Source organism: Cavia porcellus, unplaced genomic scaffold (genome assembly GCF_034190915.1).
Source record: "Cavia porcellus strain 051 isolate PalLab524CR breed Dunkin Hartley unplaced genomic scaffold, mCavPor4.1 scaffold_12, whole genome shotgun sequence".
Taxonomy (NCBI): domain Eukaryota; kingdom Metazoa; phylum Chordata; class Mammalia; order Rodentia; family Caviidae; genus Cavia; species Cavia porcellus.
In genome coordinates, this window is record NW_026947495.1 from 1932203 (window position 1) to 2004291 (window position 72089).

A 72089-nucleotide genomic window follows, 5' to 3' on the forward strand; every position below is an offset into this window, starting at 1 on the left:
TGAGCTGGCAAGGGTCTCACACCAGGAAGGCTTCTTGCCCTGGCTGTGCTGTGGACCCATCCCCCCAACAGTTCACCTGCAGCTGTTAGAGATGCTGGGCCAGTGGCAGGCACTCAGCCTCTACCTTTTCTGCTCCCTGCCAAGCAGGACCTGCTGATGGCTGTGAGCTCCCTGCCCCTCTCCCCGCCCAGAGAGGCCTGAAGAGATAGTTTTGCAGAGCTGGTGCTGCAGGGAACCAGAGACAGCTGGGCGAACAGCTCAGCAGCACGAAGCAAAGGGCTGTGTGTGTGTAAGAGCCCAGATGCCTTTGCTGGGGTCTGAGGGTCCACACAGCACACCAGAGAGACAGCTCCGGGCCCTGTGCAACAGAGAGGCAAAAATAAATACCTGATATAGGTGGAAAACATGATGCTGGACACGCATCTCTGAGGTCACCCTGGGGAGTGGGTTCAGGGTCACTGGTGCCCTGGTCACCCAGGAACTGACCCTGAGCTCCATGCCAGCAGCTGAGGACTCACACCTCCCACAATGTGGGTGTCTTTCTCATCTGTGCTCCACTGAGTTCTGCTCCAACCCCAAAGGACCCTGGGATGCTGTGAGATCCTAGTTGTGCATTCTTCCCTAGAGTTCCTCTGGGAGCACTCCTGAATTTTCCACATCTCTAAGGAGTGACAGTGGCACCAAAAGAGTTGTCAAATAGGCTGCTGTGTGAGTAGAATCTCTCCAGCTGGGGACTTTATTCAGGGCCTGGGCTTCCTCACCTGGATCCAGGCTATGGATGAGCTGCCCCACCAGCCTGTAGCCCTCAAGCAAATGCTGTCTGTAGCCTGGCCCTCGGTGGTGTCAGGGTATCCTCTGCTCAGGAGGACCTCCAGATTTTTCTTTATTAATAGTGATAGTCCTCTCCCTTGAATCAGAATGTCACTTAATTCAGAGAGTTCCAGATCGTGCATCCAAATAAGGAGCATGGAGTGTCTAGGAGGAAAGGAAGCAGCAATGGGAGCCTGCAGAGGGATGCGGGGCACTCTTAGGGCATTGATAAGAGGCTTTTGGAGAAGAACCTGGGTTCCTCCAAGTAGAACTCAGTCACATGCAGAGCCCGAGCTCTGCAGCTTCAGGAAGACATGGTTCCTGTGAATGAAGGCAGGACACACCATCACCATGTAGGAGGTGAAGGGAGGAAGAGGGACAAGACAGGGCTGGAAGCACACCAAAGCCTGCCACCTCAATAATCCGCACACACGCTCACTGTCTTGCTTAGTTTTGCATGATGTGATGCTGACCTCAGTGCACCTCGAAAAGGTGCAGAGTAGGGGCTTCAGAGCATTTCGGTCCAACAGTTACCACCTCTTTCTTCCCTCAACCTTTCATGAATAACTGCAGCCTGTGCCTATGATGTGCTTGCCCTCCCTGACCCATGCCAGCTCTTGGTTCTCACAGCCCAGCTGCCCCCTGCAGGGACTCACGCCTTCCCCCACCTACACTGCATACACCCCCTTACCTCAGCTGCTGGGTCAGAGACAACTTGGCAGACATGTCCTGCTCCTCAGTGGGCAGCCTCTCCCGGAGCAGAGAGTGAAGATGTCTATAAGCTACAGCCCCAGAGAAAAGACACATGTGCCCGCCTCAGTGGGCAGCTGGACATGCACTGTGGGCACTGCCTGCAGAGAAGCCCACACCCACAACAAGGACAAGGATAGTTCTGCATCATATTGTGATTTCCTACTCTCTTACACAGGAAATACGTGTTCATCCCATTTTAGAGATAATGAGAGAAGCTGGCAGGCAAGAAGAAAGACAAAGGGCTCAAGACACACAGTCAGAATTCACAACCCAGTGGTCTCCATGGGCATCAGGGACCACAGCAATAACCAAGCCTGCAGCCTGCCAATGCACACCCTTAGCCGGGCCGGAAGCAGCACCAGCTTTGTTCTTGGATGGGAGCTCCAAAGGCCCTGGGCTGGAATTCCTGGGAGAAACAAGCTTCTCAAGATGAAAACTCTCACCTGGCCGTGTGCTTACAATGGAAGGCAGAGCAGCATGAGGAGCTGACAGTAAACACCCACACTGTAATGCAGGGGTTCAGGGAGACTAGAAAACCCCACCATGAGTGTGGGCCAGTGCCAAGCCCTGATGCAAGGGTGTCCCTGCAGGGAACTCATGAGCTCACTGTAACCCTGTGCAGGAAGGACTGACAAAATGGTAGTATCTGAGGGCCCACAGTGTCAGATTTCTGGAATAGACCCAGCTATGGCACTGGGTGGCTTTCTCCCTTGTTATCATCAATAGCTTTCAAGCTACAATTAACTCTGATTGTAAGGGTGCCATTGATGAGATACAAAGCGGGTCTCCTCCCAAACCTAATCTGGCGAGTTTCTTCACAAGGTTCCCTTCTGATTTTCTGAAATGCTTTCAACTGAAAACGAAACAAAACAAAACAAAAAATATCCTACCAATGAATTTTTGCAGAGATTGCTGGAGCTCAATATGGGAACTTCAGGGTCAAAGGTGACATTTCTTCCGTTGACAGTGCTGGGACAGTTCCCTGATTTCCCAGTTAGTTCAGCCTCTGCACAGGTCAGCAGCGTACTGCTCTAGCCTTGGTGTGGACAACAGCTGGTACTCTCTTCCTCATGCCTTCTCTCACTGCACCCTTGTGTCTCAGAGCTCAGACCCTCAGTGTCCACCTGGACCTGCTGCCAGCCCCCTTCTTCAGAGCCAATCGCTCCAGGGGAGACAATGGTTGCTACAGTCTGTTACTCAAGACACACATTCCACTGAATGAGTCAGAGTGGCTCTCCTGGACTCCTAAGAAGAGCCTGTGCCCCACCAAGCAGGTTATCTTCCCTGCCATTTTACTTCCTGATCTACATGGTGACAATGATGGCTGCCAAAAGTTCAGTTAGGAGCACACTCTTCCTGAGCTCCTCTGAAACCTACTATAAGCACTGTCCCCTCCTTTCCCTGGAATAAACAGCAGGGTGCTCTGCCCAATTCCACCAGAACTTCAGCGTAAGGTGAGATCACTGGTGCCAGAACTTTAGGTGACTAGTGAGGCTACCAGTCTGGAGGATCTGAGTAGGGAATCTGATTTCAGGAACCTCATCAAAATGGCCTGACCTGTTCTAAAAAAAAAAAAACAGGATCATTCTATGCCGTCAACAGGAACTGGTAACTGGGGTTTTTACACTGGTCCCATTCTATTCCTTAGTATAAACTTGGAGAAACTGGTATCTGATTTAAATCTCAGTAGTTACTCAAGTTAAGGACAAAATACCACACTTCTGTTTCTGGGAATGTGGGAAGGTCACTTGATTTTGGTAAAGGAAAGAGAAGAATCACGTCTGCAGACCACTTCATTTGTACAGGGAAAACAGAATCATTTATCATTTTGTTCACCACGAAGCTGCAAAACTCACCATGTTCTGGCAACTTGTCCAGGGAGCCAAGAGCCGCTATGGGTCTCGCTGAACTGGAGCTGCAGGGGGCAACATGCCCTTCATGCTCTTTCATCCCAGAGCACATTTCCTCTGTGAATGATACCATATCCGTCTCAGCCCCGGGATCGGGACTGCGCGGTACCGCCATAGGGACGGCGGTAAGTGTCGACCTCTGTCTAAGGACTGTGGACAAAGCCAAACACAACCGGCTTAACATCCAACGGAAAGGAACTGAGCATAGTTTTGCAGGCCTGTGATTCCTGAACTCTGAAGTGTGAGACAGGACCATCACTGACACTTCACACAAAACCTGAAATACATAGTGAGACCCTGACTCAAATCGGAACTTACACACAAAACAAAATAATGTGAGACAAAAGAAAAACAGGTTGGCTCAGGACTGAAGAAGGACAGTAAGTACAATGATGAACTCACTTTTGAAAACAAGCTGATCAACACCCACTACTTGTTAATTTCACTGACAAACAATCTAAGTTCAGAGATGAAAGTCTTGCCTGCAGCTCAAACTCACACCCCTAGGAGATAATTGTGCCCAGGGCACCAGGCAATGGTCCACAGTCACAGCAGAGAACTGGAAGATGCTGATGTCATGGGATGTCAGGGGCCCCTGCCTTCCAAAAGCCCACTGTGCTGATGCACAAGGTCCCCAGTCTCCTCAGAAAGTAACCACTGATGAGCACCTCCCACTCACACATCAGTCCCAAAGGTTGTATAACCTTGGGCTGATCCCAACCACCTCCTTCCCCAAAACCTCAGGTATATTTCTCATTCTTCACTCTTCTGAATGTGTAACACCATGCAAACAGAAATCATCTCCCACAGTTTACACTTTCTTTTGGGTGGGTGGGGAGTTTCCTCGCTGTCTCTGTTATTAAAACACTTTTAGAGATTTTTATGAAATCCTAATAGTAAAGTTAAAAAAGCTAAACATGTAAAAATATCAAGACTTTACATTGAATACTCTCCCATTTGTCTTCTCTGATTTTTGGAGGCCAGGTCTCGTTACATAGCTAAGGCTGTCCTGGAAATCACTATGTAACTCAGGATGGCCTCAAACTCTCAGAGATCCTACCAGCTCAGCTACCCCAGTGCTGGGATTATAGGTGCACACCTGTATTCCCAACCTAACCCAGCCTTTCTATACCACAAAAATGTGTAGAACGTAAGGCATCATACAACACTAACACATTAGGAATTAGCAGGCATTTTCTTCTTTATATTTTTCACCAATATGATCCTGGCTATTACACACATTTTCTAGGTTGCCACCTTCTTTGTCCTTGGGAAAGCTCTTGTCTTTTCCTACAGTGAACTTTGACATCACTACCACTTAGCCTCCCCTTCTAAGTTGGATTTCTTGTCATTTTCTTTTTTGATGCCCCTAAATTGTCATTTCTGAACTTCACCTTAGCTCCACAAACTTTTCCACCTATGGACATGAGTAAAATATTTCATGCACCAATCCTTGGACATTTAGAGTTTCCATTTTGTAGAACACGTGCATAGAGGATGGTATTTCTATGCCCGGATTCAGTCCATTTGGGTAGGGAGCAAAGCATGGCATATCAGATGCTGTTACTGGACACTGCTGATGAATGTACGCAACTAACTTGGAGTTGCCAACTATGGCTGAATCCTGTGAATATAGTGTGGTAAGGGCATGGCCAGGATCATGGGGGCACGATGAGCCACAGTGCACATGTGTCTTGGGGCCTCGTGACACTGAAGCAGAGACTGAGGAGGGGAAGAGAGCAAGAGGGGATGATGCCCAACCACGCTGTTACTTTCACAACTCCATCTTAAGGTTTGCCAGCCTGGCCTCTCAGCGGAGATGCTCATGTGGGCAGCACCTTCCATTTCAGCTGTCAGACTTCCAGAATCAGGGAGTGATGAACAACCACAGAGCATCTTGTACAGGTGAAGGAAGGAGGACTGGACCAACACTGAGACAGGGAATCCTTCACCTCACATGTCTTCCAATTACACCACGAGATGCAGACTCTATGCTAAAATTTAGGGTGTGGTGGGTTCATAATTTTACTTTGTTCCAAGGTTCCACACAATGGTGCCTCAAGCCGGGTCCTTTCCCCTTACAAAGCCCTTCTCTATCATCATGTGCTGATTATATACCCAGTTACGGTTTTTCCTCTGTCACTCACACTGCGATCTGTTTTTTTCCCCTGGATTACAGCCATGTTTCCAGGCAGGCTGAACAGTGCAAGACTCACCTTTCTATAAGGTCAACAGAAGCGACTGGTCCTATTAGTCTTCTGGTATAGGTGGTCATCATGGTGGACATCTGGATATGATGCTTTCTTCAAGGGTCACCAGCACTGCTGAAGGCCACCCAAGTGCTCTCTGTACATCAACACAGTCCCCTTTCTTCCACTGCATCCTGCCTGCTTCACTTTCTCTGTGGCATCTTGACCCTGACAGAGATTAAAGGTCCAGCCTCAAATTATTGAGGCTGTGTAGTTCACGTCTGAATGCAATAACACTGTTACTGAAAATATAAACACTGCTTTAACAGGATCCCACTGGTGTAAACCAGCAGTGATACATGCATGATGTTCCCATGCATTAGCTTTTATTACCAGGGAAGAAGAGGTACTGACATGCATGGGAGAGTCATGCCCATTCCTAGTGTCACACAGCAGTGACACACATAAATTATGGTCCTGTCATGTAGGGCTTACATTTTCCTCCCAATTTTATTTCAAATTAGAGGATAAAACAAGAATTACAGTTTTAGGAAAAGAGTATATAACTGGCTTTCATATGGGAAGAGATTAGTGAAGCTGAAAAGCTCTACTTCTCAGACAGAGCCAGGAACATCAGGATTACATGGCAAGGATGAAGCTGTTGGTCTCACTAACTGACCTTGCCTCTTCATCCCTCCAGCTGAAGGGACCAGTCAGAGGACACTGACTTGCCATCTCCATCCTCTGACCTGTGCAGAGGGAACAGCTGTTAGCCAACCTAGAGCCCAGAAGCTGCTGATACTCCAAGAGATCACAGTTCCTACCTTCAGACAGGTGATGAAGCTGCTGGGAAACAAGATGAAAAATCAACACAAATCGAGATGCATCCCACCCAACAGTGGCTTGCTTGTCTCAGTGCTTCTCATCTCTTGCTGTTTTCCCTGTCTCACAGCTCTGGGGATGGTAGGGTGACAGCTTCTGTGCCTCTGGATGCACAGTTCCCAGCTGAGGCCTAAGTACCTAGGACAAGAACCGCACTCACTCACTGAAAGCACCAACGTGGTTGCAATCCTCCCTCATCGCAAGGATATTTCTGCCCACTTGTCCTGCCACTGGCAGTTTCCTTCAAATGGAGGAAACCATCACCCCCTGTGAGAGCAGCACACCCCTAGCTGGTGATGTCCACCTGTGAGCTCTGCTGAAAGCAGGACCATGCTCAGGGCCTCATTTGCTGGGTCTCCTTGGCATGAAGCACAGCATGTGTCCTGTTCGCCAGGTTTCATGCTGCCACCCATTCACAGTGCAGGGACAATGCCACGCAGTGTTGAAACTGCTGCTGTTCTAGCTCTCATGGCTTTGGTGTCTTAGGAACTCAACGTAACATCTAAGCTCCCACGATTTAACACAAGATAAGAAAAACGGAGCAATTAGGAAGTACGTGAGAGATGCTGCGTACAAACATTCACCTGCTGCAAGTGGAGGACAGGAGGAGTCTCACTGGTTCAGAGGCAGGAGTCACCTACCCTGCACCTCCCTATGTTAATGGCAGAGCTGCTGAAGGTGTAGTTTCCACCTTCTGCCACCAAGTGATCCCCTCTATGCTGGAACTCGCCTGCTAGGTTTCTGCAGAGAGGGCGGCTCCAAATCCTAATCCATGGAAACAAGATTGGGGATCCATGGTTGCCCTTCCCTCTCTTGGAGTTGTGCTTCCAGGGGACACATAGGTGAGCTCCTGGACCAGGTGCACAAACCCACTGTGGAATCCTTTTTCCTCCTGACTACACTGTTTGGTTCAGGCTGTGCCTGGAAGACTATAGGACATGAGGCATCCTCAGTTTCTCCTCAAGTTTCTCATACAACTTTTCCTCTTCATTTTTGGTTTCCATCTAATCTACCTTTACTGTTTCCATTCCGGGCAAGTTTACTGCTCCACTTGTTTCAAATTTCTTCCATCTGGTCCTTCACTTCTGCTTTCTCAGGGTGGCCCTCAGCTTGGCTCCTGCAAAAGACACACTTCTTTGTCTTGTTTTCAGCCACTGAGTAACCAGAGCCCCTGGAGAATGCTAAGACACTTTGCCCAAACACTCTTCCACCAGTGGACTCCCTAATCTTCCACCCTGCTGGAGCCTCCAGCCCACTACCATCTTCTTCTTGCCACTTTTCACATGCTAGACTTACTACACCCACCCAGGGACAACTCGTTGATGACACAGTCAGAGATCACAATACTGATAGAGGACCACGCAGACCACATGAAGATAGAAACAAACCGAACTGCATGCTCCTCAGGTTATTTTTCATCAAATGCATGATTTATCCAGACATGGTGGAGCAATCCTGTCATTTCAACACTTGGCAGTCTGAAAAAGGCAGATCGTTCCAAGTTCAAGGCCACAGGATTACATCATGTGTTGAAGGCCTGCTTGAACTATGTATCAAGATTCTGCCTCTAGAAGAAGTGAAAGCATAATATAAACCCTGAGAAAATGCAAAGGATTGCTGAGAGTGGTTGAAGACGACCCCTGTGACTGGTGGGCTAGATCTGAACAGGCGAGTGAAGGTTCTACATGAAAAGGGTGAGGTTGTCTCCCATTTTACCTGTGCATTTCAGGCCAATTTGAACAAAATTCTAGGATATTCTATTTCTCTGAGACTGTAGATGAGTGTGCACACACAAGCACTAGCAAGCTGATTTTAAAATGTAATTGGAAATGCAAATGGTGGAGAGTGCCCAGTTAGCTGGAGCAGAGGAGATACTTGGAGGACTTAGCCTTGTAGCTGTGGAGGCCTCACACGGACATATACAAGGGGCTGCATGGGCAAGAAAGGGCTGTGTCATCACAAGCAAAACTAGGAGGTCCTCCCCACTCACTAGCAAAGTGCTTCTGTAGTGCATTAGCACATCCACAGTGCATAGCAAAACCCAGCAGGAGTGCAGAACACAGCTCAGAACCCCACCATCCTGTCATGGCCCACTGACCTTGCAAACTCTCCATGAGGAGCACCTCCTGCACTTACTGGGACAAACACCTCTGCTCTCAATCTGTCCTTGGTTGTGCCCACCCAAGCTGCATGCTCCTCTGAGTCACCACAGTTCTAGCAGGATTTTTCCCAGTCAATAGGATGCCACAACTTCAAAGGCAAAGCCAGCGCAGGGATGTAGCTCTGCTGCACAGACCCTGCTTCGCAAGTGTAAAATTTCTTACGAAAACAAAACAAAAAAAAAAAAAAGAAAAGACAAAAAAAACAAAGACAAAGCCTCTCATCCATAAGAAACAACTAGTGATCTATGGGTCAGCAATCACTCTATGTGCTTTGCTGCGAGGCTGTGAGGGAACCAGATGGCAGGTCTGCATTTGGTATCTCCTATGCTGTCCTCAGACTTGGGCAGTGTGATATGGTCACCATGCTACCTTTTGTAAAGGTCTGAAGAACAAGGTCAGGAGCAAAGGACAGCAGGAAAGTCAACAGAGATCTACCGTCAGGCTGTGCCCTGCAGCCAGTACCAATCTTCTGATATGACAATATGCTGAGTCTGGCAAATGGGATTGCCTGGATCAGGTGTGCAACAAGACACAGGACGATGGAAGCAAGGGCTTCAGAGTCATCAGCCTCTGGTTCTCAAGGCCACTTGTGCTAAGTGTTCGGCATAACTTTCTCTCCTTTTTTAAAGACACTTTCTTTCTGAGTGCTTCTTTAGAGCTTCTTCTCTTTTGACTTGTGCCCTAAAATAAACAGTAATCTTTCACATCTGTTGATTGTCCCAAGTCATTGATTGGGAATATAGGAGCCTGGAAAGCATTGCTGCTCCAGGCCCACACAGTATGGGGAATCTCCCAGGCAGCAGAGGCCATTCCCCATCTCCTGATACCCACTGCTGAGCTCTGATTTGGCACCTCGTTGGGGTCTCTGGTAAAGAATGAACTATGAATAAACTATCCCAACACCGATATTCTGTGTAGCTGACTATTTGTGCCTCTTTTTAGGCTGGGCAAAATCCTGTCAGCCATGTTCTCCAAGAATAATTCTATGTTCACTACACTTAGAGCTCTAAGACATTTTTGGTTCACTAGAGCAAAGATGGTGTAGGTGCCAGGACTTGGCTTGGCTTCTCACGTTGGACATGGCTGCCATTTGTTTCTGAAAAGCATGGCATTCCCTGGCCCCAGCTGCTGCCTCCCAGGAAGCAACAGGCTGTGTCTTCCTATCAAGCCTGTGATGCTTTTCCAGTGAAATTACAAAGTTCAGCTAAGCAAAGCCCTGCACCAGTGAATGTGTTCTCTGCCAATGAGTGGGAGCCAAGGCCAAACTTGGGTTTCGTAGATCTGGGTTAGATGAACTTTGTCACCAGGCCCCAATGGAGAAGGTCCTGCAGAGCTACTCAGCACAGTGCATCATGTCACATCATGTTCCTGACAATCAGCAGAGCTTAGTTGTCCAAGGAGCCATGTGTGTCCTGGCAGGGACACTGCCTGGCCTGGGCACACAGCTCTGCTGAGTGACTACTCAGCAATCAGATTCAGAGGCCAGGAGAAGAAGCAATCAATGGGGCTGGGTGACCTCCTGCAGCCCTGTGAAACTGGTTGCTGTCTCCTAGTGGCAGCTAGTAGGGAGGGACCTAGGTTTTAGTCGAAATACTTCAGGGGCTGTGCAGGCTGGCCAATGGGGCAGGGAGGAGCAGGAGGCTTGTGAGAAGTCCTGGCCACTGCAGAATTACAGATGGGAAACAGAGCAGGGCAAGGGAGGAGGAGAACACTGAGGATGTCTATGTCCTGATACCCAGAGATCCCTATGACTATGACCTTAGAGGGTCAGAGGGACACGGCAGGAGTGGCTAGGCCACCATTGAGGTGGTGATGATCCTCATTGTTAAAGTGTCATCATAAGGGCAGGTGTTCAGAAAGGAAGAAAATCCTGTGCTGATGGCTTAGGGCATGCAGGGAAGGGCCACCAGCCAATGGAGGTATGGGCTCCTCAAGCTGCTGAAAGAGGAGAAATAAGGGACTGGTCTGAGAACCCAATCAGAAATCTGACTTCTAGACTGTAGGAGAACTACCATGTGTCATGAGACTAACAAATGGTGAGACTGACATGTGGTCATTGTAAAGAATGGAGAGAGACCCACACAGGGAGAGGCCATGGGCAGCTTCAGGTAAGCCCTGACTTCATGAGAGACCCAAGATGCACAAGTGGTGGAGAGTGAGGAAGAGGCCCATATGTTTTAGCATCATGGGGGAGGAACAGTGCAAGGTGGATAGGAGGTAGCAAAGCAACAAGGGACCTTAGAGCATCTTTCTACTCTTTATCTTACTCAGGCTCTGTATGGCAGGTAGCATTCATATCCTTTATCCTAGAACCCTTCTGCCTAGCATTGTACCAGGGGTCAATCTCAAGCCACACATTCACCTCTGAAGAAGCCTCACCCTTGATCCTGTGAGGCTTTGGGGGACAACCAGACATAAGCCATAATAGATACCACCATACCACTTTGGTAAAATTTTATTCATAATTTTTCAACTACCATTAAATATTGTATGAGTTCTTGAATACAAATACCATCTCCCCCCCACTCCATTCCACATACACACAATGAACAATAAAAGAGATTTATTACCAACTACAGGATAAAAGGATTTATAAGAAGCAGATTTAAAGAGCTTCTAAAATTACTTTGAAAATTACAAAAGTATTCTTTTTTAAAGAAAAGAGTGAATTTCTTAACTTGGTAAAGGTTTAGAAGCAAACTTTGTAAAAGATTAAAAGTATATGATCAGTAAAATAAATAATCCAATTTAATGTAAATGGAGAATAGTGCACAAAAATAAATAATTAACCTTAAACATATACAAATATCAAAGCTCAAAGGTAAAAGGCAAGCGAGTAGTTAAATGTTGGTTCTAATAACGAGAGGAAACTGATTTTTACAGTACTGGAGAAAGATGTCCCTACACAGAAAGAACAGGAAAAGGTACTTGCATCCAAAATACTAACCTATGAAACCAGGCAACTGCATACAACAAACTTAAAGTGATTTACCAATATGAAAACTAGCAGCAAAATACTTCCTATTCTTATATTACCCAACCATTTTTATAATTATATCCTTTTTAATAGCTGAACTTATAAACTAAAGCATTATAACATAAAGTATAGAAAAAATTAATTTTAAATAGATTTGGATATATGAAAAAGATGATTCCTATATTCTTGGACTAACTGTACTCTTAAAAAAAGCCGTATGAGAATAGTAAAAAAAGATATCACTTCAAAACAGGGAAAAAAATGCAACTTAATTCAGTGCAGCTGACAGAACCAACGCATGCCCAAGGTATATTTCCCCTTCATCATTCCTCCTCACTCCTTCTGTTCCTTTCTCTCCCTCCTCTCCCCTCCTCATTCTCCTTGACAAAATGTCACTTAACCCCTTTCCTGAAAAAAATGAAGAATCAAACTGCATTATTCTGCCAAGACAACTATTTATGCGTTTACAGAAGGGGGCATTCTTTTCCTTTGATTCTATAAAACTATTAGAACACAAAGTAAAAATAAAATTTCAGACTAAGAAATTCATGCAAAATGTTTTAAAGCACTTGTTTATAATTTCTGCAAGGTATATTATTCTCAAAATATACAATATTAAAATTGATTTTAAGGCCAATCTCTTGCTGCATTTTGCTGGAATCAAGCAATGATTTACTTCTTTCTAACGGTAATCATACACTAAAGCTCCTCTAAACACAATCTAAGAAACAATTAATTGTATCTTTTTAAGAACCAGGTAGCAAAAGTATAACTTAGCAAGCTGTAGAAATTTTTGTTAGTTTTTTCTGAGAAAAAAACACACTCACTGGAATACTAAAAACCAAACATCCTCAATAGGAAGTAAGCCAAGAAATTAAAATATACATAGGTAATTTACAATTTAAAATTTTAAAACCGGAGTTTCAATTTTCAATTTTAAGAAATCATTGGATTCAATATAAATGCTAACTTTACTTAATTGTTGAAAAAGATACAGTTACTTGGGGTTATGTATCCTTAAATTATCATTGCCATTCTTTTGATATGAACACTAATGACCAATCACTGGACACCTCACCATAGTAGGAAACATTCTTCATCAATTCAGGGGCTCATAAAGATGAATTTCTTATAGCTGAAGATATAGTGTATGTATTAAAAAAATATAATCACATTCAAGATTAATGACATGAGCCTCAGTTAAAATAGGACCTTGAAAGACAGCTCTGAAAGCCATGAGCATTCCTCATATGGAAAAGTATTTTCCCAGAACTAAAACAAAAGTTTGACTTAAATATATAATGTTTCATCTTTACTGAAAGATTTTTTTAGAAAACTTACAAATTTTGTACAGGCAAAACTTCATTTTTAAGAAGCTCCAATAACTTTCCATTTAGTCAAAATACTGAAGAATACACAAATATACACCTACTGCATAGATTTAAGGGGGTAATCTGGAAAATATGACTAAACTGAAACCCTCAAACCCACAACAAATTACCAGTGAATCAGTCAGGCTACAGGAAGCTGATAATTTGGAAAACTAATAAATATGGTGGACTTCTCAAAGAATATTGAGAAAAAAACTACAATCAGTTGAGCTTAAAGGTAATGTGTACATACTGAGAAAAATCAAAATGGTCAGAGAAAATGTAAAACAAACAGACAAATAGTAAAAATAACAACATGAACATTGTGACTAAAGAATTCTTTAAAGTGACCCACCACACATTTCTGAAATGATGATAATACATATTTTAGCAAAGATATTCCTGGCTTCTAAATATAAAAAATAAAAGTCAACCTTTGAAAATATCTTAGATCATGAGTGAATTCAGCATAATATAGCTTTACCCTTCATACGCTTTTCCATGAAGTTATACACTAATAAGCTTAACTGTAATTCATAGAATGCATATCAGATTATATAATGGAATTGCCTACAATTACCTATGATAAAACATACTCCTTAGCATATATATGGAAGAGTGGGATAAGTATGCATATGAGTATGTGTATAAAATTGGACCCTAAACCATTTAAAATTTATGAAACATCACACTACAAAATTATCTTCAACTTATTAACGTTAAGTATTAATCAAGTAAAAAGACAAGGCAACGTATTTTGATTCCTCACTCAGAGAATCTACAAATCATGGCTTAATGATCTCAGAGAAATCAAAATGAAATGCTAGCAAAATGTGATGCAAATAATTTTATAATCACTAGGCATTCACACACACCTTCAAACACCAATGAATATGTTTTGTCTATATTCTCAAAGATATTTAATAAGAAAATAAAAGATAATAATTACCCAACTTTGGTTCAATTAAGAGGACTATGATTTATAACTGCCTTCCTCTGGATTATATATTCACTTGTACATCAATTAAGAGGACTATGATTCATAACTGCCTTCCTTTGGATTACATATTCACTTGTACATCCTAAAGTGTACAGTAAACACTTAGATTTTTATGCTCAAAATCATCCTAAGAAAATCTGGTAACAGATACTGTAAATTTTCCAATCCTAAAGTCTCATACAGTAACCTAACTCCTACTATTATCATACCTCAGAAACCAAAAGTAACAAAGTATGGTAGCCACTAAAAAAAATACTGCAAACATCTTTTCTGCAACCTACAAGGCAACATAAAATAAGATGTGAGAGGATGGGGTGTCAAAAAAACTTTAAAACTAAAAGGAAATATCAAACTGCTAGACTTCACCTAGTTTTGAAACATCTCAGCTCCTAAAATCCAGAACGCACCATCAAAAATAAGAAAAAAGAAATCACTCCAACATTTCATGATTATTGATCCTTCTGCTGACCATAAGATAACTTCACATTCAGACCTTTAATAACAATTTCAAGACACCAAAAGAAGCCAATGTAACTATCATAAATAAGCAATATCTGCAGCAATAATAGAAACAGTTCATACCATAAAGCTTTAGATAAGAACATAGTAGCTTTTGCCTCAAAAAAGGGTCTTCTGGTTAAAACCTAAGTGAACAGAACTTTCACAATAATACATCTTTTTTTACAATAACAATAAAGCAATGAATCCTGTCATCTGTAAGCTAGATACAACTATAGTCTGTAAACTGTATTCAAAAGGTCAATCTTGAAAAAGAGAAAAAGTAAAAGTTAATTCTCCAATTCGTCCCTTAAACCTAATCATTAAAATAATAAATGGATAAGTCCTAGATAACCTAAAACCCTAGCAGTTCATTACCTACAGATAAAGAAAAGCATCAGCAAAAACTCTCAAGATCTAAAGGGTATACCATACTTGTTGATTAACAGCCTAAAGGGTAGGAATGTGTACTCATGAATGACAGGCTTGACATTCTCCCAAGTCTCCCATTGGCATCCCATCTTATAAAATTTCTATTTTGCTAAGTCTAATGATTCAATTCTGTATCTCAATCCACTATTACCAACACTTGAGCATAAAGCGCAAAATAGCACTTTCATACTGAAGAATTTAGAAATAATTTCATTTACTCAAATGTTTCGGATTTTTAAAAATACATAATCCACAACAAGAGTAAATAAAAATTACATATGAAAAATAGGACTGAAAACTACACAATATACAAAAGCTATCAGTTAAGTTTTTAACCCAAAACTAGTAATAGAGAACTTGATCTAAGTTTCTTTTTTTGTAGGTCACTGAGCCTACATCTGCAGAATGTATATTTTGTATCAATACATGAAAGAATGATTGTTAAATACTCTTCTCCCTCAAAAGAGCTGAAAGTCCTTCAGCAACAAATACCTTCAACCATGATTTCAAATATTCATAGAGAACAATATGGTCATGTGTAGAAAAAATTTGAAAATGTATACATCTTAGTACCCTATAGCTATACTTTTAGATACATATTTAGAGGAACACTTACAGATAAGTATAGGAGACTTACATGGAGTTTTTTGGCAAAACTTCATATTAAGTAAAACATTAGATTTAATATGTATCCTTCGACAGGAGATACATACTTGTAACAGAACACTAACAGTTAAAAATAATGAATTACATATTCATTACATGCTCTTCACAAAGTGCAGACTGATACATTTGCAATCCAAATGTTAATACTTGCAAAACCAAGTATTCACTATATGATACCACATACAAATTATATGTAACCACAATTAACACCCTATAATGTTCAGAGTTATTCACATGTATGTAAAATATTTTTTAAAGAATTTTAGATCATTGGGCCAGGAATTTAATTTGGTAGCTCAAGCGCTTGCCTGATGAGTTTGATCCCTGGTATCAAAAAAAAGAGAGGGAGAGAGAGAATTTTAGATCATCATAGTTGCCTTTGGAAAGAAACAGATGACAGCAATGCAAAATAGGGATTTAAAAGTTCATTTGCTTTATCAATCCAAGAAGCATCAAAATCAACAAAATTTTAACTTCTAAATGATTCATTACTTGTCTAGTATTCTATATTTTTCTTACTTTCTGAATATTAAAAATCTACAACACCCAAAAATGTTATCAGAGTTCACATTTTCTGAAACCTCTTGTTATAATCCTCATTATCTAGAGATTTCAAAATTCCTTATTACATTCTAAGAAATTAAAAAACCTGGTCCCTGCTTTGTTTTCCAGACCACAATATAAACATTTCTCTCACCATTCAGTCTGTCTACATAATACCGTTGCAACATGCACCACTTATTAAATACTCCACATATTTTCTAATGTCTTATCTTTGTTAATCCTGTTTTCCATAACAGCAATCATAGCCTCCCCCAAAATGGGCATAATTATATCAATATATACCATTCAAGACTAGTTCAAATTTCATACACAATTTATAGGATTATCTGATTCCTCTCTTCCCTTTTGCCAGAAGCTTCTCTCTTTGTCAGTACAACTTTGATTTCTCCACACTTTACATTGCCTGGCACACAGCAGGTGACGAAACAGGTATTAAGGAACAGATAACCCATTAAACCATTTAAATTTCTAGTAAACCTGTCAGACAAAAATAAAATGGTATTAGAATCTAAATCCAAATGTCACAAAAATATAAAATACTAGGCTTTCAAAGGAGAAAAATTTTGTATAAGATTGCAGTTTTATCATTAAAATGACACAGAATGAAGAGCAACATTAGCTGAATGTAGTGATGCATGCCTGTAATCCTAGTTATTTCACAGGCTGACTCAAAATGACCACAAATTCATGACTATCGTAGACAACTGAGCAAGACCCTGTTTCAAAAATTTGTCAAAGTGAAACACAAAGGGCTGGTCAGATAGTTCCATGATAGAATACCTCCCTAGTGGTTCAACTTCTAGTACCAAAAAAAAAAAAAAAAAAGAAAGAAAGAAAGAAAGATTAAATTCTAAACTATATTTCAAAGACAACAATATCAAAGATAGCCTCTTTGATATTTTGGTCAATATTCCCAGAAAAAAATTTCAATATATTTCTATTGGTACTTAAAGGTTCCTCTGAAATAAATGATCATTTTAGCAAAAAGATCTTGACTAATGCTTATAATTATTTCTTCCTTGGATGTCTCACAGAACCTGTCTCTTGGTGTGTTAAGGACAAGCAATGTCTGTGGGAAATTACTGTTCAGTTCAAACCTACATGAGTTGGTGGTACCACCTGTGAAGTGTTCATGCAACCAAAAGGGATGGAAAACATGGTACAGGAATCTTAACTCATATGGGTTAAAATCCTGACTTTAACACTTATTGTTACTTAACTCTGAAGGTTTCAAATTTCTCACCTGTAAAATGAGGCAAGAACAGTTATATCAGCTGGTGTTTATGGGGATTAATTATGTAAAGGCGCATACAGCCAATGTCATTAAATAGTTCATAGCATCAACAAATGACAGCAAAATCCTTTAAACTATTTTGCAGATAACAATATGCAATATATTTACCATTGAAATTCTGTATCATTTTTATTGTTTCTTCGCTTTCAAATTTTAAAAAATCCTGTTCGTACTATAGTCTAAATGTTTGTGTCTCCCAAAATTCAGATGTTGAAATCCTAACCTTCATTCTGATGGAATTAGGAGGTGGGAAGCCTGTTCAAGTGATTAGATCATTAGGCTGGATCCTTAATCAATGGGATTAGTATCTTTATATATCACATGAAGGCACAGAAACAAATCATCTACATATCAGAAATTAGGCCCTCACCAATACCTTTATCTTAGGCTTTCCAGTTCCCAAAACTACAAGAAATAAGTTTATGCCTTTTATTAGCTGTCTGGTTTACATTATTTTGGTGTGCCAGCCCAAAAAAAGACAGTAGTACACAATAACGAAATGCTAGTATTGCTAGTTTACCTTGTTTAGATAATCATGTATCACTGTTCACTGTAAACTACCATTCTTCAGGTGTAACAAAATGGTCATCCATTAAGGTAACAAAAGACTATTATAGGAGTCACATATCTACTCTACGTGATTTTAGACGCTAAATGGCATATTTTAAAAACAGAATTCTTCACAGTACAAAATATTTATGTCTGGGATTGCAGGTAAATTTACTTTATAAGAAATGTTTAGGGGGCTGGGGATTTAGCTCAGCGGCATAAGCGCCTGCCTTGCAAGCAGGCAGTCGTGAGTTCGATCCCTGGTACCAATAAAAAAACGAAAAAGACAAAAAAAAAAAAAAAGAAATGTTTAGAAATGTTATCACAAGTATGGTGGAAGAATGGAAGAAAGAAGGCAACCAATCTGAATAGATTAGCTCTCATGGGAGAGTAACAATCCACAAATGTAGTTTCACATAATGCTGAGCTAGCTACTGCCATTTAAGCTTTGGCACAAATGTTTATCTTACATACTATCCTAATTAACGATCAACATAGCCACTAGTCTAGTTACCTAACTGCTGCAACACCCTCATATCACAGCAAAGCAGAAACACAAACTATCAGGAGCTAAATGAGTGAAATCAGACCATAACAGGTGACAGGAAGCCCTGATACAATTCAATTCCAGGCTGCAAAAAGCAAAGTTTGAAAGGGAAAGGAAGAAACACTTGACTGAAGCCTTCCTATGTTGGGGCCATGAAATATATTTGTTGTTTAACCTCTTCAATCTCATGCAGTCTGACATTGATAAGAACATGTTTCAAGTACTACTATATTCCTCCTGTGAAAAAAAAAGTAAAGCACAAAAAGCAGGATCAAGGTTTCGACTGGGTTCAGTGTGACTGAAATTGGCATTTTCTCAATCTTTTCCTAAAAGGCCTTCAGTATGGCAGAAGAAATCATAGAGATGTAAATTTAGTTCTACCTCATCCATCATCCATGTAAGCCTCCAAAAGATAATAAAATTTAGAACAATATTATTATAGTAGCAGCCAAAGGCTTCTAATAAATATCACAAAATTACAAAAATAGTCAACTACCAATCAGCCAGGAGACTGAAAAATATAACATCAAAATTAACTTTCAGGAATCAAGTATTAACTAGAATATCCCTATCATTTCCCTGAAACTTTCTAAAGTCTATTCATAATACATTAGTATTTTCTTGATGATTAAGAAATCTATATGAGTTCCCAGCCCAGAGTAAAAGGTATTTTAAAAAGATAGCAGACCAAAGACACACATAACATGTAACAAATATGCTAACCTTAAGAGTTATCACAGAAACTGTATTTTAAAAAATCATGAAATTTGAATACTTTAAAACATCAACCTGTGTAGCAAATGAAAAATAATATCTGACCTCTTCATTTTATAACCAAATAAAAAGCCATTCTAAGAGCTTTTGTATCCAAAAAGTAGAAAAGCATAATCTGATATGGGTGATTAAAAAAGCAGAAAGGTTTCCAAGTCACCAGTAACTATATAACTGCAATGGTTTGAATGTGGAGCCCAAAGTTCTTACACTGAAAACTTAATCTCCAATACAATATTGTCAGGAGGTGGGGCTAAAAGATCATTAGAACTTGTCCTCTACAGATTAATGTTGCTATGACAAGGTTCTACTACCTACCACAAGAGACAAATTGTTATAAAAACTACTTTCACTTTGCCTTGCTAGTTTTTTCATGCTTTCTTGCTCCATAACCTCACCTTTCTCTCTCTTTATTTCTCTCCTTTGCCTTTGTACCTTTTGACATAGGATTATATGGAACTAAAGCTCTCACCCGCTGCTATCAGACTCGTGGATTTCTTGCCTACAGAACTATAAATCTCTATTTTTTATAAATTATCCAATGTCACGTATTCTATCAAAGCAACAGAAAATGAACCAAAATAAGTTTCAACTAAGCATGACTTTAAAATAGCTTTCTGGCAAGTACTACACAGAAATGACATAAAAGCTATCGCTAGAAGACAGATGCATACAATACGCTATATTTTTCACTACATTTGAATTCCTCAAATTTTTTTCTAGAGTCTACACAAGTTTTACAGCAAATGTAAAATTTATCTACATAGGTGCATGGTACTTGTCTTAGTCAAAAAATGACTGAGAAAAAGCTTAGTTTCTTTTGAGAAGAGTAGATGTGTTGGGCTTTAATTATTTGTTTCACCATACTCATTTGAGTTTTAAAATGCTAAAATCATTGCCCTCATTTGTCACATAAGAAATTTTCTTCCTCTGATAAACACAAGAATCCCACACCTATTTTAAAATTTATCCTACTTAATTCAGAATTAAGAATGTTCAAATATCTTGCTACTTCATGTAAAATGGTTAAGTTCATCCTGTTGATAGACTAGATACAATTAGATATTTCAAATGACTTGAGAAAGGGATTTTTCCCTTTTGACCAGCTAAAGGACAAAACTTTAAAAGGAAGTGTAACATCAGCAGAAACTGTACAAGCATTATATCTCTACAGTTGCATCAGGGACAGAAGCTTTATCACAAAGATACACAAAAACAATGCTGCCATCTAAAGGCCAAAATATAATATGAAAAGATGTTTGCTAAATCAAATACTGCCAAAGTACAAAAACCAAGCAATTTGCTATTTCAATTCAACAAAATTTATATTTAAAAACATGAAAAACGCCATGATATGATTTTCTAAAAACTGTTCAATGAAGCCAGAGAACTCAAAACAGTTTGGCTAGCAAAAGTAGAATTCTTTTGGTATTCTTTCAGGTACACTTCTAACAACCTCCCTTAGTTGCTAATATAAAATAACTGTCTTTAAATGATCAACAGTACTTCTGAAAATGAAAATAGCTAAAACGCTAAAAATTGCAGTTTAGCTAATAACTTAAATATTTCTCCTTATTTTGCAAATTTTAAAAATAAAATGTAAATTTCCTATGGGATCTTAGTTATCAATAATTTAGTTATCCAATCTAGAATCCAATTTAGAATCTTATTGAATTGACATTTAAAAGTGGTTTGAGGCATCTACATCCGCCTCACCATCCCAGCTGCGCTTGGAGAACTGTGGAGCTTCCAACAAGTAGCCGGGTGCACGCTATCCACGGAGCCCAGCCTATTTGGGACTCTTGCACCTCACCATCGGTGTGCACAGGAGGGGCTGGGCAGATCTGGGGCACCTATATCCGCCTTCCCGTGTGTCTGGAAGACTGAGGATATCTCAGCAAGCAGGGGAGCATCGCAGGTTCCAAAGGCCCCACGGCCTGTGGTAAGTGCTCAGTGTACTCTGCCCAAAGCCCAGATTGTTCGGACAGGCTTCCGGGTGCAGTGAAGTGGATAAGTGGTTTGAGGCATCTACATCTGCCTCCCCATTCCGGCTGCGCTTGGAGAACTGTGGAGCTTCTAACAAGTAGGTGGGCACATGCTATCCCCGGAGCCCAGCCTATTTGGACTCCTTCACCTCACCATCTGTGTGCAGAGGAGGGGCTGGGTGGACCTACATCTACCTCCCCATGTGTCTGGAGGACTGAGGATATCTCAACAAGCAGTGGAGCATCGCAGGTTCCAGAGACCCGCGGCCTGTGGTAAGTGCTCAGTGCACTCTGCCCAAAGCCCAGATTGTTCAGGACCTTCCAGGCTTTTGGGTACAGTGAAGTGGATAAGTGGGTTTAAGACATCTACATCTGCCTCCCCATCCCAGCTGCGCTTGGAGAACTGTGGAGCTTCCAAAAAGCAGGGGGGCGCACAGTGCCCCTGAAGCCCAGATTATCTGGAACTATGGAGTTCTAAACAGGCAGAAGAGGGCCATTGGTTCTACAGGCCCAGTGGATTGGAGTAACGGGGTGCCAGAGTCTCAGGAGCTGTGAACATAGAAGGGGATTTCCAAAAGACATTGAGGAAGCTTTCCAATAAAACATGAAACACAGAAATATAGGAAAATGACAAAACGAAAGACCAAATTACAACCTCAAACCTCCAGCCCATCTCAAGAAACCCTAGGAGCAATATATATAGAAGAAAATATATGCCATTCACCTCAAATATCGGACACAATAGCTACTGAAATTAACAAGCAACTCCAGGAAGCTTTAAAGAAATTCAAACTTGAAATAATCTCCCAGGTAAAAGAAGAAATGATAAAAGAAATGAAAGAGATTCTGAATATATCCAAAGAAAACACAGTTAAAAAATGGGAGGAACTAAACAAAAAGATAGAATCCCTACACGAGCAATATAAGAAACTGTTGAATACATAATGCAGATGCACAGAGATATACAGGAAATAAAAAACTCCACTGAAAGTTGTAAAAACCGCCTCAATAAAAGTGAAGATAGAATTTCAGACCTTAAAGACAGGATTGCAGCTAGTGAACAGGAAAGGAAAGATCTTTTAAAAATAACAAGGAATCAGGAAACAACAATTCAACAACTGCAAGATGATGCAAAGAAAAATAACATAAGAATGATAGGGATTAATGAAAGAGAGGCAGACAACATGAAGGATGTCAGGAGGATATTTAGAGAGGTAATAGCTGAAAATTTCCCAAGCATGAGATCAGAAACTGACATCAGGATCAGTGAAGCATATAGAACTCCAAATACTCATAACCAAAATAAAACTACACCCAGACATATAATAATCACCATACCAGAAATCCAACACAACAATAGATTATTAAAAGCTGTCAGAGAGAAAAGACAGATCACTTATAAAGGAAAACCTATCAGAATCACAGCAGACTTCTCAGCACAAACGATAAAGTCAAGAAGAGCATGGAGTGAAGTATTCCAGATCCTAAAGCAAAATGATTTCCAACCAAGACTGATATATCCTGCAAAACTATCATTCAAAATAGATGGTGCAATACGATACTTCCATGACAAAGAACAGCTGAAGAACTTCATGAACATCAAACCGACCCTGCAAAAAATATTGAAAGGCAGTTTAGATACACAAAGGAAAAAACCAATAAGCAAAGCAAATAATTAAACAGAACAGAAAGATAAAGATGCAACAGCAGAGAGATAACATTCCTACAATTAACCAGCATTTAACAGTAATAACCATTAATGTAAATGGTCTCAATGCACCAATCAAAAGAAACAGACTAGCAGAATGGATCAAGAAACAAAATCCAACCATATGCTGTTTACAGGAAACCCATCTAACCCAGAAGGATACTCACAGACTGAAAGTCAAAGGATGGAAAACAATTCTTCATGCAGCAGGAATCCAGAAAAAGGCAGGAGTAGCCATTCTGTTTGCAGACAACGTGAACTTTAAACCAACAATGACCATAAAGGACAAAGAAGGTCACTACATACTTGTAAGGGGAAAACTCCAAGAGGAAGAGATAACTATCTTAAATATATACGCACCAAACTCCAGAGCACCAAGTTATATAAAACAATTATTAACAGAAATGAAAACTCAAATTATCAGTAACACAATTGTAACAGGAGACCTTAATACGCCATTGACACCAAGGGACAGATCAACCAGACAGAAAATGAGCAAAGAAATAACAGAACTGAATCACACCTGTGAACAAATGGATTTGATAGACATATAGAGAATGTTCCAACCAACAAAATCAGAATACACATTCCTCTCAGCAGTACATGGATCATTCTCTAAAACAGACCATATATTAGCTCACAGAACATATTTAAACAAATGCAAAAGAGTTGAAATCATCTCCTTGCATGTTATCGGATCATAGCGCTCTGAAATTAGAAATTAATGATAAAAGATACTGCAAAAATTCCGCACACATGGAAACTGAATAACACACTCTTGAGTAATCAGTGGGTCACAGAAGAAATTAAAGAGGAAATTAAACAATACCTAAAAGAAAATGAAAATGCAGATACAACTTACCGGAATTTGTGGGATGCAATGAAAGCCGTCCTCAGAGGAAAATTTATTGCACTGAGTTCCCACATCAGGAAATCAGAACAAATACAAATCAGTAACTTGATGCTACACCTCAAACAGCTAGAAAAAGAAGAGCAAGTCAAGCCCAAAGCCAAAAGAAGGGAGGAAATTATAAAATTCAGAGCAGAAATCAATGCAATTGAGACTAAGAAAACAATCTAAAGAATCAACGAATCAAACAGTTGGTTCTTTGAAAGAATAAACAAAATCGATTAGCCCCTAGCCAACCTTATTTTAAAAAGGGAAGAAAAAGCTCAAATTCATGCAATAAGAAATGAAAAAGGTGAAATCACTACAGACCCAATAGAAATACAGAAGACCATCAACACCTATTTCGAAAACCTCTACTCTCAAAAGTTTGATAACACAGAAGAAATAGACAGATTCTTAGAAACATATGAAGTACCAAAGCTAGATCAAGAGGATGTAAAACTGTTGAATAACCCAATCTCTGTTAATGAAATTGAAAATGTAATTAAGTCCTTACCTACAAAGAAGAGCCCAGGTGCAGATGGATTCACTGCAGAATTCTACAAGAAATACAAAGAAGACCTAATGCCGACACTCCTCAAACTAGTCAATGAAATTGAAAGGGAAGCAATCCTTCCTAAGTCATTCCTGGAAGCAAATATTACTCTAGTACCAAAACCTGAGAAAGACCCAACTAAAAAAGAGAACTATAGACCAATGTCCCTAATGAACACAGATTCAAAAATCCTCAATAAAATATTGGCAAATAGGATGCAGCAAATCATCAAGAAGATTGTACATCATGAACAAGTGGGATTCATTCCAGGAATGCAAGGATGGTTCAACATACGCAAATCAATAAATGTAATCCACCATATCAATAAAGCCAAAGGTAAGAATCACATGATCATTTCTATAGATGCAGAAAAAGCCTTCAATAAGGTCCAACATTTATTCATGATAAGAACTTTACAGAAAAGTGGAATAGATGGTCTCAATATAATAAAGACCATTTATGACAAACCAACAGCCAGCATCATACTAAATGGCCAAAAATTGAAAGCCTTTACTTTAAAATCACGCACAAGACAAGGATGTCCTTTATCACCACTCCTTTTTAATATAGTACTGGAAGTACTAGCCAGAGCAATTAGGCAAGAGAGAGAAATAAAAGGGGTAAAGATAGGAAAAGAAGAAGTTACATTATCATTGTTTGCAGATGACATGATACTCTACATAGAAGACCCCCTAAACTCCATTGAAAGACTCTTAGAGAAAATAAATAAATTCAGTAATGTAGCTGGATACAAAGTCAATACTCAGGAATCAATAGCATTCCTATACACTAACAAGAAAATCACATAGAGGGAAATAAGAGAAACCACACTCTTCACATTAGCAAGCAAAAAAAAAAAATGAAATATTTAGGAATTACTCTTACGAAAGAAGTGAAAGACCTATACAAGGAAAAATATAATACACTGAAAAAAGAAATTGAAGATGATCTCAGAAAATGGAAAAACATCCCTTGCTCATGGACAGGAAGAACAAACATTGTGAAAATGGCCATTCTCCCAAAACTGTTATACAGATTCAATGCAATCCCAATAAAAATATCATCAACATACCTTATAGATCTAAAGAAATCACTCCTAAAATTCATCTGGAACCAGAAGAGACCTAAAATAGCAAACGCAATTCTAAGCAGCAAAGGCAAGGCGGGAGGCATTACAATCCCTGACTTAGTTATACTACAAAGCAACAGTAGTAAAATCAACATGGTATTGGAATCAAAACAGAGGCGAAGATCAATGGAATAGATTAGAAGATACAACCACAACTACAAACACACTCAACCACCTTATCTTTGATAAAGGAGCCAAGCAGGTTCACTGGAAGAACGACAGTCTCTTTAATAAATGGTGTTGGAAAAACTGGCTCTCCATTTGCCGAAAACTAAAGCTAGACCTATGTCTATCACCATGTACCAAATTAAAATCTAAATGGGTCAAAGATCTGAATATTAAAACAAACACTGAATCTATTGGAAGACAAATTGGGTAGAAACCTTGAAGACATAGGAGTAGGTAGAGAATTCATGAACAGGGCTCAAACCGCACGGGAAATACTTCCCAGAATCAGTAACTGGGACCACTTCTTATTAAAAAGTTTCTGCATGTCAAAAGAAATCTCCAGCATAGTGAAAAGAAAACCCAAAAACTGGGAAAGATTTTAGTGAACTCTCTCTCAGACAAGGGACTCTTGTCTAAAACAGATAAAGAATTAAAAAACACTCAGACCCTCAAAATTGAAAGATCCAATCCCAAAAATGGGCATCTGAGAAGAATATGCACTTCTCAGATGAAGAAATACAAATGGCAAATAAATACATGAAAAAATGTTCATCATCATTGGTCATTAAAGAAATGCAAATTAAAACCACACTGAGATACCATCTCACTCCTGAAAGAATGGCCAGGATCAAGAAAACCAACAAGAACAAATCCTGGAGAGGCTGTGGGGAAAAAGGAACTCTCCCACACTGTTGGTGGGAGTGTAGACTGGTGCAGCCTTTGTGGAGGTCAGTCTGGAGATTTCTCAAAAAGCTGGGATTGGAAGCCCCATTTATTCCAGCTGTTCCACTTCTAGGCATATTCCCAGAAGAACTGAAAGCATCATACCACAGTGATATATGTGCACCTATGTTTATAGCAGCACATTTTGTAATCGCCAGATCTTGGAAACAACCCATGTGTCCATCAACTGAGGAATGGATAAAAAAAGTTGTGGTATTTCTGTACAATGGAGTATTACTCAGCTATAAAGAAGGATCACATTGAGATATTTATCAATAAATGGGCGTAGCTTGAGACCATACTCACAAGTGAAATAAATCAATCTCGCATGTGTGAATACCGAATAGTTTCCCTAATGTAAATAATGATTCAAATATATAAAAATATGTGGTAATCATGATTCCCCATTATGTGGCCTTGAAGCCTTATAAAGTTTTCACTTATTAATTGGAAAGGCTTTATTCTGGGCTTCTTGATATGGAAATATTTGAAGCTATAGTATATGAAGTTTTATTCAAATATTTCAAGGAAAAAGACAGACACTATGGTAACTACTAGTAAGTTGGGTTATTTGGTGGTGAAGTACTAGGTTGCTGAAACAGTCATGCTTTCACCTGTATTATTATATTGTTATGTCCTGTTTTATCTCAGTCTCTCCCTTATTCATTAAAAAAATTATTTAGTTATTTTTTATGGGTTTTTTAATTAAGGGGAAAATTTTTAAAAATTAGCAGGATATATAATAGTAACTTTTTTTAAATCTCCTATTAACTTGTTTTGAAGTCCTGTAATACTCCCACTATCTCGTTTTGACTGATTGGACTCTGTTCCATTCTGTATGATAGTATCAAGTTTGAAGGTATAGGCAACTACTGTGAAGGCAATAAGATTCACTAAGATGCCCATTCTGGTTTGACTATTGTCTCCTTTGGAAGTCCTGTAATGTTTACAATGCTTAAGTTTTATTGGTCTTGTTCTCTACTGTTTTGTTCAACTTTATAATACCTAATGAGATAGAGAATTATTTTTAAGGAAACAAGAGACATTATGATAATCACTGTTGATAACCTTGTACTCTGTTTTTACATCATGTGCTATGTCTATCCTTGGTTTTGACTGACAGCTTTGTTTTGCCATATTTGACTTTATTCTCTCTCCCCCAAAAAAGTAATAATAACTAAGGAGTAATAAAACCCAAAATGTGTAAATTTTGTTATATAAAAGAGAAGGAAAAAAAGTGCTCTAAAAGATACAACAGCAAGTGTGTTTAGGGGTGTTAAATAGCTGACCATATTAATCTTTTTGGTTGGATCATTGAACACAACTGTTTGCAGTCTCACTGTTTGAATGTACACTTTGTATGCTTTGATACTGTGACTTGAGCAACTATCTCTAAGATGATAATATGTAATCTATTAATTGGTGATTTCTTACTGTGTTTTTTGTAGTTCTGTATTACTTGTACCCTTACACCAATTTGTTTTGTTTTGGTTTTTCTCTTTTTCCTTTTAAATAAAATTTTTTTTAAAATTTGAATTGATATTTAAAATTTTTTTAAAATTGCCTCAAATTCACAACGAAATTAAAATGTTGAAAGAATTACACTAAATTCTGAACCAATCCCTTTAATACTTAAGCAAGTAACGTCTTGTTAATGTATTATATTAGATAAAAACTAAAGTGAAAGTGACAGAAAACCTTCAAACAGTTGCTTCCTTTAGGAATCACCACTTAAAAAACTGTTTACCAATAAAGAAATATTTCTCCATGTTTATACAAGAAAACAAAGACTAGACAAAATGAAATATTTTAAAGGAATAGAAAAAGTTAAGTTGAGGGTTACTATCCTTTAATTTACCTTTAGTGCAAAGTAGAAACCAACAGTTTAACAAATTTAGTTGTAATATCATAAAAACTATTAGGTTTTTAGTAGTGCTAATAAAACAGAATTTATACTATGTGATTTGAACAAAAAGATAAATGTCAATAACCTCTCCATTTATGGATGCGGTTTAAAGATGTTAAGCAATTTTTCTAGAATTACAATACAGTGAGTAGATACCAGGAGTCCAAAATTCAGCATATCTGACCCAAAAGACCTAACACAATCATACAACCTCAAGTGAGTACATTTAGATTAAATGCAAAAATGTGTATGAAGTAACTTCATTACCAATGTTCAGGGTAAAAGTATTCTACTTCTGGTTTTAAAAAATTCTAGTTTTAAAAAATCATTTACTTTTAATCATAATGTTTTAATTTTTCTAAAATCCTTTTTTAAATAGGTATTGTCTCACTAGAAGTACTGGTACATCAAAGAACCTTTCCAAACTTAAATTTATATATTCAATATATTTATTAAATACTATCAAGTGATATGTAATAATTCAAAAGGGCAACAAAAATATCTCTATATTTTTGAGATGCATTTAAATTTTCTTTATAAATATACTACACACTTCCAGGACCAGCCTGGCAACATTTTAATTACACTATTTTTCAATATTGAGAATTCCTACTCAAGCCACCCTTATGATAGTTTTTCCTGATAATTTCTATGATATACTTTCTAATGAAAATCAAGTGACTCTGAATATTATTTAGCCACAAAAGGAATGAAACTGATACAGGTTATGATCTCAATAAACCTCAAAAATATCATGTAAAGAAAGAAACCAGACATCAAGTACCACATATTAAATCATTCCATTTTTAGGAAATGTCTGGAAGAGGCTAATTCACAGAAACAGAAAGGAGATTAGCAGCTGCCAGGTACTAGGAAGAAGGAGAAATCGGAATGATGATTACTAGACAAATTTTTTTCTAGGATAATGAAAATGTCCCAGAATTAGTTACTGGTGACAACTGTACAACTTAATGAGTCATATACTTTAAAAGGTGAGCCTTATGTGAGTCTTATATCTCAATAAAAGAAAACAGAGGACTTCCGGGAGAACATGGCGGACAGATAACAGCAACCACCGGAGGCTCTTTGAAAGACTTGGCTCAGAAGTCAGGAATGGTGCGGACTAAGGAGATATAAGCAGGTGGAGATATGCTCTGCTGACTCAGGAACGAACTGGGCTGAGAGAAACCAACTTGGAATGCAGTCCTGGTGCTAAAACAGGAACAGAAAAGCCTCGATGTGGAGGCTGGACCCCGTGCCATTGGAAGCCGCGATTTGGGTTTCCTGTCGCGCGGCGCCTGGCTGCCTCTACATCGGCTCGGCAAGGAGAGAGACGCACGGAAGCTCTGAGAACAGCAATCTGCGAACAGAGTCGAAAACAGGACTGACAGAGAGGCGTGCACTGACTTGTGGTGAGGTGAGTGAGAGAAACTGACACTGTACCACAGTTTGACTCCAGCAGAGGACTTTCTGGGCCCGAGCAGTCCTGCAGGAGCAGGGCGCGGTGGCGACTCCAGACACACATCCCCCTCTCGGGCGGGATTGGTGAAAAGTGCCTGGCCTGCTTGACGCTGCCGGCGGACCCGGTAGGCTGTCCCAACCCAGATCCCAGTGCCTGACGGTGCCCAGGAGGGGCGATGCGTAGACTGCCTGGTCCGTAACTCCCTGGTGCGCAGCAGTGAGCGGGAACACCTAACCGGCGCAATTCGATCAGGCTGTGGCTGACTGGGAGAGAAGCTGGGCCTCTTATATAAGGTTGCATATATAAGGAACAGAGAATATGGGAAGAGGCAGCAACAAGAAATGCTCCTCGGCCCCCAATTCTGAGAAACAGGCAATAGTGGACACCGCACCAATAGACATAAAGCGCTATATAGAGAGCCTCATAGACCAATTCAGGAATGAAGTTATCAACGACCTGAAGCTAGAAGTATGCAGAATAGTTAGAGAAATGCTAAGCACCACCCAAAAAAAAACAGATGGTGGAATGGAAGAACAGAAAAAGAGGGGAGAATTGTTTGATGGAGAAAACAGAGAAAGCATAGAATACGTGAAGCAGGTTCAAAGGGACTACCAAGATACTAAGAAGTCTATCGAAGACTGGCATAACAGCTTGAAAGAAACTAAGGACAGACTATCTGAACTGGAGGGCAGACTTGTAATATGGGAGAATGAAATGAAAAACTTCTTAAAAATAACAAAGAAACAAACAGGAATAATACAAAGACAAGAAGATGATAAGAGGATCCATAACTTAAGGATTAAGAACATAAAAGAAGAAGTAGGGACACAAACAAGTGAACTACAAAAGCTACGCACAGAAATAATCCAGGAGAATTTTCCTAATTTAGCAAAAGGTAAAGATACTCAGATGTATGAGGCATACAGGACCCCAACTACTTACAACCCAAACAGAGCTACATCCAGGCATATAATAATAAAAATTCCAGAAATTCAATACAAGAACAAAATATTAAAAGCTGTCAGAGACAAGAAACAGACCACTTACAGGGGAACACCCGTCAGAATTACAGCAGATTTCTCTGCACAAACCATCAAATCATGAAGAGCGTGGGGGGAAATAATTCAAGCTTTGAAAGATAATAATCTCCAGCCAAGATTGAGATATCCTGCACAACTGTCCCTGGAAATTGATGGAAAAACAAGGTGCTTCCAGGATAAAGAGGAACTGGGGGAATTTGCAACCACCAGTTCAACTCTACAGAGAGTACTGCAGGATATTCTAAAAAAAGAAAAATACAAAGAATCCAGAAATAGTGGTGGGGAGGCCACAACGAACGGAGCAGAGAACAAAATGAAGTAACAGAAATGAGGCAGAAAAGATTGGATGATAGGAACAGCTATTTTGGAGAAAATGACATCTTAATAGGTAATACTGATTTAGTATCATCTTGTTTTGAAGTCTCATCTAGCTTTTGTCCTTCTGTCTCCAATGGTCTAAACAGGTTGCATCTTATTGGATTTTATTATGTACGATAGTATAAGCAAAAACCTTTTAAAGACAAGGAGATTATACAGAAACCATTGTTCATTTTCTGTTAGTCGATTCTAAATACTCTGTAATGCTGTCATTCTCTTAAATGGTTTTACATTGTTTTGATATACTTAATGCTACAGTATACGAAGTTGTACTCAAGGATTTCAAGGAAAGAGACAATATGGTAACTACTTTTAGGTTAGGATTATCTGGTGGTGAAACACTATTCTGCTTAAATGGTTATGTTTTGATCTGCGCTGTTTCATTGTTATGCCCCTTTTATCTCAATCTCCACTCCATTATTTACTTTTTTATCTTTATCCTTTTAATTAAAGGAAAAAAATAGCAGGATATATTATAGTAACCCACTTTGACTTTCCTTTACCTCGATTTAAAGCCCTGTATTACTCTCACCATCTGGTTTTTAACTGATGTGCCCCTATTCTGTTTTGCCGGATGGTATCAGGTTCGAAAGTTTAGGCATCAGCTGTGAGGATAATGAGATTCATTATAACGCCCATTCTCATTGACTTTTATCTACTTTTGAAGACCTACAATGTCTCCAATATTTTGGTTTTGTCGGTTTTATTCTTTACTGTTTTGTTCAATTGTATTATAACTAACGATATAGGCAATTCTATTAGAATAGCGGGAGGCATTATGATAACCATTGTTGATCACCTTGTATTATGTTTTTACTTTATCTATTATGTCCACCCTTTTGACTTGACCGATTCTGTTCTGTTATGTCACATTTGGTTTTACTCTCTTCCAAAAAAGTAATAAGAACCGTGGGAGCAATGAAACCCAAAATGTGTAATAGTCATGGTACAAAAGAGAGGAAAAGAAAGTGCTCTAAACTATATAACTGCATGTATATTTAAGTGTATAAGATAGAAAATGATATCACAGAGTTTTATTGGATCATTGAACAGAACTGTTTGCAGTATCATTGATGGAATGTCCATTTTACAAGCTTTAATTTTGTGACTTGAACAATTATTTCTAAGATGACAATATGTAATCCATTAACTAGTGATTTCCTACTGTTCATTTTTTTTCTGTAAATCTGTATAACTTGTACCCTTTCTCTGCTTTTTTTTCTTTTCTCCTTAAATAAAATTTTTTAAAAAAGAAAGAAAACAGAATATTTTTAAGAATATTAAACACAAGTGTCTGAATTACAAGTGTATTTGCTTAACAATAAAATCTAGGTAATTATCAAGACTATCTGTCCCAACTTATTGAATCCCATTTCTATCATGCTAAGTAAAAAGCTCTATTTCACAAATGTATACTCCTAACTTTGTATTAAATCTTAACTAAAATAATTGTAATTCTGAGAGGAATCAGAAAAAAATTGTAACTACAGATGTATTTGGCAAGCCAATTTTGTATTTTCCAACTTGCCTAAATAATTCATAATTTACAAAAGATATGTTAGCATATGTTTAAGGACTTTAAAATCAAGTACCACATACAAGCATGTATTTAGAATTAATTTATTAAATCATTGTTTTGAGAGGATATTCGTGTTTTCAGTAAGTAGTATTTGTCTCTCAACTACCAAAACAAAATGCATTAGAAAATGTACAACTGAAGTTTAAAGAATTCAAAGGTCAGAAAATAAATGAACAGCACGAAGATAAAAACAGGTACTTACTAATTTGTTTTCTTGCATGTATATTCTTTGTAGTTTCAGACATCCCTTAGCTATGACGATCATGCCTTCATCTGAGATCTTGTAACACTGGTCAAAATGAGTATCTTTGAGTTCTCTGCATTTTGATCCCAGCTGTAAACAAAGGGATTTGGCTGAAAACTCAGAAAGTAACAAAAATATATACCATACGAGGATTTTAAGCATTATTTGAAAATCATACTAGAGATAAATACTTACTTATAAATTACTTTTAAAAGGAAATAGAATAAATGATCTATAACTGAAAACAGTACAGTATTCATCTTTTAACTTACATGTTTCAATAACTTCACAGGATGGCCATCAAGTACTTAAGATTCCTTATCATTCAAATTCACATTTTATTTCTCTTAGAGTCTTAATAGTGGAGAAAGACAATGGTAGGAACAAACTAAAGGTGTAAATTATAGGGTATTCAAAAAATTTAACATTATACTACACTAAAATTCAAATAAAAATTGAGAAAAATAAAAAAGTAATTAAAATTTTAAATTGTAATCCAATTTTATAAAGAAACATATATTTAAATTTACATTCACATATGAGAAAAGAGACTGCCAGGTTTACCAACCAAGTGTTAACAGTAGTTATTCCTGATGAGTGAATATGCAGGCTATTTTTGCCTTTCTATCAATCTCTAATTTTTTAAACAAATAATTTTATAATGAAAATGTTTCAAGTTCTATTTCAAATAAAGTGATGATAGTAGGATATATAGACTCATTTACTTTTATAGTGAGAATAATAAATACAAAGTAGGCTATTCTAATGTAGGCTATACTATAATCAATAAATATTCCTTTAGAAATATAAATTCCATGAAGACAGGAATTTTTCTGTCTTATTAAATAATAAATCTGTGGTATCTTACACTTATCTAATATTTAATAAATATTTGTTGAATGGGTGAAAATGCAAAGCAGGGTCATGCGTGTAAAGAGTTCTCTTGACGATTTTTCCTTCAGTGCTGGGACTTGAATCACCCAAAGCCTTGTGTACACTAAGTAAAACTGCACCACTGAATACATCCCCAGTCCTGACAGCTTTTTTAAAATGAGTAAACATAGAAAACTATGATTGTGGTTTCACATACCGCTATGTCCTACTCAATTCATAGATCTAACCCGGGTCCATGGACAGCGCTCAAGTTCCCAGGAGAGTTGATAAAGAATTTGAATTTATCTTCACATTCTCTCCTACCAACTTTAGCCTTTCACATAATATGAACAAAACATCACAGTAGGTTAGCTACATTTATGACCCTAAACAAATCAAATATAATTTCATATTTCACTGTCTGAAAATATCTAGCAATATCATTTTTCCTTATTAGTATTCATCACACTCATTAAACCATCTACCCGATCTTAATTCATTACAAGTGGTACATATATTTCCAGAACTAATGTACATGACTTAGATCTCAAAAAGCTGAATCCAAAACCAATATTGGCAAAATCAGAACAGTAAGTATGCTACAGACAACAGGTTCACATACGTCTGGCTACAAGGTTGACCCTGGGAATAAAACCACTACAACTCTTGAAAATCAGCTTAAGTAGCAGTTAAACCCTCCAATTGCCTCCCCATTACTGCAAAGCCTGACCTTGCACACATCACATAATTGTCAAAGACTGGAGCTCCTGGGGAATTTCGGACTGGTGTATATCACACATAGCTGGGAACAGAAGCATATTGGTGAAAATGTGGGGATTGATACTTCTGCAAGCAGAGAGGCATCGCAGCTTCCTGAGGCACCTCAGCCTGTGGTGAGTGCCCAGCACAGTCTGCCCAAATCTCAGACTGTTCCGGACCCCCCAGGCTTCTGGGTGCAGAGAAATGGAACAGTGGGTTAGAGGCCACTACAGCTGCCTCCCCATCCCCCCCAGCTACACTTGGAAGTCTGCTGAGCTCCTGACGGATGGGCGGGCCTACACTAACCCCCGAGCCCAGCCGCACCTAGCCATCTCCTGCAGAGGAGGAGCTGGGCGGATCCGGAGTCCCTGCAGAAGCCCGTTCCTTTGTCTGAAGGACTGAATACTTCTGCAAACAGGGAGGCATCGCAGCTTCCTGAGGCACCTCAGCCTGTGGTGAGTGCCCAGCACAGTCTGCCCAAATCTCAGACTGTTCCGGACCTCCCAGGCTTCTGGGTGCAGTGAAGTGGAGCAGTGGGTTAGAGGCCACTACAGCTGCCCCCCCCCCCCCGGCTACACTTGGAAGTCTGCTGAGCTCCTGACGGATGGGCGGGCCTACACTAACCCCCGAGCCCAGCCGCGCCTAGCCATCTGCCTGCAGAGGAGGAGCTGGGTGGATCTGGAGTGCCTTCAGAAGTCCCTTCCTTTGCCTAGAGGACTGTGGATATCTCTGCAAGCAGGGAGGGATCACAGGCTCCTGAGGCACTGTGGCCTGTGGAGAGCACCCTAACCCGGCTGCAATTGAAGAGCTGTGGATCTTCCAAGGGGCAGGTGGGCGCACAGTGTCCCTGAGGCCCAGCTTGTCTGGAACTGCGGAGTTCTGAGCAGGAAGAGGAGGGACACTGGTTCTGCAGGCCCAATGGCTTGGGGTAGTGCGGTGTCAGAGGCTCAGTAGCTCCAAGCATAGAAGGGGATTTTCAACAAATCCTGAGGAAGCTTTCAAATAACACTTGAAACACAGAAATATACAAAATGACAAAACGAAAGACCAAATTACAACCTCAAACCTCCAGCCCATCTCAGGAAACCCTAGGAGCAATGTATATAGAAGAAAATATATCCCATCCACCTCATATATCGGACATAATAGCTACTGAAGTTGACAAACAACTCCAGGAAGCTTTAAAGAAATTCAAACTCGAAATAATCTCCCAGATAAAAGAAGAAATGATAAAAGAAATGAAAGAGATTCTAAATATATCTAAAGAAAAAACAGATAAAAAATTGGAGGAACTAAACAAAAAGATAGAATCCCTAGACGAGCAATATAAGAAACAAACAGAATACATAATGCAGATGCACAGAGATATACAGGAAATAAAAAACTCCACTGAAAGTTGTAAAAACCGCCTTAATGAAAGTGAAGATAGAATTTCAGACCTTGAAGACATGATTGCAGCTAGTGAACAGGAAAGGAAAGATCTTTTGAAAATAACAAGGAATCAGGAAACAACAATTCAACAACTGCAAGACGATGCAAAGAAGAATAACATAAGAATGATAGGGATTAATGAAAGAGAGGGAGACAACATAAAGGATGTCAAGCGGATATTTAGAGAAGTAATAGCTGAAAATTTCCCAAGCATGAGATCAGAAACTGACATCAAGATCAGTGAAGCATATAGAACTCCAAACACTCATAACCAAAATAAAACTACACCCAGACATATAATAATCACCATCCCAGAAATCCAACACAAGAATAGATTACTAAAAGCTGTCAGAGAGAAAAGACAGATCACTTATAAAGGAAAACCTATCAGAATCACAGCAGACTTCTCAGCACAAACGATAAAGTCAAGAAGAGCATGGAGTGAAATATTCCAGATCCTAAAGCAAAATGATTTCCAACCAAGACTGATATATCCTGCAAAACTATCATTCAAAATAGATGGTGCAATACGATACTTCCATGACAAAGAACAGCTGAAGAACTTCATGAACACCAAACCGACCCTGCAAAAAATATTGAAAGGCAGTTTAGATACACAAAGGAAAAAACCAATAAGCAAAGCAAATAATTAAACAGAACAGAAAGATAAAGATGCAACAGCAGAGAGATAACATTCCTACAATTAACCAGCATTTAACAGTAATAACCATTAATGTAAATGGTCTCAATGCACCAATCAAAAGAAACAGACTAGCAGAATGGATCAAGAAACAAAATCCAACCATATGCTGTTTACAGGAAACCCATCTAACCCAGAAGGATACTCACAGACTGAAAGTCAAAGGATGGAAAACAATTCTTCATGCAGCAGGAATCCAGAAAAAGGCAGGAGTAGCCATTCTGTTTGCAGACAACGTGAACTTTAAACCAACAATGACCATAAAGGACAAAGAAGGTCACTACATACTTGTAAGGGGAAAACTCCAAGAGGAAGAGATAACAATCTTAAATATATACGCACCAAACTCCAGAGCACCAAGTTATATAAAACAATTATTAACAGAAATGAAAACTCAAATTATCAGTAACACAATTGTAACAGGAGACCTTAATACGCCATTGACACCAAGGGACAGATCAACCAGACAGAAAATGAGCAAAGAAATAACAGAACTGAATCACACCTGTGAACAAATGGTTTTGATAGACATATACAGGATGTTCCACCCAACAACATCAGAATACACATTCTTCTCAGCAGTACATGGATCATTTTCTAAAATAGACCATATATTAGCTCACAGAACATATTTAAACAAGTGCAAAAGAGCTGAAATCATCCCTTGCATGTTATCGGATCATAGCGCTCTGAAATTAGAAATTAATGATAAAAGATACTGCAAAAATCCCACAAACACATGGAAACTGAATAACACACTCTTGAGTAATCAGTGGGTCACAGAGGAAATTAAAGAAGAAATCAAACAATACCTAAAAGAAAATGAAAATACAGATACAACTTACCGGAACCTGTGGGATGCAATGAAAGCCGTCCTGAGAGGAAAATTTATTGCACTGAGTTCCCACATCAGGAAAACAGAACGAATACAAATAAATAACTTGATGCTACACCTCAAACAGCTAGAAAAAGAAGAGCAAGTCAAGCCCAAAGCCAAAAGAAGAGAGGAAATTATAAAAATCAGAGCAGAAATCAATGCAATAGAGACTAAGAAAACAATCCAAAGAATCAACAAATCAAAGAGTTGGTTCTTTGAAAGAATAAATAAAATCGATAAGCCCCTAGCCAACCTTATTAAAAAAAAGGAAGAAAAAGCTCAAATTCATGCAATAAGAAATGAAAAAGGAGAAATCACTACAGACCCAATAGAAATACAGAACATCATCAACACCTACTTCGAAAACCTCTACTCTCAAAAGTTTGATAACACAGAAGAAATAGACAGATTCTTAGAAGCATATGAAGTGCCAAAGCTAGATCAAGAGGATGTAAAACTGTTGAATAACCCAATCTCTGTTACTGAAATTGAAAATGTAATTAAGTCCTTACCCACCAAGAAGAGCCCAGGCCCAGATGGATTCACTGCAGAATTCTACAAGAAATACAAAGAAGACCTAATGCCGACACTCCTCAAACTGTTCAATGAAATTGAAAGGGAAGCAATCCTTCCTAAGTCGTTCCTGGAAGCAAATATTACTCTAGTACCAAAACCTGAGAAAGACCCAACTAAAAAAGAGAACTATAGACCGATCTCCCTAATGAACACAGATGCAAAAATCCTCAATAAAATATTGGCTAATAGGATCCAGCAAATCATCAAGAAGATTATACACCATGACCAAGTGGGATTCATCCCAGGAATGCAAGGATGGTTCAACATACGCAAATCAATAAATGTAATCCACCATATCAATAAAGCCAAAAATAAGAAGCACATGATCATTTCTATAGATGCAGAAAAAGCCTTCGATAAGGTCCAACATTTATTCATGATAAAAACTCTACAGAAAATTGGAATAGATGGTCTTTACCTCAATATAATAAAGGCCATTTATGACAAACCAACAGCCAGCATCCTTCTAAATGGCCAAAAATTGAAAGCCTTTACTTTAAAATCAGGCACAAGACAAGGATGTCCTTTATCACCACTCCTATTTAATATAGTACTGGAAGTACTAGCCAGAGCAATTAGGCAAGAAAGAGAAATAAAAGGGGTAAAGATAGGAAAAGAAGAAGTTAAGTTATCATTGTTTGCAGATGACATGATACTCTACATAGAAGACCCCCTAAACTCCATTGAAATACTCTTAGATACAATAAATAAATTCAGTAATGTGGCTGGATACAAAATCAATACTCAGAAATCAATAGCATTCCTATACACGAACAACAAAATTACAGAGAGGGAAATAAGAGAAACTGGACTATTCACATTAGCAAGCAAAAAAATGAAATATTTAGGAATTACTCTTACGAAAGAAGTGAAAGACTTATACAGTGAAAACTATAATACACTGAAAAAGGAAATTGAAGATGATCTCAGAAAATGGAAAGACATCCCTTGCTCATGGATAGGAAGAACAAACATTGTGAAGATGGCCATTCTCCCAAAACTCTTATACAGATTCAATGCAATCCCAATAGAAATACCATCAACATACCTTATAGATCTAGAGAAATCACTCCTAAATTTCATCTGGAACCAGAAGAGACCTAGAATCGCAAAGGCAATTCTAAGCAGCAAAGGCAAAGCAGGAGGCATCACAATCCCTGACTTGAAATTATACTACAAAGCAACAGTAGTAAAATCAACATGGTATTGGAATCAAAACAGAGGCGAAGATCAATGGAATAGATTAGAAGATACAACCACAACTACAAACACACTCAACCACCTTATCTTTGATAAAGGAGCCAAGCAGGTTCACTGGAAGAACGACAGTCTCTTTAATAAATGGTGCTGGAAAAACTGGCTCTCCATTTGCCGAAAACTAAAGCTAGACCCATGTCTATCACCATGTACTAAATTAAAATCTAAATGGGTCAAAGATCTGAATATTAAAACAGAAACACTAAATCTATTGGAAGACAAAGTGGGTAGAAACCTTGGAGACATAGGAGTAGGTAGAGAATTCATGAACAGGACTCAAACCGCACGGGAAACACTTCCCAGAATCAATAACTGGGACCACATCTTATTAAAAAGTTTCTGCATGTCAAAAGAAATCTCCAGCATAGTGAAAAGAAAACCCACAAACTGGGAAAAGATTTTAGTGAACTCTCTCTCAGACAAGGGACTCTTGTCTAAAACATATAAAGAATTAAAAAAACTCAGACCTCCAAAATTCAAAGATCCAATCCAAAAATGGGCATCTGAGATGAATACGCAATTCTCAGATGAAGAAATGCAAATGGCAAATAAATATATGAAAACATGCTCATCATCATTGGTCATCAGAGAAATGCAAATTAAAACCACACTGAGATTCCATCTCACTCCTGAAAGAATGGCCAGGATCAAGAAAACCAACAACAACAAATGCTGGAGAGGATGTGGGGAAAAAGGAACTCTCCTGCACTGTTGGTGGGAGTGTAGACTGGTACAGCCTTTGTGGAGGTCTGTCTGGAGGTTTCTCAAAAAGTTGGGATTGGAAATCCCATTTATTCCAGCTATTCCACTTCTAGGCATATTCCCAGAAGAACTGAAAGCATCATACCACAGTGATTTATGTGCACCTATGTTTATAGCAGCACAATTTGTAATCACCAGATCTTGGAAACAACCCAAGTGTCCATCAACTGAGGAATGGATAAAAAAGTTGTGGTATTTCTATACAATGGAATATTATTCAGCTATAAAGAAGGATCACATTGAGATATTTATCAATAAATGGGCGCAGCTTGAGACCATACTCATAAGTGAAATAAATCAATCTCGCATGTATGAATACCGAATAGTTTCCCTAATGTAAGTAATGATTCAAATATATGAAAATATGTGGCAATCATGATTCCCCATTATGTGGCCTTGAAGCCTTATAAAATTTTCACTTATTAATTAGAAAGGCTTTATTCCGGGCTTCTTGATATGGAAATATTTGAAGCTATAGTATATGAAGTTTTATCCAAAAATCTCAAGGAAAAAGACAGACACTATGGTAACTATTATTCTTTAAAAAAATTATTTAGTTATTTCTTATGTTTATTTTAATTAAGGAAAAAATTTAAAAAATTAGGATATATAATAGTAACTCTTTTCGATTTCCTATTAACTTGTTTTGAAGTCCTGTAATGCTCCCACGATCTTGTTTTGACTGATTAGACTCTGTTCCATTCTGTGGGATAGTATCAGGTCCGAGGGTATAGGCAACTACTTTGAAGGCAGTAAGATTCACTAAGATGCCCATTCTGGTTTGACTGTTGTCTCCTTTGGAAGTCCTGTAATGTTTACAATGTCTAAGTTTTATTGGTCTTGTTCTCTACTGTTTTGTCCAACTTTATAATATCTAATGCGATAGACAAATCTTTTTAAGGAAACAAGAGACAACGTTGATAACTATTGTTAATAACCGTATACTCTGTTCTACATCATGTGCTAAGTCTATCCTTGGTTTTCACTGACAGCTTTGTTCTGCCATATTTGACTTTATTCTCCCCCCCCCCAAAAAGTAATAAGAACTAAGGAGTAATAAAATCTAAAATGTGTAAATTTAGTTGTAAAAAGAGAGGAAGGGGAAAAAAGAGCTCTAACGGATATAACAGCAAGTGTGTATAGGGATGTTGAATAGCTGACTATATTAATGTTTTTGGATCATTGAACACAGCTGTTTGTAGTCTCTCTGTTTGAATGTCTACTTTGTATTCTTTGATACTGTGATTTGAGCAACTATTTCCAAGATAATAATATGTAATCTATTAACAGGTGATTTCTTACTGTTATGCTTTTTTTTTGTAGTTCTGTATTATATGTAACCTTACACTGCTTTGTTTTGTTTTGTGTTTTTCTCTTTTTCCTCTTAAATAAAAAAAAAATACATCAAAAAAAAAAAAGGCAAATGGGCCAGGCATGTCCATGAAGCTTCTTTCATAATGACATTAATCCCTTTTAATCCTCATAACTTAATCACTTCTGAAAAGGCCCTACCTCTTAAGACCACCACTCTGGGGTTTAAATTCTAATATATGAACTTTGGAGGGCCATTCATATAACCTATCCACCATATTGCCAGCCTCGTCTGCCCAGTATGTATAAGCACAGATGTCTTTGTCATGGATGAATCCCTAACAACTTGTGCAGTGCCTGCCACATGGTCAGCACTCAACAAAGATTTGTTAATGTTCAAACAAAAGAATAAATGAATAAGTTAGTACATGAATAAATACATATGGAGTTCTTTAGGGCCTTGGTGATACTGATGTCATCACTCTGTCTTTGATCCTAATGTATCTTGTCCAGAAGTGTTGGTAAATTTCCTTTAGTTGTCATAAAAAAAAAAGAAAATGTGGGGATTGCGTGAAAGTCTATAATAGTGAAAATAGAGTAGTCCAAATAAATAATTGTATTCAATTTTCGAGGATGAAAGGATATGAACTTCCAAACTGAAAGAGTCATCCAAATGTCTATCACAAATGATAGACTTATGGCAATGCAAATTATCATAAGACTCTATTATCCTAGCTATCAACAAGATTACATGAACTTCCAGAGAATGACAGATTTCATGAAAAGGATTTCGACTTTAAAATGCTCCAAACATCTTACCAACAGTAAAAGCAACAAAGCAATGCCATCAAATTCAAAAAGAAAACTATTTCTAATATAAAGATAGGCACTTGATTTAGACCATGAATTAACTGTGCTGGTATAATTCAAGATATTTACAGGTACAGAAGTTCTCAGAATATTTATTTCCCATACACATTTATTAAGATGTAATTAGAAACTGCGCTCTACAAAACATAAGAATATACCAAAAGAAAGAGGACAAGACCTCTGGGTAATGAGATCTACCTCAACATCAAAATAAAGAACAACTCAGGTTAATGTTGGAGGTAAAATATTAAGATGACTTATGAAATGCAACAACATTTACATGCAAGAAGTCCTGACTAGTGCCAAGTGTGGTGGCATATGCCTGTAATCCCAGCACTCAGGAGGCTACGACAGGAGGATTGTTGTAAATTCAAGACCAAGCCTGGGCTGCAAAGTGAGCTCAATGACAGTATGAACTGCTTAATGAGATCCTGTCTCAAAAAAAAAAAAAAAAAAAAAAAAGGAAGCCCAGACTAGGAAATCTTAGAAATCCGTGTTAAGGGAATACAAGCCAGCTAAAGAAGAAAAAAATTATTCATTCCAATAAAACAGAATTTTGTAGATTGAAAAAATAATGGGCAAATGATTTTGAAATGTGAATACAAAATACTTACTAACAAAATTAAAATTATGACGGAATTAGAGGATAAAGAGACAGAGAAGGATAAATTCACTAAATTCTTCCATGGCTAGAAATCATCTATGTAGCCAAAGTAGACTATTTATAAAAATACAAATAAACATGACAAAACTACTTTCTCCATCTGGAGGAAGTCCTGTTAATCTAATTCCTAGTCTTAACACTAATTTTTATTTAATAAAGGAAACATGTTCATTCATCTCCACACCTCTCTTTAGGAACAAGTTGCCCAGACCAAATAAGTAATCCTCACTTCTTTAATAGGGGCCACGCTGCTGGTCTGGTCTAGTCAATGACTAAGTCATGTGGTCAAATTTCAGAGTCAAGTTAACAACCTCATTCAGGTCCATTTCGTAAGCAACATTCTCCATCTTAGAGTTTCTGAATAATAAGGTTTGTGTTTTTTTCTCTATCACTATTTCTCTCATTTATCAATTTTACCACATCTTGGGCAGAAAAACACAGATCTCGAGAACTCAGCACCCAGTATTTCAGGAATAAACACTGAGAAATAAAACAGAATTAACATATAAGATGTAACTAAGCTTTTCGGCTGAGTCTCAGACATCACTGTGTGCACAACTTGGTAGAACCTCATGTTAAGACCTATAAATCACACTGTTATAGACAAAAAAAAGATAAACTAATTACAAGAAATGCTGACATCGATATTTAGTTTTGTTGGCTTTATCAATAAGGAAATTACTTTTCAGAGGCAAAACACATTGCTAATCATATATAAATAGGACCACGTGCATGACAGTTGCAGAAATGATCAGTATAACATGGTAAAGCTAATAATGAAGATGCCTCAGAAGACAAGTAATTATTACTCACTACTACTGAATATAAATGTCATTTAATATCACTACAGAAACTAATTGTTTCATTTTAGATATCACTGAAAAAATACATTACATTATCGTCTACATAATCTAAACTCCAGATTATGCAGTCACATAAAGTCAATAATTATACTCAATGTATTCTCAATTTTGCTGATACCTTCCAAATCTCTCACTTGTTTACAACCCTCTGAAAAATATTCAGATGGCTGCAAACAACCCCTGTGAAAAATATCCCTGCACTGCGCACAGGGCACACACCTGTAATCCCAGAGCTCTGGTAGGCTGAGGCAGGAGGACTGAAATATGGAGCACACCCTGGGCAATTTTACTACTTAGCAATACTCTGTCTCAAAGAAAGAAAAGAAAAAAAAGGAAAGAAAATGTAATGACAAGACCCACTCGACCTGACCCAACCCTGGATAGGCTAGGTGGCTATTAGGGATGTAGCTCAATGACAGCACTTGCCTAACATATAAGACCCTGGGTTCAATCCCTTACACTACCTAAAATACCAAGAGAAGCTACAGTAATTTCAGAAAGTCTGCAAAGATAAAAAAAAAAGAACATTACATTACACTCCAAAAAGACATGGCAATTTTTAGTGTATGTACACTAAATAATCAAAATACATGCCAGATGCAATGCTTCATGCCTATAATTCCTGCATTTGGGAAGTTGAGGCAAAGGATCACTATGACTACAAATTCAAAGCCAGCCTGGGCTACACAGCAAGTTAAAAAGCCCAGCCTACACAACATGTCAGAACCTTGTTTCAGAAAATAAACAAGATTCAGAGTATGTGAGGCAAAAATTAAAGAACCACAGGATAGTTAGATGAATTCACCATAAAAGGTAAGAACTCTCACTATATGATCCAGCAATCATATTCCTTGGTATTTCTGTAAAGCTGAAAACTTATATCCACACAAAATCCCATGTACAGAAGCTTATAGCAACTTTATTCATAATTGCCAAAACTTGGAAGCAACCAAAATGTCCTTCAGAAATTGAAAGGATAGCTAAACTATGGTACACACATATAATGGGATATTATCCAGTGCCATATATATACATATACATATATATATATATATATATATATATATATATATATATATATATATATACTATGAAAAGACACAGAGGAACCACAGGATAGTTAGATGAATCCACCATAAAAGGTAAGACCTCTCACTATATGATCCAGCAATCATAAATGCGTATTACAGCAATTATAAATACATATTACTAAGTGAAAGAATCCAATCTGAAAAGACTACATATTCTATGATTCCAATTAGAATCAGAGTTATTCTGGAAAAGTTAAAACTACAAAACAAATTTAAAGATAAGTGATTGCCAGAGGTTAGAGAGGAGTACAAAAGAATAGGCATAGAACCAAGGACTTTAAGGCAGTAAATATACTCTGCATGATACTATAATGGTACATACATGTGATTGTATACTGGTTGAAACCCACAAGACATACAGAATCCACAGATAAACTATGGACTTAGGGAATAATGCTGTTTGATGCCAGTATATGAGCTACAATAAGTAAGTTACACTGATGGGAGACGCTGATGAGGGAAACCGTGTACGTGTGGGAACGGGGAGTACATTGGAATCTATGCCTCTCTCAATTTCCCTATGAATTTAAAACTGCTGTAAAGTAAGGTTTTTTTAAACTATCTTTAAAAATTAGGACTATTTCTTTTAAAATTAGGCAGCAAATAAAATTTTTAAATTAAAATTACTTCCAAAATGATTAATCAGGCATAAAAATTTCCCAGTAATACTATAAATTAAGAAAAAAATTCTTAAAAGCAATCCTCCAAAAATGTAAAAATTATAATTACTAACTTTAAAAAATTATAACTTCAGATAGAAAAGAAAAGTTATCAAGGGTAAACATACAAATAAGGACCACAGTTCAAAACGACATAGTAACTCTTAACATGTATGCACCTAAAAACAAAGTATGTGAAACATATGTGAAGCAAAACTGACTAAACTGTAGGAGAAAAATAGATAAATCTATTATTATTGTTGGAAACTCTGATATCTTATTAGAAATGAACAGATTCAGAAGGCAAAAAAGAGTACAAATGTAATTCAATTCCAACACCACTAACAATGAACTAGCCATAATGAACATCTACAGATTACTTCATTCAACATCAGAATATACATCTTTCTCAAGCTCACATGGAACACTCAGACTATATCTTAGGACCTAAAACACACTTAAAAAATTAAAAAAAACTGAAATTGCCGCATCTGCTTTCAGACAGTAGTGAATTAAACTGGAAATCAATAACAGATCACCAGAAAGTCCCAAAATACTTAAGAGATTAAACAACATACTCCTAAATGTGTCAAAGAAATCTCAAAAGCAATCTTTTTTTTTTTTTTTGTCTTTTTGTCTTTTGAAAGTCTCATTATACAGTTCAGGCCATTCAGGCCAACCTTGAGCTCACTTTGTAGCCCATGCTGGTTTCAAATTGCAATGATCCTCTTGCCTCAGCCTCTCAAATGCTGGGATCACAGGCATGTACCACCACCCTCCTTAAAGAGAAATACTAAAAGTATTTTCAACTAAACTAAAATGAAAGTACAATGTGTCAGAATGTACAGAATGAAGCAAAAATAGCACTCAAAGGGGAATTTATAATTAGGGGTATTACAATAAATGGAATTGTTTGAGTTACATTCAAGTATACAGTATGTAGAAATACAACTAATTTTTTGTAGTCTGGCACTCTACTGAAAAGATTATTTCAAAAAGTTTACGAATTATGGTTTTCTATACATAAAAGCATGATATCTAGAAATAGAAATTATTTTACTTTTTTAAAGTATTTTACACCTCTTGTCAGATTACTCTGGTTTGAGTTCCTAGCACCATGTAAAACAGAAGCACTAAAAAAGCAAGTGTTAATTTGTAATGGCTAAATCTTGGAAATAACCCAAATGCCCATCAATTGAGAAATGAATAAAAAAGATGTGATATTTTTATACAATGGAGTACTATTCAGCTAGAAAGATAAACAAAAGACATTTATAGGTAAATGAATGCAAGTAGAGACCATATTTTCTCTTATCAAACTCTCATGTGTAGACATCATATTGTCTCCATCATGTAAGATACTGAAAGATTTAGTTAGATCCAAAAACATACCACAGTATTGTGAAACGGAATAAAACTGCTCAAAAGGAAAAAAAATAACTGGGATGGGGAAAAAGAGAAAAGAAGGAAAGGAAAACAATATATATATGATAGCTAAGATAACTGTGCTATTGGTCCTGTTAGTTCAGGGAAAGAAACTATGATTGCTTATATTGTTTGATCTGTTTTGTATGTCCATATGTAATCTGAGCAACTATTTTGAAGGTAACAATATGTAATATAGTAATCGTTAATTTCCTATCAGCTTGTTTTAAAATTCTATATTGTTTCCATTGCTTTGTTTTGCTTTATTGTTTTGTTTTCATTTAATCTTAAAATAAAAATTTATTTAAGAAAAAAATAAAAATAAAAAAGCAAGTGTTCCTGTCTTATTCCTGATCTTAAGGGGAAAGTTTGCCATTTTCAACCAGTGTATCAACTCTGGTTTTGTCACATGGGGCTTTTAATACTGTTAAGGAAGTATCACTTTATTTCTTGTTTGGTAGGTACTTTTATCATAAATGGTGTTGATTTTTCCAAATAATTCTTCTCTACCAATTAAGATGTTTATGTTGGTTTTTCTCCTGAAATCTGTTATTGCGGCATATTAAAGTGACTGGTTTTGTGTACTGAATCTACATATGGGATAAGCTGCATTTGATCATGATGTGTAATCTTTTCAATATGCTGCCAGATTCATTTTGTTAGCACTTTACAGGCAAGTTCTACACAATCATTAAAGATATTGGTCTACAGTTGCCTTCGTTTATTTTTGGTAGTGTCTTCATACGATTTCAGAATCAAGGTAACAAAGGTCTCATGAAAGTAGGAAGAGCTGCCTTAACTTTTTGCAAGAATCTGAGAAGGATTAGAGTTAATTCCTCTTTAAATGTTTGGTAAAACTAATCAGTAGATACTTGATGCTTGGCTTTTCTTACCTGTGAGGATTTTTTAAGTGAACTAATTGTATGTCCTGACTTTTTATAACTCTGTAACTCTATTCAGATTTTTTTCAGGTTTTCTAACTCTTGAATCAATTTTTAAATCTTTGTTTTTTGAGACAGCATCTCTCAGGCTGGGGATTTAGCTCAGCAGCATAAACGCCTGCTTTGCAAGCACATGGTCATGAGTTCAATCCCTGGTATTGATAAACAAAAAGAGAGAGAGAGAGAGAGAGAGAGAGAGAGAGAGAGAGAGAGAGAGAGTATCTCTCTACATAGTTCAACCTGGCCTTAAACTCACTTTGTAGCCCAGGCTGGCTTCAAACTCACAGCAATCTTTTTGTCTTAGCCTCCCAACTGCATGGATTACAGGTATGAATCACCACAGCAGGCTTGTTGAATCATTTTTTATAGTTTTTGTATTTCTAGAAATTCGTCCACTTTAGGCTATCCAATTTGTTGATGTATAGTTATAGTTTTTTAATACAATCCTTTTTATTTCTGCAAAGTCAAGAGTAACATCCACTCTCATTTATGATTTAGTAATTTGAGCAATTTGTCTTCTCCCAACCCCATAGGTCAGTCTAGTTAAAAGTTTGACACAGTTTTTTTTTTTAATCTTTTCAACAAATTTATTTTTTTCCTTCATTTTCTTGATTCCACACATGGGGGTAAAGGTAGAATATTTGTCTAAGGCTGGCTTACTTCACGTAACGTAATCTCTACTTTCATCCATTTCCCTAAAAACATTACATTGCTCTTTATTGTTAAATCATACTTCCATTATGTATATAATATCACATTTTCTTTAATTATCCACTGATGAGCCACTGTAAATAGTGGCACAATTAAGACGGGCATCCAAGCATCTCGGTCAAATGCTAATTCTGATTACTTCAAAAAAACACTGGGACAGTATAGTTGGATCATGTGGTCATTCTACTTTTGATCTGGAGAGTTTCATCCTTACTTCCATAGTGGTCATACTAATTTAGGGATACAGTTTTCCTTCATCCTCACCAGCATTTTATTATTTTTTATACTTTTGATAGCCATTCTGACTGAAGTGAGACCAAATTTCAATGTCGTTATGATTGGTATTTCCATGATGGCTAAAGACGTTAAACAATTTTTTCATATAATTCTTAGCCACTTGTAACTCTTCTAAGAAGTAACAAAACCCAAAATGTGTAGCTGTCATTGTACAAAAGAGAGGAAAAGAAAGTGCCCTAAATGATATAACTGCATGTATGTTTAAGTATATAAGATAGAAAATGATATCACTGAGTTTTATTGGATCATTGAACAGAACTGTTTGCAGTCTCACTGTTGGAATGTCCACTTTACAAGCTTTAACTTTGTGACTTGAACAATTATTTGTAAGATGACAATATGTAATCCATTAACTAGTGATTTCCTACTGTTTATTTTTTTCTGTAAATCTGTATAACTTGTACCCATTCTCTGCTTTTTGTACCCTTTTTCTCCTTAAATAAAATTTTAAAAAGAAAAGAAAAAGAAAAAAAAAAGTCACTACAGTACCCAGTGCTGATCATGGAGTGTCATGATGTGAAATCCAGCAATACTATTATTCTTTGTTCAGGATAATTTTATCCTGCTTTAGTTTGTTTAGTCTAAACATAAATGATGATATGGATAACTGCATGTATGTTTAAGTGTATAGGATTGACAACCATGTTTTTGTTGTTAAGTTTTTGTTGGACAGTTGAACAGAACTGTTTGCAATCTCGCTGTTTGAATTCCCACTTTACATGCTCCATTTTTGTATCTTGAAAAACTATTTGTAAAACGACAATATGTAAACATCAACTAGTGATTTCTTACTATTTACTTTTTTCTCTGAACGTACTATTTCTACCTATTTTCTGTTTTGTTTAGTCTTTCTTTAAATAAAATTTTATAAAAAAGAAAAAAAAAAGTTCTGTTCATTTGCCATCTACTGATTGGATTGCTTGTTCATTTGGTGTTCAGTTCTTCATAATATTCTGGGTATTAAGCCTCTGTCACAAAAGTAGCTGACCCAACTTTTCTACTATTATGTAGGCTGTCTTTTCACTGTTATTTTCTTTGTTGTACAGAAGCTTTTTAATTTGATGCAATTCCATTTGCCAATTTTTGCTATTTTTGTTGAACTCCTGAAGTCCTATTTAGGAAGTCACTTCCTACACCTATATCTTGAAATGGTTGGGCTGCAGATTTAGCTCAGCAGCATAAGCGCCTGCCTTGCAAGCAGGCAGTTGTGAGTTTGATCCCCGGTACCGATAAAAAGGAAAAAGACAAAAAAAAAAAAGAAATGGTTACCCTATATTTTAATCTGGTAATTTCAAAGTTTCAGGTTTTCCATTAAGGTCTTTGATCAATTTTTTTGTTGATTTTATTCAGGGAAAGAGACAGGGGTCTAGTTTCAATCTTCTACATACAGATATTCATTTTTCTCAGAACAATTTGTTAAAGAGTCAGTATTTCGAACGAGATCTCTATTAAATTCGAAAGCTTAAAAACAAACTATGACAAAACAAAGCCTTTTGCCTACTCTTTCTAGCTAGTTTTGTGGTGGGTGTAAGTCATCTATGGCCTCAGCGGTTAGTTATTGTGCACAAGAAAGATGAGTATCTGGGTATGTATCTTGGTCAAATGCTGATTCTGATTCTGCTTTCGCCTTGGTCTTTAGATCCTGTTGGTACTGAATTTAACACCCAATGATGAACGTTTATAGTCTTTTAGTGTTTTTCTTTTTTTATTTTTTTTAACCAGGAATTGAACTCATGACAACCTTGCACTTGCTAGGCACACGCTTATGCTACTGAGCTACTTCCCCGGACTGTCTCATGTTTTTCTAAGCATGTGTCCTACCTTGGGCATGCATGTGGCTTTCTAAATTTTCTTGTACATACTAGTGCTCTAAATGCCTTAACTACCAAACTGTCCCCCCCCCACCACCACAAAAAAACATTTATCCAGGACTCGGGCTTTTTCCCAGGCCTCAGGAAGTCTACTGTATGTCTCACTGTAATTTTTACACAAAACAGCTGCAAGATTTTTCATTTGCCTTATGTTTCTAATCAATGCCCATTTGCTTTTTATCCCTGACAAAGTTCTAAATTAGGTAACACAGATACATAAGTACTAGTCACAGCTCTTCAGGTAGCTTCCAAATGTGTTAGAAAGACAAATACAATAATTTGCAAATACGGTTTAGCTTGGCACCAGAGACCTAGGTCACATACTAGGAATATAAGTTGCTCTCTTCACATCAACTGCCAAGTTGGGAAAAGGGTGCAGCAAAGACAAGCAAAAAAGTCAGAATGCATTCCTGGCATTTTTTAGTTACCCTTTTCTTGGTTCAACTTTTCCTTGGTTGCTATAAACTTCTGACTTGTTTTCCAGAGTTCTGACGTTATTCTAATAGTTCTGGCTTGTTTTTCAATGTGTTTGTAGAGAGACATAATTTTAAAGCTACCTGATACATACAACACTTTGCTGATACCACTCTAAATCTTTATTTTTAAAAAGCTGAAAATTCATTGTATAGTTAAGTTGAAATTTACTAAGACAAAATTTATTCTTTTGAACCATTTTAATCTGGAAAATACCCACAGTAACACAGTTCTAGAAATTTTTACTGAGATCCACAAATTAAACTGATGTGTGACAGTGAGTCATATACAATAGTAACTTAATAGATGTAATTTCTTGAATTTATTTTAATATTGTACTTTTACTATTGCTATTATTTGATTTCTGACAAATGCTAGATGGTTAGGAAATATTAGAAAAACTAAACAACTTATTCTTAGGTAAATGCTCTTTACACACACACACACATTTCAGGTATATAATTATACTTTTATAGGATGTTTATGATAGATATACAATGCACTAATTGTTCCACTAGTCAAATTATTTGATATGACTTTTATGGAAATAAAAGTATTGAAATTTCAAGGTGGTATTTTGCAAAAAAGACAATCTAATTTGGAGGTGCTTCACAGGTTTGTAAAACACTATTTAATTTTTTTCTCTTTTTTTCTTTTTCTTTTCTTTTTGGTAGAGGAATCAAACAGATACTTGTGCTACTGAGCTATATCCCCAGCCCTTATATATTGTTACGCAAAACCCAAAACTTTATTTAAAATCTTAAACTGTAGATCCATTAGCACTCAAAATGAAACGCTTTGTTTTGCAAACTAATAGAATTCAAAAGCGAACAGATCAGTATTTGCTAAAGTCAATCAAAATCATAGCATTTAAAACCCTACTATATTTTAAAGTCATTATCAATAAAACATATACCATTCTAAAACATTTGCCAGCTTTACTGACAGTAAAAAATTATCAGTAGAATTAACAACTCAGTCAACTACCAAGTTACTGAGTTAGGAAAAAATAATAATCTTAAGGAAATGTAGACATTATGAGTAATTCTATTCCTGGCTTTTGCAACTTTATTATACATCAAAGTTGTCAGCTTACTGAGATCATAATAAACTCTACAGAAGAGTTTATCAAATACCAATGGGTCATAAAGCTAATATAGAAGAGTGGGGATCAAGGCCCAAATTTAACATAGTATCAAAGAATAAAACAGGTATCAATATACTTGCACATAAAGATAAATATGATAGTCTTACTATACCCATAACACTACTCCATCAAAAGAAGTATCTAAAATAGGATATATCTTCCTACAGCACAGCCTTAAGCACAGGAAAATATTAATGTACACTTCAATGAGATTTCTGTGAAATTACTGAAGAAAAATATTAAAGGGGTATTGTTTTACTATTTCTATGAGAATACTACCTCATATAGCTTATCCATAATTTAGAAATCTTGAAAATCTGAAGTAAACATCTAAACAACTTAACAAATTATAATGTATCATATGTTCGTTGAAACTCATTAATTTCAAACTAGTAAAATTTACAATGCTTAATTGACACACTAAGTATTGATCTTTAAAGGACATTCTAATTTCTCCTTACTTCAACCATAACTATGCTTACAGTCCATTTCACAAATATTATAAGGAACATTCTCAGAAGTTTGCTAAACTGGTACCTAGTGGTATACAAAGATTTAAATATGTAACACACTTAATCCAGTTCTTGCTGCATAAACCTTTATAGAAAATGTTTCACTGTAAAACTAACTTGCTGAAAATTTCTATCAAAATAAGCAAAATCATGCTACATTCATAAAACGTGTATTTCCTCATAAGTGATTGCTTTAATATATTTTAAAACTTCATAAAGCATTTCACTCATAAATTGTTCTATAGAAAGCAGAAACAGACCAGGAAAAGTATTAAAATAAATGACTAAAACTGGACAATTTGCCTTTATAATGAAAGAGCCTCCTTCATAAATTGGTAACATTTTTTTTTTGGTCTTTTTCCTTTTTCTCAGTACCAGGGATCGAACTCACGACTGCCTGCTTGCAAGGCAGGCACTTATGCCGCTGAGCTAAATCCCCAGCCCGGTAACATTCTTAATACACAAATTGAACTGACAAACTCAGTAGTCACTAGGACAGAATTAGGACAGTAACCTGAGGTTCTTCTAAATACTGAGTTTTCAATGAATTCATTAGGTTTAAACTTAAGGATCTTCACTGGTTCAGTGAAGAAGCTATAAATCCCATTTCTAAAGGAAAGTATCTCAAAAAGAAAGTACATATAAACCTACTTTCAATAAAATTATTAGGCCACACATAGGTAAATACTACGTTTTTACTGATTTTATACGCTTCCAACTGGACCTCCACTTTATGTCTTAAAATACTCAGTATTTTAAAGCATATAAGCAAGTCATTTAGTAACTGAAAGGAAAAACTGAAACTTAAATTTTAGCTCTACCCAAACTACTGACCCAAACTACATACTGTTACTTAGTATAAAACGTCACACTAAATCTTTTTTGAAAAACTCATAAATTAGTATGAGTCTGTGGCTTGCCACAGAAGCTGATGCACTTACTACAAAACACTCTAGTTCACAAACCTAAATAAATATTCATGGTGTGTAAAATGACTCACTTTAAGCTGTAAGCATTAATTTTAATATGAAAACTCTTAAAGTGTTGCTTCAAAAGAACAGTTTGAATTGCTGAATAAAATCACTGCATAAGTGTTCAAATTTACCTGTTTGAGTCCTTCATCAGTAAGTTTGTCCTGGTTGCCTACATGTACTTTTTAAAGTAAAGGACAGTGAGAGGCAACTACAATAATAGAGGTGTCAGAAAGCTGTTTACACCTGTACGCTGTATACCTAAGTAGTCCAGGACACTTAAATGCTAGAACACATATGCCAGTGTCAGACATACTGCGACAATCAGAAATGTTGATTTCTATTATATTCTGACTTCTTGATGCAATTTTTTCCAATAATTCATCAGTGACCTAGGAGAGAAAGAAAGCAATAAACTTAAATTGTTCCTAAAAGCAGAAAGTTACATTTTAAATTTTTCCCATAATATTCATTAGATCACAGAATAACTATATAACAAAAAGAAAAGCCTTATTATTAAAGCATAACAAGAACTGTGGTATGATAAAAATATGTACGTTTGCTCTCTATCCTCCACTTTCTGACAGAGCTTCTAAAACTCTCGGAATTTCCTGATTGCTCATGTCTTTTGTTATTTATAACAAATCCTTGGACCACACCAGTTGGTCAGAACTAGCTGCCTCAGAGTCTGCCACTAGACAGTGCTTCAGTATGGGGTTGGCTACCATAAAGACTAACCAGGTGAACAAAGGGTGTTGTTTTTCAGGCTATATCTAGGTAATAAAAACTCCTCAAAAGGATATTCAAAGAGCCTCTAAATTGAGAAACACATCCATGTGCCAGGAGGGTGACATACCTTGCTATGACACATTTCTGTTTGGTTGCTCCTGAGCTACATTCACTATAATAAATCAGTAAATGTAAGTTTTTCCTGAGTTCAATATGTTTAACTCCTTATAAAACCTGAGGTCTCACTGGAGGAACTCTTGAAATTTATAGCTCTTCTATCAGAGCTATAGAAGGCTCCAGAGATTTGCAATTGACATCTGAAGTGGAGACACTCTGTTAAGACCCTTAACTTGTGAGGAATATGCTAACCTTGGCAGATAGTGTCAGAAATGAACTGAATTGGACGCTCAGGTGATGTAATATTGGTTATTAATGTAAAAGAAACTATGCCTTGGGTATCAGAAGCAATGTGAGAAAATACCAAGGAAAAATGTTTGTATTCATTTTCAATGAAAGCCAAAAAATTCATCCTTTTTGGGGAAAAACTCACTTTAGTTTAAACTTAAAGCTTACCAAAAATTTACCACGAACAAAGCTGCATTGAGATTTTAAATGTGGTGTTTTCCACTTTTAGATCAACAAATAATGTACATCAGTCATGCTATATGAACGCTGATTTTTTTTTTTGTCTTTTTCCTTTTTTTATCAGTACCAGGGATCGAACCCATGACTGCCTGCTTCCAAGGCAGGTACTTAGGCCGCTGAGCTAAATCCCCAACCCCGAATGCTGATTTTTTATACATGATATCACATAATACTACAGATTTAATTTCAATTGTTTTACTACTATCAGGATACTAACACATATGTAATTAATTCATAGCACAGAAAATATATATTGTATTTCAAAATACCAAAAATTCTATAGAAATGTCCATGTCGAAAAAATGTATTCAGAACATAATAATCTTACAATTTATCAGACAAAATATACACACAGATATCAGAATTTTTTAAAAAGTCAATCTCTACATGTTCCCTGACCAATCATCACACTTGAAAGGGAAACAAAGTTAATGTTAAGTCTTTGGGGTAAAAGTAACAGAGAAGGAAAATTCACATGAAATTTTAAATGGAAAAAGAAAAACAAAATAGACAGCTGAAAAACAGGAGGAGTAAGAGCCAAAAATAAAACTGTTTGTTTATGCTTTCTGAAAACAGCATCAGTGGAAACTCCTCCCTGAAAGAAAAGATTCTCCTTTTCTTTCTTTCTTCTTTCTTTTTTTTTTTTTTTTTTTTTTGTACCGGGGATCGAACTCACGACCTCATTCTTGCAAGGCAGGTGCTTGTGCCCTGAGCTAAATCCCCAGCCCCTCCTTTTATTTTTTCATCTCCAAATCTTACTATCAGCAGAAGAAAGTCATTCTTAGTGCAATTTTGCTGTAAACAGTTTTGACATCGAAGAGTAATGAAGTAAAGGGTAAATGGATTATTTCACAATTTTTTTATTCTGTTAGACACACCTGACATCATTCTCTCTATACACAAATTTCATGAACTTAAGCAATAACTAATTCTGTAATCATTTTAAACTCTTACCAATAAGCACAAAAGAAAAACTGAATAATTTAATATAAATGCTCAGGAACACGTCTGTTCAAAATGCGACCATCATACATAAACTACCAGTGGTGTAGAACTGACTTATACTCACTCAACCACATAAACTGAGAGCTTCTTTCCAAATCTAAATTCACTGGCATCACATACATAGCTTGAAATTAGCCACGGTAAAATGATTTATATCATAGAAGTAGGCAAGCAGCAAAAATCAGAACATTTTTTTGGAAGCTTGTTGTTAAATATCTAACCACACCTCAGTAAGGGAGTAATATTCCAAGGAGGCATTTAGAACACATTTATTAGTCAAAAAAATCCTATTCTCAGTGGCTATTTTTATGTATTTCTAATGCTAAATACTATCAAGTTTTAAGTATGAATTCAAAATGTTTCAACAAACTGCAATAAGCACTATAAGTTCCAGGATTCCATCAACATGAATAAAGAAAATTGGTATAAATATAAAATGGATTATTATTTGGTCATAAAGAATGAAAACATGTTATTTGCAAAAAAAAAAAGGATGACATCTGAAACCATGTTAACTAAAATAAGTGAGACACAAAGTTAAATTTCATAGTTTCTTATTAAAAACAAAATATAAATAAATTTTAAAAATTAAAGCGAGCCAGTATAAAACAGAAAGACAGCATTTCTTTGTGTGTGTGAGGTGTTTTTTTGGGGGGAGTTCGGTTTTTTTGTATTGCCTTGATTTGTTTTTGTCTTTTTGAGACAGAGTCTCACTATGCAGTTCAGTCTGACCTTGGTCTCACTTTGTAGCCCATGTTGTTCTCGAACTTGCAAACAATTCTCCTGCCTCAGCCTCCCAACTGCTGGAATTATAGGTGTGTGCCACCATGCCAGCTTTTAAGGCAGGTATTTTGAGAAGCTAAAGGGGGTTGGGGAGGGGCATACAAGGGGAGGCAAAGGAATTATAAATTATCAAGATGAATTTATATATATATATATATATATATATATATATATATATATATACACACACACAAACAACAACTGTGTAATAGGAGAATTAGAAAATTTGTCAAAAGGAAAGTTTTTAAATAAGAGCATATGTTACTTTCATTTCTTCAGCCATGAAACACTGAAATAGTACCTCTTCATAGCACTGCTCCGAGGATCAAATGTGTTACTATGCATAAAGCCCTCAGAACAGTACACAGCACAAAGGCAGAGATGCACAAAAAGTTTGCCGTCAGTTTCTACTGTTAAACTATTGCAATCTCTCCACAAAAAGGAACTGTTTACTAATTTTAAAAAGTCAAGGCTTGGGGATATAGCTCAGTGGCACAGTGCCTGCCTGGCAAGCACCAGGTCCTGAGTTCAATTCCCAGTACAAAGAAAAAAAAAAGTCAAAGGAAAAAGAGGAAAGACATAACGAAATATGATAAATATTTTAAAAGAACCTAAATAACCTATGTATGCTTAAAACTATCTTGTTCACTATGATAACCTAACTTCAACTTGAATTTTTCCAAAATACACTAAGAAAGCACAAAATTGTATACTGTAGCCATTTGAACTACCTTGAACAACAACATAGAAGAGATTTTTTAAGAGGAAGGAGTTTTTTTTTTTAACTCAGTAGGTCAAATTGAATATTTCCATACCTGTTGACAACTACTAAGATCCAATTGCTTCCAAAACTGGAAGTCTAAACAAAGGTCACGCCAATACCTGCAAACCAATGATGCAGAAACACAACGTTCATCCAGGGACAAATTGGAAAATATCTGTAATTAAAAGAAAACATATATGTAGTAAACATTGCCCGGGTATAGGAAAAGGCTTTAATTAGTTAGAAAATTAATTACTTAAAATAAGGAAATCATCTTGAATACAAGTAGCCATAGAAAAGTCATTGTTAAGCGTTACTCTATACAGGAGCTAAGAACAGGGGCTGAAGGGGGAGAGAACAAAGGGATACCAGCATGTATGTATGCATGCGTCTGTGTATTTGTTTGCATTTTAAAAAGATTGGAAGGATAAGCCAAAAACCAATAAAGACTGCTTTTCTTTAGGGAAAGAGAAAAAAGACTAGGAAGAGGACTAGAATGAAAGTGAGATTAAAGATCTCTAATTTGACCTTGGAATTATCTAAACATTTTATATGCAATTTAATAGGAAAAAAAACAAATCATAAGAAAAGCACACTACCTCTACAATATCTTTTTCTAGAAATCCATAATTCCAATCTCTTACTGGGAAAAACTACACACCTAATGTGGGCCATTCTACAAAACACCTCGTCAAAACTCCTCAAAATATTCTGTCTTGAGAAACAAGAAAAAACTGAGGAACTACCACAGTCCAGAAAGATTAATGCAAAATGATAAGTAATGCAATCCTGAATCAGATCCTCGGACAGAAAAGGATATTAAAGGAAACAGGCAAAATCTAAATAAAGGTGGAGTTCACGCAACATAATACAACAATGTTCACAGTGCCAGCAAATGTACCACAGCAATGAAAGGTAATAAAATTTTGCAAAGCAAATGGCGTACAAAGTACAGTGATACCTCAGTTATCCAACTCAATTTACTCCAAACTTATGTTGAAAAACCAAGATGTTTGAGAACTAAACATATTTTTCCCATAAGAAAAATGGAAAACCACTAGTTCTGAGATCTAAAAGTTACATTTATAAATTCATTTTTCCAGAACATTAACAAGTTTTGTGATCATTTGTTTCTTTAACTCTTGCTTTAACTCTACACGGTTCTCCAAAGTTTTCCTCTAAGCTTATCGCTGGTATCACCAACTTTTCTCAGCACCATGGCTCTGGTATTTTATACAAATACACACATACACATCAAAGAAGCACAATGAGGAATGTTTTAACGCACAAACACAAGCACCATATGTTGTCTGGGCAGGAGTGGCACTTTGCGCTAAAGTGTTACCCCTTTGTGTCCTTGGTGAAAAGTGCCATGCCTTTACATCTCAGCCTTTACAGGTTTTTTTAAGTCAAATTTTCAGCTGGACTATAGAGCAAAGTCAGAGCAGATTCTTTTTTCAAACTTTTCTGTTAGGGTAGTGGCAAGTTCAACCGTGAAGCTTTTGATACTAGCAGACACTAGCTATTATCCTTGCACCTTACCTAGCAGGGCCACTGTGCGAATCTGAGAGTAGATACTTTGTGAACAGTTCTGAAATTGAGAAGGAGTAGGCAGAGCATAAACAACTGCTACTATAACTATGTGCTGAAATGACTTACCTCTGTACAATCAGAAAATGTAGACATCTACTCTAGAATATCTAGTACGTTCAAATCTTGAGTCTTAGGAAATCTTGAGTCTTAGGAAAACAACTGCCTGAACTTCCTAAACAAAGGATCCACTGAGAAGAAAAGAATATGCATAAGAATCCCCTAATGAATGCAGCTCTGATAGCAGCAAACATGTAGTAAGCCTATTACAGCCTTTCACTCACAGTTCTTATAACTGAAACCACTGGACAATATACTAAAAACAAGTACCTCAAGACTAAAAAAGTTAATAATGCGTGGGCTACAGAGCAGAACAAAAATCTGAAAAATGACAGAAAAACAGGAATGCGTGTTTGTGGTTTGTCTGAAAGTTTGTTCATTTGTCTGTTTTTCCTTTTCTCTCCTCGTGGGAAATGAGGGTAGTCCTTTGCAAAACTGTTGTGCAGGCACAACCGTTGTGCAGACACAACAGGCAAAAATTCTATATAGAAAGACCACCTCGCCCTCGATTTAGCTCAGCGGCATAAGCACCTGCCTTGCAGGCACACAGTTGTGAGTTCGATCCCTGATACCAAAAAAAAAAAAAAAAAAAAAGAGAGAGAGAGAGAGAGGCCACCTTTCTGCACCAAAGGACCAGGAAAATGCAGCTCTGCAAGACACAGAATGTGAGTAGAATCTTCATGTTTTGTTTTCTTTCCTCTCCCTTTTTTCTTCCAGGTCTCATATCCTAAATGCTACCTCAGTAGAAATACAATGTGGCAGCTGTGCAGGAACCTTCTGGCTAAAAGAAAAGGAAATAGAACTCTGTGGTCCAAAGAAGGTGCAAGGACTCCTCATTACTTTTTTCTGATTCCTTCATCAAGAAAGCAGCCCCAGTCACAGAAACTTACATAGCAGCCAAGGTTGCCTATGGATCAATGACAGAAATCCCATCTTTCTAGCCCCCAAAAAATAAAATAAATAAATAAAGCTTTACTGGCATACAGCCTGGCACAACCCTTTTATGCATGGCTATGTGTTGATAAAACTTTATTTACAAAAACTGGCAGCATATTTGGCTTGCCCAGGTCTACAGTCTGAGGCCTGTGTCTTACAATACATGCACTACAAGTTATGCATTCCTTCTGACACTTTAGCTACATCTCATAAATTTTGATATGTACTGCTCAGTTTGAAATATCTTCTAACTTTTCTTGTAATGTCTTCTTTGATAAAGTTTATTCACAAGTGTTACATGACATCAGCAAAAATTACAGAAGAGAGAATTTTAAGACTATTCTTTAACAAAAAACAGCATAAATGGACAAAACCTGTCATCAACTACTAAATTAAAGCTTTAGAATGGATAAAAGATTTATAGAAACCAGGAAAATATTTAATCAAGAAAAGGCAACTGAGTTTCAATAAGGGTATCTCTGTCAAATCACTAGCGAATTAGTAAACTAAACAAAGACTTCAGAGACTACATACAAGAACCAGATGTCATGAAATTAGTCCAGAAAAGACACTAGGAAACAGCAGAAACCAAAAGCAGCAATAATAAATCCTAGAGAGGGGAAAGACCTTGATTCCCAGAATTGTTTTACTAAAATATTTAGTGTCTGCTTTAAAACATATATATGACATACAATTAAATATATGTAACAAAATTAAATCAAATTATCTATCTATATCTATCTGCTTAGATAGATAGATAGGTACACTTATATGAGAGTTATGCAAAGAACAAGTAAGCATGACCTGGTCACAAGAGGAACTTAATAAAAACTCCTTAGGAAGAAATTCAGTTATTGAACTTATTTTGACAAAGACAATAAAGCAATAATTAAGACATACTCAAAGAGGTAAAGGCAACCACATACAAAAAAATTAAAGGAAGACTGGGCATGAAGCTCAGTGGTAAAGTTCTTGCCCAGCATGCATTGGTTCAATCCTCTATACTGATCCAGCCTGTGGATCAATCTGTGGGCCTCTCCTGGATAGAGGACCAGGATGGGGGGGCTGGGCAAGAGGTAAGAGAGATAGAGACAAGTTGAGAGATTCCAATCAAGTCTCGTTTTATTCCGGAAGTGATTACATCTTTTATAGGCCAAGGGCGGGAGATAGGACAGGAAGAGGCTACGGGGGGTGAATACAACAGGGTCAGCGTCACGTCCAGGTATATGACGTAAGCAGGAGAGGATTATGGTTAATGTAGGCAGACCCAGTACCATAGAAGACAGAGAGGCAGGGAGGCAGCAATGGGGCTGTCGTGTGGCTCCTACACTATACCACAAGGAATAAGAGAAAAACAGAGAGTCAAACAGAGATGTAGAGATATCTCATTAATACAAAATATGCATAAGAAGTAAAAGTTGTGGGAAAAAAACATTCTGAAACAGAATCATACAATAACTAAATTCATCATAGGGATTCAGCACAAGATTAGAACCAGCAGAAATCTTAAATAAGTAAACTAATGATGGTCTATGTATACTGGCATGCACAACTACATCTGACTAATTAGACAATTTTTTTCTATAAAGTTGTAGGGATTGAACTCAGTACTGCACTGTGCTACATTCCCAGGCCTTTTGATTTTTTCAAAAAATCTTTTTGGGTCTTGGTAAATTACAGAATCAGGCCTGCCTGGATCTGTGACCCTACTGCCTCAGCCTTCCAACTAGGATTATCAAATGGGGGGAAGGGGACTTGCTGATCTATCCAATTTTTAAATCTGCCTTGACTTGCTTTCTGCTAGACATTCTCAGCACCTCCAACTATCACCCACCCTCACATATACAGATCATAGGTTTTACAATAAACTAGAATGTGTGGGGAGATTGTCCCTTATGGTTCTCTCATTTCCAGTCTGCCTAGTTGATTTATAGCTAGTCTTCCACTATCAGCACACCCTCACACTAAAAATACGTGGTTTGAATTTGTGTATTTCCTACATTCTTCACCACTTTTAGAGACATGTACAGATTTTTTATTCATTGTCATAATATGAGTTAGTCCTCTGGCAGCAAAGCTGCTGGCTTTTCAACTACAATTCTTGCCACAAGGGCTGGCATAAGAGGTCACAGTAAAGACCCCATGCAAAAATGTAATGGACTTTCACTACAATATTCTTACCTGAAGTTCTGAAAGTTTCCTAACAATAAGTGCTTTCCAATTTTTTGTCTACCTTTGGTTAACTTCCAGAACCTTAATACTTTCAGGCAATTGTGCCACTTTATACTTGCCTTCTGTGGTAAGGATAAACTAAATTCTTCATAGCTCTAAATCCTGCTCATTCTCATTTTATATGAGAAAATAAAGCCTTTGAGAGACTAGATTATTTGTTTAAAAGACAAGCCTTCAAAGACAAATTTATCCCTTAGTAAATAGTATGCAAAGCATGGTCCTTGTGTGTGAGCAGCACCTTGTTTGGCTAGTCCTTTCTTTGAGTGTCTTCTGTAAAAGTTTTCTCTTTTGTAAAAGAAGAGCATAACAATACATACATCATTTGCTAACTTCACATAGATCTAGAACAATTTCATTCAAGAGAAAAGGAATTCAGCAAGTGGATGATAAGCATAAAATAAAATATATGATCAAAGATTAAGCCTCTATTTTAGAACCTGCTATGCTAATATGAAAAACCCTCACTTACGCTTTCTCTCTTTCCCTATCAAGAATACAACCTGGTTGTCAACCAAGTTGACAAAGAAAGGCAACAGCTACTCAGGACAAAGCACCAAAAATGACAGAATTCATAGATGTGAAGTAAACAGATGAGATCAGATCAACACATAAATGGACAAAGAATACACACACACGCGCGTGCATGTGCGCACACACACACACACATAATAGAGTACTACACACACACACACACACACACACATAATAGAGTACTATTCACACATAACAACAAAATTTTGTCATTTGTAGGAAAATGAATGAGTCTGAAAACCATCAAGTTGAGTGAACCAAGCCAGACTCACACAAATATTGCATGTTCTCTCTAAAGTATAGAAATTAAAACATATGACAAAAAGTAGAAGGGGGCTACTGGACAAAAGAAAGGGAGGGGGGTGTAAGTGTAGGTAATAAGCAGGATCAATGCGAACTAAAGATAGGCACAGAAACTCCCCCCAAAATGCAAAACTAGGGGGGAAGTCAGGGCAAATGGAGTGGGAGGTGAAAATAATCCAAGTATGTGCACCTACAAACCTACTAAAACAAAATCCATCAATCTATGTCGCCAATAAAAAAGTGAAAAAAATGAGAAGTTAACGAAACTCACTTTTTCGTAGACTAATCAAGACCACTTTGTATCCCCTGGGAAAAAAAAAAAGAACTATAAATCTGACTTCCAAAAGTTCATTTCAGTATTAACTTTAAACCGTTATTCATCTCTTCAAGGGTAATTTGGTAAACAGAACCTTGAATCAAGCATTCATGAAAGAGTACATATTAACCTAATTCTTCCTCCCACTTACTAGAAATCTACACTTCAAAAAGTGGGATTATGTTTTTCCTTTGACTTTCATTTCCACATACATTTGTTCCTGTTTTCGTATCCAGAAAAACAAAATAGATCGGGTACTTAAATTTTCCTTTAAAGCACAATTCTCTCATAAAACTGCCTTGACCACCAAATCAACTGTTGGTTATGAACCTATAAAAATAAGAATTCAATATCTACTGAAAATATCAAGGGCAAATGTTTGTGAAATAGTTTTCTAAGAATAGTGATAGATTTTAGATCTCTCCGCTCTCCAAGCCTACTTTAGAAAGAAACAGGTCGGAGAACTGCTGAGCTCCCGACGGGTGGACGGGCCCACACTATCACCCGAGCCCAGCCTGTTTTGCTGCCCGCCTGGCCATCAGTGTGCAGAGGAGGGGCTGGGCAGATCTGGGGTGCCTTCATTGGCCTCTCTGTGTGTCTGGAGGACTGTGGATATCTCGGCCCAGACTGTTGGACTCCCTCCAGGATCCCAGGTGCAGTGAAGGGGAGAGGTGGGTTTGAGGCCTCTACATTCGACCCCCATCCCGGTTGCACTTGGAGAACTGCTAAGCTCCCGACAGGTGGGCGGGCCCACACTATCACCCGAACCCAGCTTGTTTTGCTGCCGCGCCTGGCCATCAGTGTGCAAAGGAGGAGCTGGGCAGATCTGGGGTGACTTCATCGGCCAAGCAGGGAGGGATCACAGGTTCCTGAGGCACCACGGCCTGTGGTGAGTACCCTAACCCGGCTACGATTGAAGAGCTGTGGAGCTTCCAAGGGGAAGGTGGGCGCACAGTGTCCCTGAGGCCCAGCTTGTCTGGAACTGCGGAGTTCTGAGCAGGCAGAAGAGGGCCACTGTTTCTGCAGGCCCAATGGCTTGGGGTAGCGTGGTGCCAGAGTCTCAGTAGCTGCAAACATAGAAGGGGATTTTCAACAGATCCTGAGGAAGCTTTCAAATAACACTTGAAACACAGAATTATAAGAAAATGACAAAATGAAAGACCAAATTACAACCTCAAACATCCAGCCCATCTCAAGAAACCCTAGGAGCAATGTATATAGAAGAAAATATATCCCATCCACCTAATATATCGGACACAATAGCTACTGAAATTGACAAGCAACTCCAGGAAGCTTTAAAGAAATTCAAACTCGAAATAATCTCCCAGGTAAAAGAAGAAATGATAAAAGAAATGAAAGAGATTCTGCATATATCTAAAGAAAACACAGATAAAAAATTGGAGGAACTAAACAAAAAGATAGAATCCCTAGACGAGCAATATAAGAAACAAACAGAATACATAATGCACATGCACAGAGATATACAGGAAATAAAAAACTCCACTGGAAGTTGTAAAAACCGCCTTAATGAAAGTGAAGATAGAATTTCAGACCTTGAAGACAGGATTGCAGCTAGTGAACAGGAAAGGAAAGATCTTTTGAAAATCACAAGGAATAAGGAAACAACAATTCCACAACTGCAAGACGATGCAAAGAAGAATAACATAAGAATGATAGGGATTAATGAAAGAGAGGCAGACAACATGAAGGATGTCAGGAGGATATTTAGAGAGGTAATAGCTGAAAATTTCCCAAGCATGAGATCAGAAACTGACATCAGGATCAGTGAAGCATATAGAACTCCAAATACTCATAACCAAAATAAAACTACACCCAGACATATAATAATCACCATACCAGAAATCCAACACAACAATAGATTATTAAAAGCTGTCAGAGAGAAAAGACAGATCACTTATAAAGGAAAACCTATCAGAATCACAGCAGACTTCTCAGCACAAACGATAAAGTCAAGAAGAGCATGGAGTGAAGTATTCCAGATCCTAAAGCAAAATGATTTCCAACCTAGACTGATGTATCCAGCAAAACTATCACTCAAAATAGATGGTGAAATATGATACTGCCATGACAAAGAACAGCTGAAGAACTTCATGAACACCAAACCAACCCTGCAAAAAATATTGAAAGACAGTTTAGATACACAAAGGAAAAAACCACTAAGCAAAGCAAATAATTAAACAGAACAGAAAGATAAAGATGCAACAGCAGAGAGATAACATTCCTACAATAAACCAGCATTTAACAGTAATAACCACTGATGTAAATGGTCTCAATGCACCAATCAAAAGAAACAGACTAGCAGAATGGATCAAGAAACAAAATCCAACCATATGCTGTTTACAGGAAACCCATCTAACCCAGAAGGATGCTCACAGACTGAAAGTCAAAGGATGGAAAACAAAACTTCATGCAGCAGGAATCCAAAAATAGGCAGGAGTAGCCATTCTGTTTGCAGACAACATGAACTTTAAACCAACAATGACCATAAAGGACAAAGAAGGTCACTACATACTGGTAAGGGGAAAACTCCAAGAGGAAGAGATAACTATCTTAAATATATACGCACCAAACTCCAGAGCACCCAGTTATATAAAACAATTATTAACAGAAATGAAAACTCAAATTATCAGTAACACAATTGTAACAGGAGACCTTAATACACCATTGACACCAAGGGACAGATCAACCAGACAGAAAATGAGCAAAGAAATAACAGAACTAAATCACACCTGTGAACAAATGGGTTTGATAGACATATACAGAATGTTCCACCCAACAACATCAGAATACACATTCTTCTCAGCAGTACATGGATCATTTTCTAAAACAGACCATATATTAGCTCACAGAACATATTTAAACAAGTGCAAAAGAGTTGAAATCATCCCTTGCATGTTATCGGATCATAGCGCTCTGAATTTAGTAATTAATGATAAAAGATACTGCAAAAATCCTGCAAACACATGGAAACTGAATAACACACTCTTGAGTAATCAGTAGGTCACAGAAGAAATTAAAGAAGAAATTAAACAATACCTAAAAGAAAATGAAAATGCAGATACAACTTACTGGAATCTGTGGGATGCAATGAAAGCCGTCCTGAAAGGAAAATTTATTGCACTGAGTTCCCACATCAGGAAAACAGAACGAATACAAATAAATAACTTGATGCTACACCTCAAACAGCTAGAAAAAGAAGAGCAAGTCAAGCCCAAAGCCAAAAGAAGAGAGGAAAGTATAAAATTCAGAGCAGAAATCAATGCAGTTGAGACTAAGAAAACAATCAAAAGAATCAACGAATCAAACAGTTGGTTCTTTGAAAGAATAAATAAAATCGATAAGCCCCTAGCGAACCTTATTAAAAAAAAGGGAAGAAAAAGCTCAAATTCATGCAATAAGAAATGAAAAAGGAGAAATCACTACAGACCCAATAGAAATACAGAAGATCATCAACACCTATTTCGAAAACCTCTACTCTCAAAAGTTTGATAACACAGAAGAAATAGACAGATTCTTAGAAGCATATGAAGTACCAAAGCTAGATCAAGAGGATGTAAAACTGTTGAATAACCCAATCTCTGCTAATGAAATTGAAAATGTAATTAAGTCCTTACCCACCAAGAAGAGCCCAGGCGCAGATGGATTCACTGCAGAATTCTACAAGAAATACAAAGAAGACCTAATGCCGACACTCCTCAAACTATTCAATGAAATTGAAAGGGAAGCAATCCTTCCTAAGTCATTCCTGGAAGCAAATATTACTCTAGTACCAAAACCTGAGAAAGACCCAACTAAAAAAGACCAATCTCACTAATGAACACAGATGCAAAAATCCTCAATAGGATGCAGCAAATCATCAAGAAGATTATACACCATGACCAAGTGGGATTCATCCCAGGAATGCAAGGATGGTTCAACATATGCAAATCAATAAATGTAATCTACCATATCAATAAAGCCAAAAATAAGAATCACATGATCATTTCTATAGATGCAGAAAAAGCCTTCGATAAGGTCCAACATTTATTCATGATAAAAACTCTACAGAAAATTGGAATAGATGGTCTTTACCTCAATATAATAAAGGCCATTTATGACAAACCAACAGCCAGCATCATACTAAATGGCCAAAAATTGAAAGCCTTTACTTTAAAATCAGGCACAAGACAAGGATGTCCTTTATCACCACTCCTATTTAATATAGTACTGGAAGTACTAGCCAGAGCAATTAGGCAAGAAAGAGAAATAAAAGGGGTAAAGATAGGAAAAGAAGAAGTTAAGTTGTCATTGTTTGCAGATGACATAATACTCTACATAGAAGATCCCCTAAGCTCCATTGAAAGACTCTTAGATACAATAAATAAATTCAGTAATGTGGCTGGATACAAAATCAATACTCGGAAATCAATAGCATTCCGATACACAAACAACAAAATCACAGAGAGGGAAATAAGAGAAACTGGACTATTCACATTAGCAAGCAAAAAAATGAAATATTTAGGAATTACTCTTACAAAACAAGTGAAAGACTTATACAGTGAAAACTATAATACACTGAAAAAGGAAATAGAAGATGATCTCAGAAAATGGAAAGTCATCCCTTGCTCATGGATAGGAAGAACAAACATTGTGAAGATGGCCATTCTCCCAAAACTCTTATACAGATTCAATGCAATCCCAATAGAAATATCAACAACATACCTTACAGATCTAGAGAAATCACTCCTAAATTTCATCTGGAACCAGAAGAGACCTAGAATCGCAAAGGCAATTCTAAGCAGCAAAGGCAAAGCAGGAGGCATCACAATCCCTGACTTGAAATTATACTACAAAGCAACAGTAGTAAAATCAACATGGTATTGGAATCAAAACAGAGGCGAAGATCAATGGAATAGATTAGAAGATACAACCACAACTACAAACACACTCAACCACCTTATCTTTGATAAAGGAGCCAAGCAGGTTCACTGGAAGAACGACAGTCTCTTTAATAAATTGTGTTGGAAAAACTGGCTCTCCATTTGCCGAAAACTAAAGCTAGATCCATGTCTATCACCATGTACTAAATTAAAATCTAAATGGGTCAAAGATCTGAATACTAAAACAGAAACACTAAATCTATTGGAAGACAAATTGGGTAGAAACCTTGGAGACATAGGAGTAGGTAGAGAATTCATGAACAGGACTCAAACCGCATGGGAAATACTTCCCAGAATCAGTAACTGGGACCACTTCTTATTAAAAAGTTTCTGCACGTCAAAAGAAATCTCCAGCATAGTGAAAAGAAAACCCACAAACTGGGAAAAGATTTTAGTGAACTCTCTCTCAGACAAGGGACTCTTGTCTAAAACATATAAAGAATTAAAAAAAAACTCAGACCTCCAAAATTCAAAGATCCAATCCAAAAATGGGCATCTGAGATGAATACGCAATTCTCAGATGAAGAAATGCAAATGGCAAATAAATACATGAAAAAATGCTCATCATCATTGGTCATTAGAGAAGTGCAAATTAAAACCACACTGAGATTTCATCTCACTCCTGAAAGAATGGCCAGGATCAAGAAAACCAACAACAACAAATGCTGGAGAGGCTGTGGGGAAAAAGGAACTCTCCTGCACTGTTGGTGGGAGTGTAGACTGGTACAGCCTTTGTGGAGGTCTGTCTGGAGGTTTCTCAAAAAGTTGGGATTGGAAATCCCATTTATTCCAGCTGTTCCACTTCTAGGCATATTCCCAGAAGAACTGAAAGCATCATACCACAGTGGTTTATGTGCACCTATGTTTATAGCAGCACAATTTGTAATTGCCAGATCTTGGAAACAACCCAAGTGTCCATCAACTGAGGAATGGATAAAAAAGTTGTGGTATTTCTATACAATGGAGTATTATTCAGCTATAAAGAAGGATCACATTGAGATATTTATCAATAAATGGGCGCAGCTTGAGACCATACTCATAAGTGAAATAAATCAATCTCGTATGTATGAATACCGAATAGTTTCCCTAATGTAAGTAATGATTCAAATATATAAAAATATGTGGCAATCATGATTCCCCATTATGTGGCCTTGAAGCCTTATAAAATTTTCACTTATTAATTAGAAAGGCTTTATTCTGGGCTTCTTGATATGGAAATATTTGAAGCTATAGTATATGAAGTTTTATCCAAATATTTCAAGGAAAAAGACAGACACTATGGTAACTACTATTCTTTAAAAAAATTATTTAGTTATTTCTTATGTTTATTTTAATTAAGGGAAAAATTTTAAAAATTAGGATATATAATAGTAACTCTTTTCGATTTCCTATTAACTTGTTTTGAAGTCCTGTAATACTCCCACAATCTTGTTTTGACTGATTAGACTCTGTTCCATTCTGTGCGACAGTATCAAGTCTGAGGGTATAGGCAATTACTTTGAAGGCAATAAGATTCACAAAGATGCCCATTCTGGTTTGACTATTGTCTCCTTTGGAAGTCCTGTAATGTTTACAATGCCTAAGTTTTATTGGTCTTGTTCTCTACTGTTTTGTCCAACTTTATAATATCTAATGAGATAGAGAAATCTTTTTAAGGAAATAAGAGACAACGTTGATAACCATTGTTGATAACCTTGTACTCTGTTCTACATCATGTGCTATGTCTATCCTTGGTTTTGACTGACAGCTTTGTTTTGCCATATTTGACTTTATTCTCTCCCCCCCCAAAAAAAAGTAATAAGAACTAAGGAGTAATAAAATCCAAAATGTGTAAATTTTGTTGTAAAAAAGAGAAGAAGGGGAAAAAAAGAGTTCTAACGGATATAACAGCAAGTGTGTTTAGGGCTGTTAAATAGCTGACTATATTAATGTTTTTGGATCATTGAACACAGCTGTTTGCAGTCTCTCTGTTTGAATGTCTACTTTGTATTCTTTGATACTGTGATTTGAGCAACTATTTCCAAGATGATAATATGTAATCTATTAACAGGTGATTTCTTACTGTTATTTTTTTTGTAGTTCTGTATTATGTGTAACCTTACACTGCTTTGTTTTGTTTTGTGTCTTTCTCTTTTTCCTCTTAAAAAAAAAGAAAGCACAACCTTTTCAAAAAGATACAATTATTTTGTAAAGTGAAAGATGTACAAAGAATATACTGCTAGGCGAAAGGATAGGTAGCTAATCCAAGGAAATTCCAAAGACAAGGTAGAAACAGAGTCACTCAGGAGTGTGAAATGAACTTAATAGATGCAAAATGGTTGAACTCCATAGGGAAATAATCAATTGTGTCTTCACCAGCAAAAATAATTGGCATTACTAGGTGTTTACTTCAACTAAATAAAGTAATAAAATAGCTCAAAAGCAACAAAAGGAACTAATAATAAGGAACAGTGATTTAAACAACACCTAGCATTTCATGAAAAAACAATACTTTTTTTGTAATCTCAAAGTTTTTTATAATTTTTCTTAATTTCCTGTCTTTGTGATGATAACTTCAAAGGTTGTGCTTCTTTAAGCACAAAAAGGCTAGCTGTATAACTTTCTTTCTGATTATTTACATTAGTGAAGCAAGGGATGAATCAAATTGCAGCCTGTTTACTCAAAGTCTGGTTTTTGTATCTCCTCAAAGCTAAGAATAGGCTTTGCATTTTAATAGTTAAAAACATGAAAAGTTGAATAATTTTCTTTTTTTTTTTTTATCGATACCCAGGATTGAACTCACGATCGCCTGCTTGCAAGGCAGGTGCTTATGCCGCTGAGCTAAATCCCCAGCCCCAAGTTGAATAATTTTCAACACATGAAAATAATATGAAGTTCACACTTCAGTCTTATTGAATATTTATTAGGCACTGCCACATTTATTTATTTACATAGTTTGTGGCTGCTTCCTTTCTACAATGGAAAAGTCACAGAGATAGTATGGTTTACAAAACAAGGCCACGACTAGAGTGAAACTCTTATAAACCTATCATAAATTTAAAAAATGATAAGTCAAAAGTGCATTTAATACACC

At 37.0% G+C, this 72089-nt stretch overlaps 1 long non-coding RNA gene across 1 annotated transcript; it reads right to left on the bottom strand.

Moving 5' to 3' along the window:
* Positions 1-33084: 33084 nt before the first annotated feature.
* LOC134478191 (uncharacterized) lies at positions 33085-58279 on the bottom strand. The gene is made up of 3 exons (XR_010050677.1): positions 58161-58279; positions 54318-54575; positions 33085-33231 (listed from the first exon to the last, which is right to left on the bottom strand). It is a non-coding gene; the product is annotated as an uncharacterized LOC134478191 (long non-coding RNA).
* Positions 58280-72089: the final 13810 nt, after the last annotated feature.